Source organism: Cavia porcellus, unplaced genomic scaffold, assembly GCF_034190915.1.
Source record: "Cavia porcellus strain 051 isolate PalLab524CR breed Dunkin Hartley unplaced genomic scaffold, mCavPor4.1 scaffold_36, whole genome shotgun sequence".
Lineage (NCBI taxonomy): Eukaryota > Metazoa > Chordata > Mammalia > Rodentia > Caviidae > Cavia > Cavia porcellus.
In genome coordinates, this window is record NW_026947519.1 from 3,898,190 (window position 1) to 3,970,278 (window position 72,089).

At 39.3% G+C, this 72,089-nt stretch overlaps 1 pseudogene; it reads right to left on the reverse strand.

Annotated features, from left to right (window-relative positions):
- Positions 1-20,644: 20,644 nt before the first annotated feature.
- LOC134474718 (ubiquitin carboxyl-terminal hydrolase 42-like) lies at positions 20,645-38,715 on the reverse strand (annotated as a pseudogene).
- Positions 38,716-72,089: the final 33,374 nt, after the last annotated feature.

Genomic DNA, 72,089 nt, shown 5'->3' on the forward strand with positions numbered 1-72,089 from the left:
TAATCCCCCTGGTCTGGCAATAAATCAAGTTACTCTGTTAATAGTGTTTTTGCCCCAGGTATCTGCCATCCACCTTAGAAAATATCCAATAAGTTTACAGTCCCTTCAAGAAGTTGCAAAACATGTCACTATGTTAAAAGATAATAAGAATCTTGTACCTTGTATCTCTCCCTGGAATACACCATTGATCACAGTCCAAAAGCAGGGGACCCAAGATTCCTGGCCAGTGCACAACCTCCAGTAAGTCAACAGCCATGGGTCTGCATCCTACGCTTCCTTAATCCTACACCCTGCTGACCGTTTTGAACTTAGAGTACATCTAACACTCAGTCATGGACTAAAAGATGATTTCTTCACCATCCCAGAGGCTCCAGTAAGTCAATCCCTTTTTGCTTTTGAATGGAGTGCTCCAGGAATGGGCATAAGTGAACTCTTGACTTGGGCACATTTATCACAAGGTTTTAAAAATCCTCACACTTTATTTGATGAGGGCTTAACTAGGGACCTAATTGGGTACTGAGAAAATCACCCACAGGTCATACTTTTGCAATATTTTGATGATCTATTAGTTGCAGGTAAACATTTTGAGGATTGCAAGAATGCAACCAAGACCCTGTTAATGACTTTAAATGATTTGGGCTATGGGGTTTCAGCAAAAAAGACACAGATATGCCAGCAGACAGTTACTTACCTGGGATATCAATTACAAGGCAGAAGGAGGACACTTTCAAATAAAAGAATTCAAGCCATCCTACATATACAGGCACCAAAAACCAAAAAGCAAGTTCCTGAATGTACTGGTGCAGTTGGATATTGTAGGCTCTGCATATTAAACTTTGCTGAGGTAGACCATCCACTATGTGACTCTTTAAAAGGGCAAAGACAGGGCCCACTGGAATAGACAGACATGCAAGAGACAGTCTTCCAAAAATCAGGAAGGCCCTAATGGATGCCCTCACACTAGGAGTCCCTAATATAAAGAAGCCATTGTTCTTGTATGTGGATGAACTGAGAAGAATTACAAAGAGTGTAATAATCCAGGAACTGTGGCCCTGGCAGAGACTAATAGCCTATTTCTCCAAGAGGCTGGACATGTTGTCCAACAGTTGGCCACTATGTTTAAGGATCATTACTGCTGTGGGTGTGTAGATAAAGGAAATTAAAAAGTTCATCTTTGGCCAGAAGTTCACTGTAGTAAACTCTTACTGGCTTGAGACTTCTATCTTGACCCTTCTAGATCGATGGCTATTGAATGCAAGGGTTATGCATTACCTAGCACTGCTTTTAGATACTGACCCTGTTGTTTTCAGTTCCTTGGCAACCATGAATCCAGCAACACTTCTGCCTGATGAGGATCCATGAGCCCCATAACATGAATGCTCCACCTTGATTGACAGCTACCAAAGACTTCAATCCGACCTGACCTACAAACCTCTGGAATGGGAACGATCATTCTTCTCCGGTGTTACAAGCTACAAGTTAAAGGTATTGCAGGTGCATCCTTGACCTCTGAGATCCAGATTTTGTGAGCACAGAGGCTGCACTCAAGCACTTCTGCTCAGCCAGCTGAAGTCATCTCTTTGACGGAATCCTTAAAACTGGCTGAAGGTAAGCAGGTTAACATCTACATTGATGGCAGATATACTTATGCTACCACTCAGGTACATGAGAAAGTTTACCAGGAGAGAGGACTATTGACTTCAGCAGGAGATAAAATAAAAATGCACCCCAAATATTAGATATGCTGGCAAGTGATTTGGTGACCTGAGAAATCGGCCATCATACATTGCAAGAAACACCAAAAAGGAGGTGATCCCATTACAAGGGAAACAATTTGGATGATATGGCAGGCAAAGAAATTGCCATAAAATGAGTGGGGTCTAAAGAAAGGAATATAGAGGAAACCACTCCTACCCTCTTGATGATGCTTCCAACGTTATCAGAACCTTGTACACACAAAATGGCCTCCACTTGGCCACCCAGCTCCAGATGAAGCCTGATATTCCAGGAGGCTGGTATCAATTACTGGATAACAGAATCTTGTTTGCTGAAGGCCTTGCTCATTCAGCAAGCATAAGAGGATAGAAACTAACCGAGCTCTTTTTGGACCAATTCTTTATACCCAGCTGTCCAAACTGACAGTGGCTGCAAGGTCAAGATTTGCTCAATGTTAATTTTTTAATCAAAAATGACAGCTCCACATAAAAACTCCTTGTTTTTGGAAATTTCCCCAGGAGAACCCTTGGAAATAGGCTTTACTGAAATGAAGAAGTCTGGTCTCCAGGGACACACATACCTGCTAGTGATGGTGGATATATTTATTGGGTGGGTAGAGGCTTTTCCCACCATGTCAGAATCAGCTCTCACAGTGGATAAAAATTTGTTATATGAGATCATTCCTTGTTTTGGCCTACCCGTATATATGGGGTCTGTCAATGGCCCAGGTTTCATACCCCAGATAACTCAAAAACTACTCCAGGCCTTACAGATTGATTGGAAACTTCATTGTGTGTGCATATCTCAAAGCTCAGGGCAAGTATAGAGGATAAATCAGACACTATAAAATATAATTCCAAGCTGTCTCTGGAAACTGGCAATAATTGGGTAAGCCTCCTTCCTTTTGCCCTCCTGCAGACCCAATGGACTCTTATGTTTCTGGTATATCCACTTTTAAAGCAATGTAAGGGAGATGCCCTCCTCTCATCCCAAAATTTATGTGAATAAATTGGCAGAATTGACTAACAAAGATCTCATTACATACCTGCAGTCTTGTTAGTCCATCTTGAGCTCCTTATCTTGGTTTTACAGGCTGAGGCATCCTCCCGTAGACTCTCACTCTGAGTCCAGTGTATTGGTGGAACCTGGTACTCTGATCCTAGTCAAGCACCACCAACAAAACACCCATGAGCCTCGCTGGGAGGACCTTGCACTGTGGTTCTCATTTCTCCAACTGTAATAAATGTGGCTGGCAAGACTCCATGGATTCACCACTCCCACATTGAAGTCCTGAATGTGCATTAAAAGTAATTTCTCAATACTATTGGACACTGCAATCAACTGGTAACCCTCTAAAGTTAAAGTTCTCTAGCTGCTCTTGACTGTAATAGACATGTATCCATTCACTGCACTTCTTTTATGTAACTTGATAGTTTCTGCTCCTTCTAAGCCTGTGCATGGACACAATTGGGGAACGGACTATATATGTTAAAATTTCTCATAATATGGTAGAAAATTTTGAAACTGATATGGTACAATTGCCTTAGATTTATGCAAACTGCTCATATATCCAGCTGAGAGACATAATGTTATACTTTCATGGGACACCCCTATAATAATTATGGACTAGGTATCTACTCGGCTAAATTACTCAAGGTCACCTAGATATACTTATGTCATTAGGAATAATCTGATATTTCCAACTTGGCCTGCTGTATGTATAATTAATATAAGGAAATGTATTTTTATGCTTGATCCTTTGTAACATGGGAAGTAGGATACCAGTCTATGAAATATCACAAAATAATCAAAGGTCATAACTCCTACTGCTCTACCAGTAATGCTTGTAACCCAGGGACCTTAGTTTTCCAAAATACCATGGATCTTAAATGGAAATCAGGATTAAATTATAGGATCTGCCTATATGTATCATGCACAGACCAAGGAAACCCCTTTAAAACCCAATTCTCACCCACACCCATCCTAAGGTCACCCCACCACATAAGACAACACAGGAAAGTCTAGCAAAAATGAGGCAACAGAGACAAATCCAACCTCCTGTCTTGAAATCCCCCGACCTCCCACAATGTCTTAACTGAAGTCAGACTTGCTTTCACCACTGGAGATAGACTACCAACTCCTAATGAAACACACAAGATTGGGAACATCATCCCTTGCTGGCTTTGCTTATCCCCAGGTCTTCCCTACCTAAAAGAACATGTTAAGACCAATGGTACTGTAAAGGAGTCAAACTCTTCTGACTGTAACTGCTAGGGGACTCAACCAATGTTTTGTTGAGGGGCCTTTTCCTGACAGGAGGAAATGGGACTCACATATATAATGAATCCTCTTTGTAACTTATCAACCTTAATCTCCATCAATAGCAGCCACCATAACCAAATCAATTGGCACATGAGCACCCCTGAGAGCCACTGGTGTGTCTGTACTTTTGGATTAACTCCCTGTGCTTATAAAGCTGTCTTCAAGGAACACTTTCAAGAAATAGGTGTTCTTGTCCAAGATACACTCTAGTTCATTAGTACCCAGAAACTGAATTTATCACCATCCTTTCTCATGAGCATGAAATAGCTAAAAGGAGCCCCCTTCTTCCAGTAGGGTCAGAAGTTAGCATAATAACTGCCATTGGACTAGGTACAATCTCATTAGCATTGAGCCTGTATCACACTGACTTTCTTGCTAGACAAATGGATTCGGGTCTACAACAGCTTCACAATGTGTTGCTTCACTAGAAATGTCCATTGATTTTCTCGAGGAGGTGGACTTACAAAACTGCAGAAAATTAGACCTGTTGCTGGCTAATCAAGGGGGACTCTGCATGGCTTTGGGAGAACAATGTTGTAATTATGACAATAAGCCTAGGATTGTTAGGCAGAATTTAGAAGAATTACAACAAAGGTTCTTACAGTGAGAAAAATCTAGAAAAGAAGCTCCACCATCACTAGGTGGAGCAAATTTTCAAGTTCTCACCATTGCTAACTAGCTTAGTTGCAACCCTGGCAGGACCCCTTATGCAGATTTTATTAATAGTAACTAAAGGTCCCTGCATAGTCAATATATTGACCTCCTATATGCATCAAAAAGTACAGGCATTAAACTGATGATGCCACGCCAACAGGGATAGGAAATGGTACTGACCCACTATGCTGAGTAAATTTAAGAAATTTTCCCTCCCCCAAAATTGGGTAACGACATAAACTCAGTGGGGAATTTTGTAACCTATATAAACCACCCCATAAGTCTCCCTGGAGGTAAGAGAAAAATCAAAGTTCACTCTAAGAGCCAAAACAGGATGTCTTCTTTATCTAAATTTGATTATTTGAAGGATAAGTTGCTTATTTGCAGGGTAACTTGCTTGTTTGCAAATGTGCATTCCTCAGAGTATGTTATCTAATCTTAACTTGCTTGTTAGCTCAAAACTTGCTGAATGTTGCTCTACCTGAGAAAAGTAAGCGCTGTGTCCCTGTTCTATAAAAACTTCTCCTGTATTGTGAGACCAGCCACAAAAACTTCTCCTGCATTGTGAGACCAGCAGATGGCTGAGGTTTAAATATAAAAACCGTGTCCTTTAGCAGTTAGGTACACAATCTCGCATACTGGCTACTGAAGGCTGCATTGCGAGGCCTGTACTTTAATAAATAATATTTTTGTTTCCAAATTTCTTTGCAAATCATTTCCAAATTATTTTTTCTGTGTGATGTGGAAAGCTGCAGATTGGGCTACCAACTGTGGACAAAAATCTGGAGGCTTTTGGTTGCCTGGCAACCACACTTGGCTGTGATTGCCTGAGCAGCATTGTGAACAAGACCCCAAGTTCTAGGAAAAATATTTGCAGGAGACCTGGGTCGGAATGCTGGGCATTGCCAAAGAGATCTTAGTTGCATAGAGGAACTTGAATTACAAGAATACAAAAGAGTGGATTTTCAGAGGCCTGGTATCAAACTGGATTTTCTCTGAAAGTTTCACTGCTGAGAGTTTGTGGATGGAAATGCCAGCAAATATGCCCATGGATTCAATGCCAATGGGACGTGAGTTATCCCAGGACCAGCAGGGGATCTCAGTAATGACTTTCCATTGAGTATTTGTTTGCCATTTGATATGTCTGTTTTTTTTGGCTCAGTCTTCTTCCATAACCTCTTAAGTGAAGCCATTTTTACCTCATGACTATGCAGTAGAATAACTGGCTGTGAAATTTTTCACCAGCAAAACAACTGCAAGAAAGTAGCATTTGATATCATAGATGGTAGATGAAGCTGAATTTCAAGGGTAGCCATCTGAAAACAAAGAAACTACCTCTGAAAATGTTTTCAGCATCTTTAACAGGTGAGAATGGGAATATGTAGGATCTTGGATATCAGTACTCAGAACAGAACTAATTAACATGAAAGAGAGGAGAGACAAAGGAAAGAACAGAAGAAAGAGGGAATGCCAATTAATTTGATGTAAAAATGTTTGAGGATGAAAGGCAGATGAAAATTTCATGATGATTTGACCATGTTATTGAAGTGAAATTTTCATGGTTGTGGTCACATGTGTAGCCTCTTGTCTTGGCCAGTGGAGTACAAGCCAGGAGATCATCAAATAATGCAATTAGAAGACAAAATACTACAGAATAAAAGCACACACACACAAAAAAAAACTAATATATCCATTTCCTTAAACAGCACTTTTGGGGATTGTATCAGGGATCAAACCTAGAATATTTGTATTGTATCATGGTTCCACAACTCAGAACATTACTTGACAGGTTCTTTTGAATATTCTTTTGATAGTCCCTGAGATAGAGGGTCTGGAAATGGCAGAGCTCAGAATAAAAGTCTTTGCTAGATATTAATACCAAGTATTTTTAGAGAACATTGAAATCTTTTGGTTTTCAATTTTCGAATTTGTTGGTTGGTTTTTCCAATTGCTTCTGGTTTTGTAACTTTAATTTGTGAAACAGACAAGTCCACACTCCCATTTTTAGGGTTATTGTCCTTTAGCTCTGAAGGATACCATCAAGGTGATATAATATATGACAATAGTTTTTCTCCCATTAAATCCTGAAAGGCTGCCAGATGGTGACACATGTAATCTCAGTATGTTTTGAGGCTAAACGACGTTTAATCAAAGCTTTACATTGGTTTATCTCTTTCCTGCCAATGATCCTGCAGGAAGGTGCATTCTTGTGTGGGGAAGCATTGAGCACCATGACAGAAAATAGTTTGTGACTACTGTGAGTTCCTGGGCAAATATCTTTGTCCCTACCAAATTTTTGGTTCCCTGAAATCTGTACTAACCAATTGCGGACACAGCCCAAAATGCTGTTGGTCAACTTGCTGACTCCAGTTTGCTAAGCCCTGAGGCTTCACCTGCCCAGGCAGGATAACAGATTCCAACACTGGTAGGAAGCTGCCATCATGCAGACCAAATTTGTCTCACTACCAAATCCTCAAGTACTACACAGTGGTCAGAAAACTGCATCCTTCCAAAATCATGAAACATTAATGTGAACATGCTCTACAAATGTACACATTTCCATAACACAAAGAACAAATGCCACACTGCTTCACTCCTCTCCTGGCAGAATAAGTTGACTCTGCCTGTAACCTCTGTTATAGTCTGAGCCTTCCTGAGGCCTGCTTCTCAGCATACCAATGACAGCTGCATACATTCATGGGGAAATAGTAGGCAAGGGCCTGTTCCTGACTGTACCTTCCAAGAAAACACATTTCAGCTGAGCTTTCTTTTCTGTAATGGGCCAGGTGATAAACACTTTGTGGTGGGCTGTGCAGTATCAGCAGTGATCACCTTCCTCTGGCAGGAGCACCAACCATGCACAAACACCAGCTGTGCTTCAGGGAAGTCTGCAGAACATGACATTTGTATTTCACAGTCTTCAGATGACACAATTCCTACCCTTCTTTGGAATCTTTGAAGACTTGAAAGCCACCTTACCTCACAGTTAATGTAAGAGGCACAGGACCTGCTTTGGTCTTCTATTGGAGCTTGGAAACTGTGTTCCAAGCTGCATTCCATTCACTTTCAACCATAACAAGCTTCTCAGGGCTCCTCCCTGGGGAACCGGTTAGAAAGGGGGAGGGGCTGCCTCACTGCAATCAGAGCACAAAGAGCTGCTAACTCACAAGAAGACAAAACTGACACACAATAATCCAAGATGCTCAGTATCTCAGAATAAGAGGGTGAACCAGGAGTCCAAAGGCGATAACTTTACAGGTGGCAGCTAACTTTTGAATGGCCTATGTCATCCAATTGTGAGTTACAATACTCCCTCTCTCTGTGCAAAAGCATCACTACCAAAAATACATCAAAAACATTAAGTTCTCCCTTGTAAGTAAATATGCAGAAACCCAGAGAGTCATGAATTAAATTCCATTTCCAAGAAACCATCATTCAGTGCTAATGATCAGTGTCAGGTATACAAACTACACAAGGATAGTGAATCACACAGGGCCTGTGAGCAGAGGCTGGCAAGGTAGGAGCCCTGCATTACTCACACCACCTTTCCAGGCACTCGGGGTTACAACCCACTGTGTCAGTCCCCTTTTCATAACAAGTTTTGTGAAAGAATTTTTCTCTTCTTAATTTCAAAAATCCATTCTTACCCTGGCCATACCTACAATGGTCAGTCCTGCTGTCCAGCTTTAATGGTTTCTTTTCCATTTGAAAATGTCCAAAGCCCTCCACAGGAAGGTCATCATCAAGCAGGGAGCTACCCTCAGGTCTCCAGACATCTTCCACAGTCTCACAGCTTGTGGTCCTGTGTGAGTGAAGACCTGATTCTGTTCCAAAGTTTTCTGAGTGCCTCTTCTTTTTGTATCTACAGGATTCAGTGTCTGACTGCAAGACTGCAAGATCTGGGTCCAACAGACACCTGCAGAAGCAGTAGACAGATATTAGCAACACTAATGCAAGCACCACCTCAGACAGCAGCTGGCACTCTCCTGACCACTTACTGAAGGCACTCAATTTACAGCCACAGTCAGTGCTTATCTAGTTCAAATGCATTCTCCACTTTCAGCTGTAAATCATTTTAAATTCCAGAGCCTTAACTTTCCCAACTTCAGCACACCACTGACTTTCCCACCACTGGCTCTTTGCTCAGGAACTGGGCATGCAGCATTAGTGATAAAAGGAAAAATAAAAAAGACAAAGAAAGAAAGAAAGAAAGAAAGAAAGAAAGAAAGAAAGAAAGAAAGAAAGAAAGAGAAAGGAAGAAAGAAAGAAAGCAAGAAAAATGAAGAGAGAAAAGGAAGAAAGTAGAAGAAAATAAAGTTTTCCAGGGCCTGAGACTAATAGGAGAAAGGGGTTTGTAATTTGGTTTCATTTGCACCCTAAGTAACTGATTCCTATTTATATACAGCTTTTGGCACTCTTTGGCTAGGATGTTAGGTTTTTAAACCAAGTTAAGTAGAATACACAGGAATTCCACCTATCTTCACTCATCTTCTCATGAACAAGTTGGTTTCAAGGCGGCAGCCAAAGCTAGGCCTGTGGCTCGCTGGCAGGTGCTGGCTACATGAGCACAGATGTGGGTCTCATCCCCAATACTACACATACACACACACACACACACACACACACAAAATCAACAACATATTTAGCATTTTAAAAATATGACTGTTTTTAAGTTTTGTATTGAGACTCATAGACAAAGCCCAAGACAAGAAATGATGCCCCTAAGAATTCTATCTAGGCATACAGGGCAGATACAAGCAGTACTGTGCCCTACCTTCACCTGCTTTCATTTAGTCACTCAATTTAAAAACAAAAACAAATTTCTGAAATGTAACTTATCTGACCATCAATTTTCAAGTCACCATGTGACTTCTTCAGAACTCACAATTATTCCTAGGATTTACAATGCATTCACTGAGAATGGCAAAATGAGGCATTTTATGATACAGGAGGTAAAAGCTGCACCATTTTGTAAATGCAGAGAAACAGTGAAGTTTCAAAACCCACAAAGCTGAGGGATTGAGTCCCTGCTGGCAGAGCCTGCACTCACCTGTGCCCCAACTCATGGTGTTTAGCTTTAGATTTGTTAGGGTCCTCCAGTTCCCTTGATAGGCTCCTGTGGTCTTTCTTTGGTGTGTTACCCCCACTACAGATACTTTCTGCACTCTGGTACCTATGCTTTCCTAACCTCACAGTTTCATGCCCATGAATTCGGTGAGACAGGTTGTAGCCACTGTGGTCAGCCCCAAAGGCAGCTTTCTCCTGATGGTAGCATTCAGGGTGCAGAAGGAAAGGTGGTGAAGCACCTGTTTTTGGTCTGTGGAAGCTGGTCCACTCCTACACCAGGGCAGGGAGCTCCTGGCCCTTCCTGGACTGGGAGGAACTCTTGTTGTGACCATTTCACATTTGGCTCACTGACTTCATATGGAGTGTACCTGTTGAGGTATCTGCACTGGTTCCACCACATTTTCTTGGGGTAAAACTTCTCTGGGAGCCTGTGATGCTCTCTGCCAGAGGGGAGGTATGAGCACCAGCCCGGCTAAGCCGAACTCCAGGTTTAGGAGTGGTGCTAGCTGTATCTTCTCAGAACATAGTGCCTGAAAATGACTGTCTCTACAGCAGAGAGTGTTCTGGTTGGGACTGCAGTTCTGCACAGCATGGCACTGTGGCTCATTATGCTTTCTCATGTAGCAGGGCCAGTTTCTGTAACAATGACCTTCAGTCTGGCCCTTGCCCATTCTCCTGTTCTAACCCCTGCTTTACCTCCAGCTCTGACTTTGAACCCTGCTTTTCTTAACATTTCTCCAGTTGAGGAACAGTCATTAAGGATATGGTAACCTTCATGGTTACATTGCCTACAGCAGGTTATTTTTTGTGGAGGGTGATCTGGAACCTTCTGGACAGCCTGAAATTCACTGCACCCCTTGACATAACTGTGCCCAGTGTCCCATTCATTATGGGTGCCTGGGTTCCTCTGTGGCTGAATAGAAGGCAGTGCATTGGCACATTCGCCTGTATTCTGAGTCTGAGTCCCTGTAACACTACACTGGTCTACACTGAGGGAAACCAAGGGCCCGGGCTCACATCTGCCTTCTGGTTGTCTCAAGGGAGCGAGGGTCAGCCGCTCCACTGTCTCTGCTAGTCCAGAGTGCCTTAGGCTTTCATGTAACAACCCTTTTGCCTTGCTGCAATCCTGTGTTACCTTCCCAGGATCACAGGGCTCACAAAGTGGGTCTGCACATGGGCTTGTCTTGTTCTTGTTGCAAAGTTTTTTTCAAAGTCAAAGACCCATCACTTATGGCTGAGCTGGTTTCTAACATCAGATCTCTCATGCATTTCAGGATGATGTCCAGGGCAAGCAAAAGTTTCATAAACACTTTACACAGAGTTGCTGTCAGGTCCACTTCATCATTGGAAACAGCAGAAACACTGACAGCCTCAAGATCTGTAATCACATCCCCCAACAGACTTTGTTTCATTCCAGGAGCACTGGATCACACCAAAAGAAAGAGACAAGACAATAGTTAGCAGGATGCTGTATGTGTATTGTAATGGATCACATTTACTAAATATATTTTCACTTTAAATATAGCTACCTTAGGTATATTAAGCTACCTTCAGGATGGTATCAGTCTATCACTTCTGGACACAAACCAAAATTTACATTAATCTTACCTGGTTTCAACAACAATAATTCTGTAGCTCTGCACTTTGATTCTTTCCAGAAATGCTTTTAATTCTCAAGAACTAAGGCATTAGTTGATGACTTTCCTGCCTACCTTGTTTCTCTTGGAAGCTCAGAGGTGAGGTAACTATTACAAATAGAGCCAACAGCTCCTTAAATTAAGGAAAACTAAGGGACTCACTGAGGCTCTGGGAAAACGTTTTGTAGTAAGTGATGGCTGCAATTCTTCCAACACACTCTCATGATGAGCTGACAGCTGTGGAAACAGTGCAACCCCTGCCATGATCTCCACAATCCAGTGAGGAGATAACTACAGCCCCATAGGGAAGTTAGTAGCACTGAGTGTAGCAGGAGATTTTTGAGGCTGCACATAAAACACATGTGCTTGGCCAGCGTGCATACATTGCCTCACTTAAGTGTATTTGCACTAATTCTCCTGCACATTCATTTTGAGCACCAAAGTGAATTAAGAAAGAAAAATGGGGAAAATAATTGTGCAAATACAGGGCATCCAGCTATTGTATCTGAAGGCAAAGGAGTATGGAGTGTACTCTGCCTCTCCATTGTTCTTTAACAATGCTACATCCATAACATAGATTCTTGGGGGTCATTTGGTGTTGTCACAGGGCCAGGAGGGAGGCTCTTCCCTTACATGTGCTCACATCTATTGTGGTGAATCACCCAGGTATATTATTGTTACCATTTCTTTTTATTTAAAGGCAAAAAAAGGAGATAAAAAAGCAGTAAAAGGGTACAAATAATAGAGAATTTTAAGAAAAAAATACAGTAAAAAATCACTGCTCAATAGGTTACATGTGGTATTCTTAGAAACAGTTGTCCAAGTTATAAAATTAAGGCATATAAGGGGGACATTCATAGAGTAATATTGGTGACAGTTCCATTCAATGATCCAACAAAAGCTCAGTAATATGCTTTTCCATCCTAAACACTGAAACAATAGACATTACCCTACCCAGGAAGTAAAGGATAGTGTAAAATGAGAAATGGTCACATTGTGATGTGGCTGAAAGGTCCCCAAAGTGGCTCACAGCCCAGAGTTGTAGATGGCAACTCTGGATGCAGTGTTCATGCTGAATGATCACAGGGTGTACGTGCAGGTGGTCAGGTATCTGCCAACAGATACCCTGTCTCCTGTAGTAGTAGTTCATCTGCAGATTCCACTTGAAGCAAACAAGGCTTCACTCCATATTCCTTTCTGCATATTCTTGATTTATGTTACAGCTATGTCAGGACACTGAATAGTTTTAAAAAATTAAATGTAAGACAGCCTGCCAAGAACCAGCTCAATAGTGAGTCAGCAGCTTCCCTTGCCCTTGCACAGCCCAACAGCCCTTGGGATGATCACAACAAAGGGAGAAATGCATGACTGGAGAAAAGAAACAGCAGGATCTGTACCAGCACACCCTTAGGCCAGAACAGTTAGGAGAATCAAACTTTCACACTTGGAGAAATTGTAGCCAATGCAAGAAGGCCTGTGACCCCACTACCCACTTGATTAGAAGAAAGTGTCAAGATGAAGAAGCAAAGGGCCATCCTTGGACTCACACCAAGCAGAGCAAGTATAGGGGAGAAAAACATGGAAGAGATCAGGAGTTGCACATCTGATGTTTCTAAAGAGATTAAAGAATTAAAGAAACAACTTCAGGAGGCTCTAAAACAAAGAAGTCAATAGAAATACTATGTCAGGTAAAAAGATGAAATGAAATGCATGATAAAAAACTTGGTAATAGTCTCTAAAAAACGCATAGATTTTAAAAAGGGAAGTGCATAGGAAACTGAGAGAAACCTTTAATGAACAAAATAGCACACATTTAGAATGCACAAAACAGATTCAAGGAGTTATCCAGGAAATTAAACCTTACATTGAAATCTGGTAAAACTACTTGAAAGAAACAGAAGATAGACTTTCAGACATTGAAGACAGGTGTGGAGATTGCCATAGTAAAGGAAAGATCTCAAAAAATAATAACAAGAAATAACAATTCAATAATTTCCTGATGATTCAAAGCAAAATAATTTAAGAATAATAGGTGTCACTGAGAAAGCAGGGGTCAACACAAAATGATATTTATGGAAGTAGCAGAAAACTTCCCAAACATGGGAAAAGAATGTGACATACAGATAAGGCATATAGAACTCCAGCTAGACATAACTAAAATAAATCTCCACAGAGACATATAATAATCAAGATTGCAAAAATTCAGCACAAGGGTAGAATATGAAAAGATGCTAGAAAAAGAAACAGATCACCAATAAAAGAAAAATCAAATTCATGACACACATTGCAACACAAACCAACAAGTCTCAAAGACCTTGGAGTGAAGCATTTCAAGCCCTAAAAGTAAACAGCTTCCAGTACAAATTAATGTAGCCTGGAAAACAGTTTTTTTTCTAAACTAATGGAGAAGAAAGATATTTCCATGACAAAGAAGAACTGAAGGAATTCATAGCCACCAAACCAAAACTGCAAAGAATACAGAAGCACATTTTAGTGAGAGATAGTAATACCAGAATTTCAGAAAAAGCATCAGAAGGGGATCATGGTTTTTGGAACACTGTTTAAAGGAGGGGAAAAGTAGGCATCCAATGGCAGGAAAACTGCATCACAGAGACCAACCAGTGCAGGAGGCCATAAGATTAATGTAGATGGCCTCCATTCACCAATAAAAAGAAACACAGGCAGAGGGATAAGTGGATAAGACCCATTACTATGCTTTATACAAGAAACACATTGAACTCAAAAGGAAATTCATAGACTAAAAGTTTGAGGAGAGAAAATTGCTCTATGTTGTAGGGAGCCGAGTGACAGGCACTGCTGCCTAGATGTCTCTCTCTCTCTCTCCTATGGGCACTGCGTCTGCCTACATTAACCATAATCCTCTTCTGCTTACGTCACTTATCCAGATGTGATGGTAACCCTGTTGTATTCATCTGTTTAACCTCTTCCTGTCCCAGCTCCCGCCCTTAGCCTATAAAAGGTGTGATTATTTTCTCAATAAACCGGAGGCTTGATTGGGTTAACATCAACTTGCCTTCGTCTCTTTTTGTCTCCCCTATGTCTTTTCTTTAATCCCCGTTTCTCCTCCAGGAGTTCCGAACTTGTTGATCTGCAGGCCGGATCAAGTGGCGCTCAGCGTGGGAGCCCCTGGCACGGAGAAGTTAATGAGGGAGCCGTTCGAGAGACAGCCGGCTTAAACAGAAAGTGAAAGCAAATTGAACCAGAGACCTCAGCCGAGGAATGAGTAAACTAAATCAAGGATTAAAGTTTAAAGCAACAGGACATTAAATCAAGTGCCGAGACCTGCGCAGACGACTACCCGACGTCCTGCCCGAGTCACGGTGAGTGAACAGCAACCCCATTTCCGTTTCCCGACATGGGTCAAGTATTGAGCGAACACGAAGTGTTCGTCGGAGGCCTTATAAAGGCATTAAAGACAAGAGAGATAAGGGTTGAAAAACAAGAATTATTACAGTATTTTCAGTTTATTCATAAGGTTTGCCCTTGGTTCCCCCTAGAGGGTTCTATAGATACCAAGAGGTGGAATACAGTAAGAGATGTTGTAAAAGATTATTATAGAGTTTTCGGTCCAGAAAAGGTTCCTGTGACCACCTTTACATATTGGAATTTAATCTCTGAGCTGCTTGCCCAGAGGCATGCAGACCCTCAGGTTGAGGAGACAGTTGCACTGGGTGAGGCTGCCCTGCGTGACTCCCTTAAATCTACCTCAAAACCGTCCTCAGAAAAATTTGAAGCCTCTGATTTCTCAGATGCAGAGAATGATGGCCTGTTAGAGGTCCTTGTACATGGTGATCTGCCACCACTTCCACCTGTTGACGTGATCAGCAGGTCCCAGGATGGCAGCCCGCTACTCCCTGTGCCTCCATGGCCAATTGGGGACTCATATAAGCCTTTAGAAACAACCTTAACTCTGAAAAGCTTGCAGCCACACAACAGCTGGTGCAGGACCTGTTAGATGCAGGACACATTGTTCCTAGTAATTCCCCTTGGAACACACCTATCTTTGTTATCCGGAAAAGGTCAGGAAAGTGGAGGCTGCTACAAGACCTTAGGGCGATAAATAAGACAATGGTCTTAAAGGGGCCTCTACAGCCTGGCCTCCCCTCAGTGCCATTCCTTTAGGATTTTTTAAAATTGTCATAGATCTTAAAGATTGCTTTTTCTCTATTCCTTTATACTTCATGACTTCCAAAAACTATTGGGAGACATTAATTGGCTCATACCATTTTTAAAACTAACTAAACATGATTTACAGCCCCTTTATGCGCTGCTTCGGGGAGACATAGATCCAACTTCCCCCGAGAGCTTACACCTGATGCCAGGAGAGCGCTCAGTAAAGTAGAAGAGGCTATTGCTCAACAAACTGTTTCCTTTATGGACTACAATGAGCCTTTACAGTTTCTCATTTTTAATACAAGGCTTTGCCCTACAGCAGTGTTCTGGCAGCAAGCTCCCCTCATGTGGGTCCATTTACCAGTCTCTCCAAAAAGAACACTTTTGCCTTATTTCCAAGCTGTCTCAGACCTAATAATCCAGGGTAGAAAGCAGGGAAAATGTTACTTTGGCAAAGAACCAGATATTATCACTCAACCTTTTACAAAAGACCAAATAGATTGGCTACTTCAGAGTACTGAAGTGTGGCCTATTGCCTTAGCTTCCTATTCAGGGACTATTGACAATCATTACCCTCCAAATAAGCTAGTTGACTTTGCTAATCGTCACTCATTTATATTCCCTAAAGTCACAGCTTCACAACCCCTTCCGGCTGCCCTGGTTTTATTCACTGATGGCTCATCCTCTGGAAGAGCTGCTTATGTATTTCAAGACAATGTTTCTACCCTCCAGGCAGATACTTCCTCTGCACAATTAGCAGAGTTAGAAGCTATTCTTGCAGCTTTTGCTGCTTACTCTGACCAACCATTTAATTTGTATACTGACAGTGCTTACCTTGCCCAGTCTGTTCCATTATTAGAGACTGTTGCTATTATATGTCATGCTTCCCCAGCTGCAAATCTGTTCAAACAATTACAATGCTTCATACGGCTTCGCCGTCATAAGTTCTTTATCGGTCATCTGCGAGCTCATTCCAACCTCCCAGGGCCTCTTGCCCAAGGAAATCATTTGGCTGATGTTGCTGTACGAGCACAGGTTTTTATGGCTCAGGACTCCAAGGTGTCTGAGGCCCAACAAGCCCACCAGCTACATCACCTCAATGCTCACACCCTCCGCCTTCTCTACAAAATTACCCGTGAGCAAGCCAGACAAATTGTAAAAAATTGCCCATCTTGTGCTATCCACTCACCTGTTCAACACCTAGGAGTCAACCCTAGAGGTTTAATTCCTAACGCCTTATGGCAAATGGATGTTACCCATTTCAATGAGTTTGGCAATCTAAAATATGTACATGTCATTATTGACACTTATAGTGGCTTCATTTTTGCCACTCTCCAGACTGGAGAAGCTGCTAAACACATTATAGCCCATATGCTGTCAGCCTTCTCAGTTCTGGGATGTCCTCAACAGCTCAAGACCAATAATGGCCCTGGCTATACCAGTACCTCCTTTGCTCAATTTTGTAAAAGCCTTAATATCCTCCACACTACAGGTAAACCTTACAATCCTCAGGGACAAGGCATTGTTGAACGTGTGCATCGTTCTCTTAAATTCACCATAGATAAAATAAAAAGGGAGACATGGTACCCCACTTTTGGGTCCCCTAGCTGACCTATTGTTTCTCATTTCTGTGAGTCTTGTATTTTTCAGAGGATTATGATGTTCATTAATAACCGGATAGACGCATTTATGGCAAAGCCCATTCAGGTACACTACCATCAGCTGGAGATGACAGATCAACAAAACTACAGGGAAGGAATTCCCACGAGTGGCCCATATGATGATGCGGCCTGACTGCCCTGGGGCAATGGACAGGCAGTCAGAGACGGGCAACTAGGACATGCATGTTAATTCCAACGGCCACCTAAGACAGGCACAGGACCAACTGCTGTTCTGCAAGCCCATGACGGGTAAGGCCTGGTTGGGTTCATGCAATGAGGTCCTTGACCTAAGACAGACGCTGTCCTCACAGGGCCTGCCATACTCTTAATTAAATAATATAAAAAGGGAGGAGATGTAGGGAGCCGAGTGACAGGCACTGCTGCCTAGATGTCTCTCTCTCTCTCTCCTATGGGCACTGCGTCTGCCTACATTAACCATAATCCTCTTCTGCTTACGTCACTTATCCAGATGTGATGGTAACCCTGTTGTATTCATCTGTTTAACCTCTTCCTGTCCCAGCTCCTGCCCTTAGCCTATAAAAGGTGTGATTATTTTCTCAATAAACCGGAGGCTTGATTGGGTTAACATCAACTTGCCTTCATCTCTTTTTGTCTCCCCTATGTCTTTTCTTTAATCCCCGTTTCTCCTCCAGGAGTTCCGAACTTGTTGATCTGCAGGCCGGATCACTATGTGACAGGGAATCAGAAAAAAAGTAGGGGTCTCTTGCCCATCAGCTGTAGAAAGGATAGGAGAGATATGGCATTTCTATACAATGGAAAGCTACTCAACTAGAAAGAAAGAAAACCTTGAGGCTCTTGTGGGTAAATGGAACAACAAGAAATCATGCTCATGTTGAAATGATTCAGAGTAACATGAGTGAACATCATGCTGTCTCACTAGTATAAAATTTAAAGGAGTTGATGGGATCCAAAATGCACAACAAATGTTGTAAAGGTGAAAGACGAAGAGGTGTCTACAGTGGGTAGGCAGTGGCCTTTGTTAACCTAAATCCTGTTTGATAACCTTTATTGTTCTTTTTCTGTTTGCCTTTCTTTTATTGAATTGTTTTGCTTGAATTTATCTTACTTGATGGCATGAATGTCTATTTTTGAAGTAACAAAGGTAGAATGATGGTAGTCATTATGGATTTCCTATTATCATATTTGGAGTAATATATTGCTCGAATTTTTTAAGTGACTTTTTTTTGTTTTATTTTGTTGTGTTTGATTTTACTATGTCTGATGTTGTAAGCAGCTATTCTGAAGATACCAAGATGCTTTATGGTATCCACTGTTTTATTCCAATTGTGTTGCCCTGAAGTCCTGTATGCCTTTCTTTCATTGTTTGGTTTTGATTGGTTTTACTCTTCCATTTTATTTGATTTTATTATCCCTGATGGTATGCCATATATTTTGAAGATAACAAGAGGCATTTTGGTAGCCATTTCCTTTTATACTGACAGAAAGCCCTGTATCATGTTCATTGTTTTGTATTGAATTTTACTTCTATTTTATTTGTTTGATTTCATTATGTCTGATGGTATAAACAGATACATTTTAGAAAAGAAGAAGCATTATGGTAGCCACTACTTATTCCTACAGTCTTGTTTTGTAGGCCTGTATTGCTTTCATTGTTTTGTTTTGATTGGTTTTGCTTTGCTCTGTTTTGTTGGATTTGATTCTGCTAATGTTACAGGAAGTTATTTTGGAGATAGTCAGAAGAATCATGGTAGCCAGTTCATTTCCTTTTACCTTATTTTGAATTCTTATATCATCTTCATTAATTCATTTTGATTGTCTATTCTATTTTATTTCTTTCAGTTTTGTTCTCTAAAAATAAAAAAGTTGAATGTGGGAACAATTGTATTCTCAAAAAACTTAATTTCAGATTTCTACAGAGGCCCTGATAGGGTGTTGTGGAATCTCAGAGTGTCTGTAAACTCAAAGATGTGGAAGAGAAGTAGAACTTGAGCAGGACTATGCCTGTTCACCTTGAGATTTCCACTAGGACTTCACATGGAACAACTTGATGTGTCTTTTGGTGCCAGTATATCATTCCAGTGAAGCAAATTCTGCAAGGGAGAAAGCCAGAGACAGGTCATCAGCCCAGGCTATGGCTTTCCCACTTTGGTCTTGTGATTGGCAAATTACACAAAATCACAACCACCACCCTTTACTTTCATCTGAGCTACCCATAGGCACCAATCACTGGCCCAAATTTTAAAGTAATTCACACACAGGACATATATGGCTCCCAGAACACAATCCACAGAACCATATTCTTTCTGGGTCTCTCTAGGCATGGGTTCATGTATGCTCTCCTTTGCTGTCATTCCTAGGAGGTCAACAATGTACAGACAGAAGTCACAGAAGAAAGAAATGCAATTGGTTTCCAAACAAAGGAGAAAGTCACAAGGGCATGGAGCACAGGCTGCTTTGGGCACTGCATGTGGGTCTGTGATTGCTGGATGTGAACAGGTGATGTGTCAGAATTGTACTCATTCACTTATATTGCTCTAAACCTGGACCCTGTGACAACATAGTTGACAGTTGGTTCACTGGCAAATACAGGTTGACCTATTTGTTGTTTTCTTAAATTTTTGAATTAGCTGCTGAATCAGCATGGTAAAACAAAAATTTATTTTGTAAGTTTTAAAAACCTCTTTAAAATGTCTATTCTACCTCTCCTTTTCCCACTGTGCATGCTTTCTGCTTTGTCAGTTCTCCAGTGGGTTTCTGAAGCACTGCCCAATTCAGCAGCTAGCCATCACAAAGCTCATCATCACTCCATCTCATAAAGGCTTTTAACTGAAACAGAGACCAAAGCCTACATAAAAAAAGCATTTAAGCAGGTAATCTAATGGTTCAAATCAAAGTCAAACTGAGCTGCAAAACTTGACAGCAGAATGACCTAATGCAGTTCAAGCTGTAGAAGGCCTGGACAAGGGGTTTCCAATGGCTTCACCCTGTGGACTGTCAGGACCCTTGGGCATAGAGGCTCATGGGCATGATCACACACTTGGGGACAGCACAGAGGAAAAATGGCTTATTCCTAAAATAGCTGTGTGGATACAAAGTGTCCTTGTAATAGGATCACATTCCAGTCGGCTAATGTGATTTAAAAACTCAGTGATATGACACCAGGCTAAAGCTCAGGTCCACAGTGGGCACTAACATTTAAATATGCTCACATCACGTGTCCCTGTCCATCATCTTTCATGCTGAAATAAATGTATGTTTCATGTTTTGAAATAAAGGCCTGTGTGTGTGTGTGTATATATATATATATATATATATATTTTTTTTTTTTTTTAAAGAAATACAGTTGTAGACATGACAAAACAACTTCATGGTTAGCCTGAGTTTTTAGGGACAGACCCTTAGAATGAGGTAAAAATCAGAGGCCACTTGTGAAGTGTTACCCATGTTATGTGAAATGCCAGCTGTGGTCCATTAAACCCTGATGCAGCCTCCTCTTTGGTGGAGGTATGGTGATGGGTGTCCATGTGTGAAGAGAAATGACAGGGGGGCAGGGGAATGAAAAGTAACCTCACCTCTGTGCTTCACATCATTGGTCCTAGGGACAAAGAAAGGGAGGGCTTAGGACAACAAATGGCCTCTTATTAGGGACTTCTTTACAATCTCAGTCTCTCTGGAAGACACCAATGGCAAAGGCACTGCTTGTAAATCACACTGCACAGAACCACAGGATGCACTGGCTGCTGGAGGGGTGTGTGTCAGTTTTGGGGTGTGTAGCCCAGGTCACAAGGTCAGCCAGGTAAACGAAATAGTACTTTCATACTCTATTCTGAGGAAGCTGCTATCAGATGGATACTTTTTCTGTTTGTATTTTAAATTAAAAATATGGACCAATGTAGAAGATGTAGAGAGTGTATGGGAAAGTAGGAAACAAATGTATCAACCTGTCCATCCAGAAGGTTCCCCTTTCATTGGATGGATCATTTCCCCATCCTTTGCACAACACCAGGATCTCTTATAACAAACTGCTTTCCCTCAATGTACAGTAGGCACTTTCTCAAAGGATTAAAAAAAAGGAAGTGTGTATAAAACCACTCAGCAAAAGATGGTGACACAGCAAGAAACTGTCTTTAAAAAAGAAGAAATGAAAAAAGCCTCTCTTGACAACTGCATAAAGTTCCGACACACATAATGCCATTGTTGAACACTTTAGGGCATTTTTAAATTTAAGCCACCATATTTCAAATGGGTACCTTGGGGCCTGGGGTGTGGCTCAGTCATAGTGCCTGGGTTTTCCTTTGTCTGTGGTGGGGAGAAATGTTCAGGGGAAACTTGTGAGGGCACAGCAGAAATTTTTTTTTTTAAAGTGGAATTTGTGTTACTTTACAGCCACAGCAGAATCAATCAACTGCTTGTCCGAGCCCAGACTGATACATAACCAGCACTGTGCTCAGTGTTAGAGAAAAGTTGGGTGGAACCAGGGAGGGTGCTCAGAACTCCAATCCTGAGCCCTCTGGCCATGGCCGTCACATGCCCAGGTAGCAGCATAAGCCACCCCATCATCTCAGTCATCCCCTTTCTCTTCCTCTGCCTCTCTCAATTTTGAGTGCCATGGGGCTCTGATCTAATCCCCACCCTTAACCCGAGCTCAGAAATCACCTCCTGATGCTGCAGAGCATGCAAAAGGCTAAAACCTAAGCACTGGCTTTAAAAAAAAAAAACACACAAAAATGAATTGAATGTGGGTGAGATAAAAAGCAGTTACAGTACAAAAAGTGTGGCAGCTTTTTGCACTAACAATACATAACATAAAAGGGTACATAGGCTTGCTGGTCAGCATAGATGAAATATCACTGGGCAATACCATGAAGTCATTCATCTGGTACCACAGGTTATTGCTTTACTGCAAAAGGCAGTCAGCAAGAGAGAAATGTTAGATTTTTTCAGGTTAACAAAAATACAGTGAAAAGAAGGAGGAATACAAGCATTCATACATGACATGTAAAACTTCCAACTTTCCCCCAGAGAATGCTATTGCTTGTTGTCTTACAGAGTCTATGTAAAAGCAAGCACAAAATCCACATGCCTTACTTTTATGTAAGAGAATTAGTGGCCGACACAGCACTTAAATCTGGTGTGGACCAGCACTGTGTACAAAGAGTATTGCATAGGCTCTCCACTGGGCTGAGACATGTAAGGTCTAATGTTGAGATGTTCTGGGTATTTCATATTCTAAACATAAATGGACAAAGAAGAAAAAATTTCATTTCTAAAGTCTGTGAATGCCGTACATGTTCAGTTACAGGGTATATACAGTGCAGCACGAGACCGCACTACACAGCATGGTGATTTTCCTGCAGAAACCCAGTGTGCTGAGTCACTTTTCCAAAGACAAGATACCTAAAATACACCAGGTCTAAGGATAACTAAGCTATTCTCTCAGTCTTTATTTTCGTTAAACAGTTTAGGATGCACATTTAGTGAATTTCCCAAAATCATGATAGGTGATAGTCACAAATTGAGAACTGTGGGCATTCATCACCAATTATTTTAGTTTTATTTAATTAATTAAATAAGTAAGTAGCTTTCTTGACACAAGATCTTAATCTGTAGAACATACTGGCCTCAAGCCTAGGCTGATCTTGAACTTGCAAACCTTCTCTTGCCTCAGATTCCCTAGTGCTGGAACATGACTCTATTCCAGACTCCTTCCAATAATTAAAGAACAGGTTAGTTATTTCTCATGTATTTCATTGCAATTTTGTTTGTTTGTTGAAATAAGACTTCACTGTGTAAGCCTGTCTGGTTTTAAACTTGCTATATCATTCAATCTGGTCCCAAACTCCTAATCTTCCTGCTTTAACTTTCTGAGTGCATCATGGTCAGCCTTCTCCATGAATTTTGGACCTCGTTCAACCTTTAGTAAGTGGAAAGAAAATAGGAAAATTGAATGTATGTGAAAAATAAGAAAACAACAAAATAAAATTGGATGAAAGAGAGGGAAATGTAGTAAGAAAGTCCTCTTTGGACTTTCAGATTATACATACTCATGCTGTGTACTTTCATTTCCATGGATATCAAAGAACTGACTATGAATGCCTAATATAGATAAGAATTGCCAATTTCCTCTGTAGGCTTGACCTCAAGAGTGTAGTAAAGATGCACATAATCTTAGGCACACAGACCAACTATTTGTTCAATTCTTTGATTTTTTCTCCTTCTATCCAATGCAAAAAAAAAAAAAAATTGTAGAAAGAAATTTACCAAAATTGTTCAGTTATGTAAAACTACTGGCGCTTAAATATTGGCTCCACATAAACTGTTAAGAACATTATCTACATACCTTGGCCATTTTTCTACCTATTCAACTGGAGAAGTGTTTCAGAGACAGTGTGAGAACATTAGATGATCTGTGTATAGAAATCCTCTTTGAAGCTGGAACCATATTGTTGCACCTTGAAGTCAAGAGAAACAAAGGATTAAGAAGTCTAATGTATGGATTATTTTTTGGTGCTCTAGAATTCTACTTATTATTTCTCTGAAATACACTAATTTAAAGATTCACCTGAACTGGCCAAATGAGGGACAGCCAACCACATACCACCCCATCATACTTGCTACACTTGTAGCAGTTCTCTCCTTCTAGCTGTTCTGACTTCACAAACTGAGCCAATGCCTCTTTAAAACTGCAAACATCCTTGGAGGAAAAATCATTTGTGCCACATCTTCCCACACTGATGGTGGCTTATGAAAGAGACAGAGAGAGCAAGCAAGGAAGAAGAAGACACAGAAAATTAAAGCAGCATTTTAATGAGGAAATAATATTTCTATTGGAATGATGTGGCTGTGCTGACAGCTAATTTGGAGATTGAAGCAGGAGGATTGTAAGATTTTGTCCTGCTTGATCAATTCAGATTCAATCTCAAAATGATTTTTAAAATGGACTGCAAATTTGGCTGAGGGCTAGAGGGCCTTGGGATTAACTTCCAAGGCCATAAAAAATGTTTTCCCATTAGGATGATAACCCTGAACCCAATTAAGGTTTGCCATTGCAAGATCAAAACCAGATTGATTAAGACTTACTAAGTGAAAAGTAAAAGAGTAATAAAGCTTTATAACTTGACCACCTCAAAAAGTATGAGATTTACCTCTGTTTCCAATGTATCATCAAGATATAGATGAAAAGAGTCTGACATGTGACTGAAATAAGAATAAAGTGAAAAAATAATTAAAGCAAAATCAACATGGCAGTCTCAAACAATTTAAAATGAAAGATAATTAAAATGGTATAAAATTTTTCTTCTGCTAGATTGGCAGACAAGTTAATCTTATCCACAGTGTATGAAAAAGACTCAAGAATTTTGACATCAGTGTACTACTGGATGAAATATAAACTACTATGACCTCTTAGAAGGACAAATGCGAATTTTAAAATTTAAAATATAACTTATGGCTCAAATACTAATACTGAAAATTTATCACATGCACTTTTACTTATACAATGTAATGGTTGATGTTGTACTCTAAGAAAGTAGCTTCATCATTTTGTGTATTATAGCAAACCTGTACCGCGGCTTACTAAATGTTTTCTTTTCTTAACTGATATGTTAAGTGACCCAATTGATATGTTGAGCAATACTCTCCCCTGTAAAGAATTGCAAGAATTTCACTTAATTGAGATGTTAATCACGGAGCGGCCCTCTACAAACAAGAAGAGTGGTGCTAAAACAAGCTAACAAGGGCTGTTAATCACGGGTAGGCGCCTCTAGTCTTCGCTAAAGAACTAAAAAAGACAAGAAGGCCCACTAATTTACACATTGTTTGAAGTAGTGTGTTTATATGCAGGGAGATTTGCCCATGAGTTTAACCTTTTTACCTAACCTTAGTTACTCTTCCCACAAGATAGATACTCGCCGTTTTCCTGTTCTGTAGCGCGCCTTATTGCCTCCCCCCACCCACCTATCTGGGCCATAAAGAATTTGGGTTTCTGGTGACCTCTCCCCGACCTGGTGATGATCTGTCATAAAATGAGCCTGCCCCAATTTTAAGAACTGTTTAGCTTCAAAGAAATTACCGGGAAATACTGTGGCCCAAACCCCGATCGGTGCTTTCCTTTTGTTCTGTATGTATCAATGGGTTAGATATCAGATCTTTGTAAAACTTAAGTTCCAGCATCTCATAGCTCGTGACCCCTTCGCACTCACTGGCGAAGACAAGCTGTCCTGGGATAATTAACTCTCCACTTTCTTCTCCAAATATTGCTGCAGACGTGCCACTCTGAGATAATGTCAGTCTGCAGGATGGGAGTAATTTGAGCAACACCAGGAACTCCCGGGACGGTCAGAGCTAAGTGGACAGCAATACAGTTTCCAGATGCGGGTCAACAGGTTTAATGGCCTTACAGGTTTCCTCCCCACTTTCCCTTACTTTTAAAAACCCCTTTCCCCAGTCTTGGGCGCGCAGTCTTTGGGTTGATCCAGGAGAGACTGTGCCGCCAGGACTGGCTCAATAAAGCCTTTGCCACTTAAGTTTTGGACTCTTGTTTCCGTGGACTTTATACCGGGGCCCACGTTATAACAGTTGATACATTGGGTCACCTTGACAAGTTTCAGAGCTTAACTAGCAACTCATCTGATTTGCATCCCACAGTATAGAGGAAATGCGCTAGTCCAGTTGCTTACACCCTAGGATGTGATAATTGTCAATTCTTTTCATCAACTTGAGAAGATTAAAATATTAACTAATAATTTAGCATGGTCCAGCATCCTCACTTTGCAAACACCCTCAGCCTGTGCAAGAAAAAAGCACAGACATTGTCTGAGGCTACCTACACTTGTCCTAGGGGCAGATACTTTGCATACAATATAAAGAGAGAAAAGAAGCTTGCTCCCGCAATCTTTCTGCGATTGTTTCTTTTGGCATCTTTTGCCATCTTGAATTGTTGGGCCCTGCTGTGCCAATCAGCTTTCTAGCCAGCTGATGATGGACTGAAACATCTACAAATTATGAGCTACATAAATATCTTCCCCTTTAGTTTAGATCTCAGTATTTTGCTCAGCAATGAAAAGATAGTAAGACAGACATAAAGTATGAGTGCATGGTACTCTTTAATAATGCACTGGTGATAAGAGAATAGAAACCTAACTAAATATCCAATGGTGGAAAAAATAAACACTATGGCAGGTATGAAAGAATCTGTTACTACTAAAATTAAGACAAAAACATAATATTGTATACTTGCATCTCAGTTACTCATGAATAAGGAACTACCCAAAGAACATAGTAGAAACTGACATAGGGGCAGCCACTAAAGAGGAAAAAGGATTATATTTTACCTCATTTTGACTATTTGCATTCTAATACCACATGCATGTGTCACTTCATGGACTTGTGAATACAGTCTTACCTCTTGATCTTAGATAGCCTCCAAATATCTGATAAATAAGAGTGGTGACCTGATTGTCTCTCTAATCTGAAAAAGACAAAACAGTGATTAATAAATTCTGCTAATTTATAGATGATATGACTAGACTTTAAAGGTTGCACATTTATAAAACAAGCATGCACAAAAGAGAGATTTTTAAAATGTAGTCTTCATGGTACCCAGAGATTAGCCCCGCCTGGTGGAACACAGTAAGTATCTGTAGAAGAAGATGGAAGGAACAAAATCATGAAGGGACTTTGAAATTCAGTCAGAAATTTAATTCAGAAACAAAGCAGCAAGTGGAAGGCACTCCCAGCAGCTTTGTCATCCATTGTGGGAAGTGAAGCAGGGGGAAAAGCAGAGTCTGTCACTATCCAGACCACAAAGGCCAGGGCAGTGAGTGGAATACACAGAGAGGTACTGGACCAGGTGTGTGGGCAGTGTCAGGTGGGTTAGCAAAGTTACATAACTTTCTGTTTCTTCTCACTCTTCAGTCTGCTTTTAGAGTTTAGGAAGGAGCTACCGGAACTGGTAACTAACAGAGAGTGAGATACAGAGACAAGAGACAGGAAACATATTTATAAGGCTGTAGGTCAACAGAGAAAATGTCTAGCTCAATTAGAAAGAAGCAAATACTTTTACATTGCCAAAGCATCCTGCACTCGAAAGTTAAGTAATAGCAAAAACAGTATTCATTTCCTAACATTTTGAATTCAACAACTTCAAATTGTGATGGTAAACAAATCTTTTTAAATTTTAGACATTGTAAATTATGCAAATAAGGTGGGGAACAGGCAATGTAAAGCCAAAAAATAAAAAATTTTGAACATAAAAGGCAAAATACGTGTGATAAGCCTGAGATGTAAACCGAAGAAATGACATGTACTCACTCATAGCTGCCATGTAAGCATGCTTCCTGCATAACATCAAGAGTGTACTGAGGAAATCCATGAGCTTCTTCTTGGTTTCCAAATTGGAAGTGACTACCTATACCCAGAAATATTAAGACAAGCCTTTATCATTATATATTAAATGCCTAGTCTTCAAAGTTACATTCTATGTTCCTTAGAAGCTGCCAAAATTATACTGAATAAGAAAGCAGCACTCACACAAACACTATGCTCTCTCACCAAGAGCCCGCAGATCTGCAGTTCCTGAGAGTTTAGGAGCAGCTATAGGGTGAGTCTACTGTCTATAACAAGTTGACACAATTCATTTGAATAAAGTCAACCTCAGTTCATTTGACTCAAGTTCATTCAAATGTGAGGTGAATGTACCCACTGTGAATATGACACTCGAAATCATAAGAGACCCAATGCAGGACACTCATATTCAACATATATCCTGCACCAATGACCAAGAACAAATTATATTTTCATTTCAGTCTTTCTTGATGACTTAGCAGTTGCAAAAATAAATTATTTTTTTTCAAATTATAAATAAGAATCAGCACAAATGTACAAATAACAGAAAATTTATTATGCCCTTAGTTTTCCATATTTATGCAAATATAGATATATGCTCTAACTGAAATCATGTAAAATTGCTATTTCACCACTTTGACTGACAAAAATAGCAGTTCCATGACTCAAATGTATTTGTATACAAAGAACACATTCTGAAGAATGACACTTTTATAAAGAAAAACAGTGGTTAATTATACTTGCTAAAAGTAAATGTATGAATAGTCAAACAAAAGCTGTTCTGGCATGGCACATGTTAGGCAAGTGCTCTATCACTGGGCTATCTCCAAAGCCCCAATATATTTTCTAACATTTTGATGCTACATGTGGAAGAGTATAGTGGGGCAGGTTAAGTAAGAAGCAATTCTTCAGATAAATCTTTGAGAGTGATTGCACAGGATTATAAATATGGTGAAGGTACAGAGTTGTATTGGAAGTGAATGATGTAGAAAAACAAGAGAAGTGTGTTTTGAATTTAGCTCAATTGTAAAAAAAATGCCTGCATGTACAAAAGGAGAAAGAGAAGGAAAAGGAGAAGGAGTAAGAGAAGGACGAGGACAAAACAAGAAGGAGCAGCATGACTAAAAGACGTTCAACAAAGCAATCTGTATCCTTTTTATGTTTATACCTTAAAGATTGTCTTTTAAATTTTAGTGTTCATTTATAGCTTATTAACTTATACAAATAGGCCCTACATAAATTGTACCAGACTCCAGTATGATCTAAAGATTTCTGTACTGTTAAATCTTCATGACCAATAATGCCAAAGCCATATTTAATATTTAAGGTTTAGCAACTTCTAAGGCAAAATCATTACAATTAATCATTGTGTAATTATGCATCCCTATAATTACCAAGCTGGATGACAGATTAAGATTATTTTTATTTCTATGCATTTTTTACAACTTAACTAATTACAAAAAAGGGAAGGTTAATTTAAAAAGTACACAGAACCTGGTGTGTTGTATGAGCCTGTAATACTAGACTAATGAGCTAACCTAATGGCCAAGTATTAACATCTTCATTTTGACTGATCTTCTCACCTAGTACAATACAGGGTTAATTTACCAAATTAAAATCAATTACAAACCATTTAAAGAAATTTGTGGGCAAGTACCAGAGACACATAAATCCAACAGAGAAAAGGCATCTATAAATGATTTTACTAACAAGTAAGGTTTGAATGATTTAAACTTTGAGGATATTAAACTAAGGTCTCCATTGTTTTGTTATATCTTTAATTTTTTAAAATAGTTTGTATAGTAAAAATATTAAAAAAACATGCATTACAAATTAAAGAGATATTCATATACAATGAAACACATTGTTTTTTTTTTAAACATTTCACTTTTTAAAAATCATCTAGGCCACTACTACTAATTAAAAGTCAGACATGACTGTGCATACCTGTAGTCCTGGCTACCTGGGAGGCTGATGTGAGGGGATCACTGGATTAGAGATATCAGCCCTCATCAGGAAAACTCTAATTGCCAAGAAATACTTCCTTGGTTTATACTTACCCTGCAGTTCACTGATCAGACACATGGGATTAATAGCATACCTAGGTAGACTGAGTGCCTGGATAATATGTGCCTGCATCATATACATCACACAATATCCTCCTGCATGACCTGAAAGATAGATTACAATGCCTCATATTAGCAAAATGGACAGTAAATCACACTTGTAGAGAACATTCCTGAAATAAAATTAAATTTGCAGCTGCTATGCGTGTGCATTGACCTGTCTACATTTACTTCCATTTAATTCTCTTAAGAACCCAAATGCTAAGTATAGATAGGCTCTATTTCAAGAAAGTGAAAAGGCTCCGAGAGTTAAAAGTCTGCCCAAGGTTACACAATAAGACAGACTCACAATTTTCCTCATTTCAAAGGCAGTATTCTGACTGATTCTATACAAGAAAAACAAGATTTTTTTCCCCTGTGTTACCATTAGTTGCAAATGGTGAAAGAATGTTTGCCATAACAGGAGTTAGAAATTTCTACATAAATGTTCTTGCTTTCTTGCCCATAAATTGTGGTCTCTACATGTTGTTTTTTAAGGCTTTTAAAAATGTAAAAACACAAGAAACTCTGGGCCCCTGAGAGAACCCAGAAGTCAGCCTGCTCTTCCCAAGACCCAACAACAGCCACATGGGCCAAGAAGAGAACCATAAAGTCTGCCTGCCATAACTATAAGCCAAAAGCAGCTGTGGGCAGAGAGGAGAACCAAGAAGTCAACCTATGCCTTGCTGTGAGCCAGCTGCCATGAGGGTGAGGAGACAAGTAGAGACTCACCATCCCTTTGGAGGCAGTCAATTGATTTAGAGGAACACAGGCCAATGTGATAGCCATCAAAGTACAAAAACAAAGTAATGTTTGTTTTTATTGATACTTTGGAGGCCTAAAGCCAGTAGTAGCATGAATATATGTTTAGAGGATGATAATATACAATATAGGACTATGGTTGATCTCCTTCAGTCTTCTATTGAAAATCCATTATGGTTCTCATTGTTTTGTTTTTTCCAATTTATGGCATTCTTTCATTCCTTTCAATATAAAAACAAATAAATGAAATAAAATTGTTAAAAACTGATTTCTAGTTCGTGCTAAGTGTTTTTAGGTGCCAGTAGTCTCAGAGGCCAGGTACACTAAATATCCTACAAAAAAACCCAGTATCACCTTACAGAAAATAATTATTTGGCCCCAAAACATAATAGATTCTATTTATGCAAAGGTTGTTCAGAACTTTTCAAATAAAGCTTTAAAAAATTGAAAAGATAAAACTTATTTCTAGTACTCTACACCCTATAGTATAGCACAAATCATTTTAATAGACTCTCTTAGCTGAAAAATATACACAAAATGATTAATACCATATTAGATGTTATAAAATAGAACATTATTTAATTTGAAGACATGCATTATGAATAGAAAGTAGCCTATTATATTGGTTGTCTTGGTTATTTTTCTCTCAATGTTAAAACAAAATACCTGGCACCAAAAGTGAAGCAAGTAAAGGAATATTTAGCATACATTTTTTTTTTTTGAGGTTTCAGTCTGTACTCACTGGCTCCAAATCAGGGTGTTGTGGCTGAGCAGCAGCTGTTCAAGGTGTACACAAGCAACAAGAATGAAACATCAAAAGTGGGAAGCATGACTCTTTCCCTCCCTTATATTGTACACTGGCTACCCACCCCTGGATTGGTTTAGCACCCACAACACCAGTCCCCACATTACACGGTGAGCCAAATATAAATGTAGATTTAGTCACCTCCATTCCTGCATGATGTCTAGGGGGCATTTAAACAAATCAGAACAATGGTTAACCCCTATCTGTAATAATACACAAAGAGGGAAAAGAAACCTTAAAATCACAATAAAAAATGGGAAGTGTATCAGTGAGCTAAGGGACAATACTAAGTTGCCCATAATATGAACTTAACTGAAATATGAAAGTAATGGAATGGATGAAATACCTCAAGGAATACTTATCTTCCAAAGTACAGTACAACAAAGACTTTTAAGGTCATGAAATGATTGTATATTTTGAGAGACAAGAGTTGGTGTTTTACAAGAATATGATACATGTGTTTAAATTTAAATAACTTTGCACACACAGTTTATTTTGTTCTGGGAAGTATTTGCTGTTTTCTAAATGTCAAAAAGTTGTCCCAATTTCATGGAAATAATACATATACATTTTTAAAACCTCAAGAAACCGCAGTTAGAACTGCTCAAGACAAGTGATAAAAACTTGAAAACACCTTGAAAAAAAAAAACATTCCATATATAGAAAGGAAGAATGGGAAACTGGTGGCAAACTTCATGTAAGAAATAGCACAGACCTTCAATTCATGCAGTAACATCTTTCAAGTATTAGAAAAAAATAATAAGACTTCAACACATTTCACAAAGATGATATTTGCAAATCTGGGGAGATGAAACTGGAGTAGTTTCTCCTGTTCTTTCTGCCAACTATGACGACAAAAACATCCTTGGAATTGGAAATGTGTTTTTAATGAATACATAAAGACTCTGAAAAGCACAGATAAAGACACATACACTGTGGACCTTGGGACACTGGCAAGCCATGATAGTGGTTTCTCTATTTTTCTTTGTTTTTCCAATACTCCAGATATGGAGCTGACGTAGACCCCAATACAGAAGCACTAACAAATGCATAGAACAAAGCCTGTTCCATCCAGGTAAATGACAAGACACAGACTAGCCTTGAATAAATGGGAGTATAACTTTAGAAAACCTGCTGGACCATCTCCTGTGTGTGTGTACACATCCTCCCCCAAATATGATACAAACAATAGTCTTTGGTCACAATTTTAAAATCCTTTCTGGCTGAAAGGACCCTTACCTCTCCCAATTTCTAGATACAGGGAATGGCTCAGAAAGGAGTGTACCCTTGCTCAGCAAACTAAACAGTTCAAAACCATGTTCCCTTCTGTCTGGCCTGTACACCCAGGCAGCAGCTTTAGTCTGCAGTAATCATCACATGCTGAGGTCCAAGGCAAGTAAGAACCTTGCCTACAGCTTAGAGCCCACTGAAACTATTCAAATGGGCTAGTGCAAAGATTCACACTGCCCTGATTTGTCTTGCCTGTGGAAGCCTGAATATATGCTCTGCCCTGATGCTTTCCCCCCTCATTCCTGTATTCTACCTCGTGACCACTCTGGTGTCTTTTCCAGATAGCCCTAGACAACAAGCCAAGCCTCCAGTCTCCAGGGCCCATAAAAATGCATTTTTCTTAAGCCTCTACTAAAGCTGTTCCTAACAGACCATTATGTAAAAGAACAGGCACATTCTCCAGAGCAAATATGACTCCACTTCTAACATCACCTGCACCTGCCAAGTGCAGAGCCTGGACTTCACTTGCCAAGTGATGAGGCACCCAGCCCACACCCTAGGACAGATCTATGGGAAGTTGATTAGGAGATGGAGCTTTCCTCAAAGTGGGTTTAGTTCTCCCAGCCCCATGAAGGTGAAGCCCCATGAGTCTGTGTGTTCCATCCCCACCCAGTAACTTATAGGTGCTGACTCTTACCCTACCGCTTAGGGTTAAATAGTTCAAAGCTACTCACACTGCAGGATCAGTGGGGACCCTGCAGAGATACAACTCCCCAACCTCACCTCACAGCATCAGGGACCACTCAGCCAATGGAAGCTGAGAGGAGAACCTGGACTTTGCCTCAGCCTAACCTCACTTCCTGGGCCTAAGCAGTGTCAGGAAAGCTGGATAAAACACAGCTTAGAGAGGACCCAGGGTCCCCTAATGTAATCTGAAGAACCCCAGGTTTCAAATCAAAAATCCTGCACAAAGAACCAAAAATTCATCAAACAAAAATTATAATACTTCCTGACCTGACTCTAAGTGTAAGTAGGAAATATATTTAAAAAAATTATAAGGGGCTGGGGATTTAGCTCTGTGGCATAAGTGCCTGCCTTGCAAGCAGGCAGTCGTGAGTTCGATCCCCGGTACCGGTAAAAAGGAAAAAGACACACACACACAAAAAATAAAATAAAATAAAATAAATAAAATAAATTTAAAAAATTATAACTTAAGAGGAAATAAAAAGTACAAAAAGTGATAACATTTCTAAATAACACTCAAGTTCATAACATGAAAATACCAGAAGACCAATAAATTATGTTCATATATAGAGTCCCAGAAGCAGATACACTCTAAAAAACCATGTAAATAAAAAATGGATTTGTAAACATTTTTATGTAAGCCAAACAGAGAAAAAGAGACAAAGAAAGAAAGGAAAAGAAAAGAAAGAGAAAGAACAGAAAAAAGTGAACAAATAATAAAACAGAACATAAAGTGGCACACTGAGTCTAGGTGTATCAGTGATCATATTAATTCTAATTTCTACATAAACTGGTTAATTAGACATATATTATGCAAACATGTAATTTCAGGACTCTGTGTGGCTGTACCAGAAGAAGCAGAAATCTGAGCCCAGCCTGGACAATTTAGCAAGACCCTGTTTCAAAATAAAAAGTGAAAAGCAGTGTCAGTATATAGCTTAGTGCAAAGGCTTTGGGTTCACATTAAAAATTAAATTGCCAAATAAATAAATGACACAGATTGATCAGTCAATGATTTAAAAATATATGATCTGCCACATTTTGTCTATTACTCACCAAATTCAAATGTCATGCTACAGTTAAGCAAAAGATCAAAGGGTGGAAATGAAATATTATGTGTCTATTACTCAAAAATGTCTATGATACAATCAGTGAAGATGGACTACAGACCAAAAGCAATGGACTCTATATCCATCATTGAATAAATAAATGACTGACACAAATGGACTAAATGGAGCGACAGAGGGCAATACATATTTTACATAAATAATGCTTTCTGTATTTAAGTAGCAATGCATTGAGACAACAGCAATCCTGCAAGATGTGGTTGCACATGCCTGTAATTCCAGTGAACTGGGAAGCTTAGGCAGGAGAATTACAAATTGAAGCCCATTCTGAGACAGAGATAGAGTCAAAGAGCAATTTTATATGAGTTTATTCCAAACAACACTGCTGAAAACTACACGAATCAAACTCAAACCTGAGACATGAAAGAGGAACACCTACATTTAGAGATGGAAACCTCAACATCTTTCTGTCAGTGACTCCATGAATAGTTCAATAGAAAATCACGTGTATTGAAAAATATAAAAATATTCTCAGTCACCACAACAAATCAATCACCATTTAGAGAACAGTGGACCCACAAAGAACTGACTTTGTTTCAGAGACCTTAAAAAACTTAAGTCTTCTCCAATCACAATGGAATCAATACCAAATATCACGAAAAAAAAAAGATCATCTCCAAATAACTGGAAACTGAAGTTATTTAATACAGATATCAATGAATAAATACCAAGTGAATTAGAAATATACACTACATGGAATAAAAATAAACTGGGGAGCACAAAACTGGTCTGAGGGGAAATTGCAACAATTACTAAAATCAGGAATGAAACTGGGGATATTATTATAATACAAGCCCTGAAACAATGAAAGGAAAATAAATACTATAGAAATTTACACACATACATTTAGAAGAAATGGACAATTTAGCAAGACCCTGTTTCAAAATAAAAAGTGAAAAGCAGTGCATTATTTTTCAAATAATTTTTCAAATAATTTTTTGAAAAATAATCAATTTTTTAAAAAAGAACTACCACAATTCATCCTTTGTAACTGATTTTTCTGCCCTGTAGTGTAAAGATGGAGCACTCAGATGCTAAAAGGAAAGCTCTGTGTGAATTCCACTAGATTGGGACATGGTGAACGATCTTCTCTTTGCCTGCAAATGAATGAGGCATTCCAGTGAATGGCAGAGTGGCAAGATTTGATCTTTTGCCCCAACTGTTAATGTCAGACAGTGGGTGACATTGCCAACTAATGGAAGAGCTGGAGGTGTATCTCAGGGGTAGAGCATTTGCTTGACATGTGGGTTTGATCCCAAGCACAAGAAAAATAAAACCATTTTTAACAAGTGTAGAAAAGTTCGGAGGAGATTAGAAATGCCAAATGATGATAAAATAAGGTTTTTTTGAACACCATCCCCATGGACCATGGATATAGTTCATAGGCATAAGCACCTGGCTGGCAAGCACAAGGTCCTAAGATTGAGTCCCAGTACTAAAATAAATAAACACCAAACCCAGCTCAATTCACATACAAAATGCTTCTTATGTGGCCTAACTAAAAATCCTAGACTCTAAACGGATAAACCAACTTTTTTTTTTTTTTTTTTTTTGTAATCACTAGTAGGGATTACACTCAGGACCACTGAGCTAAATCCTGAGCCCTACCAACTTCTTAATGATTACATAACACCTTAATCCATCTCATTTCTGAGGGAAAAAATGAGCAGATTAACATACCACCGCTTAGCATTCAACATTCATATAGCACCACAGCACATAGCACTTACAAGTCTTGGTCTGTTCACGTGATAGCATGTAATTGGTGAGAGGTGGTGTGTATGTCAAACACTGCAGTGCCACATTGACAAAACAAGTGTTACCCAGATTCTGAAACAGAGCGGCAACTCTGTGACTTTGCTGCCACTTAATACAAATCTTCTCTGACGGAAAAAGAATTTTCTGTGTTGGAGGAATACTATCACCTAGGGATACAACAATCAACAGCAAACATTATAAAAAAAAAACTTGGCATGCTTCTAAACTTAAAGAAATAGTGATTTCTGATTAAATTTCTAAATCTCATTTTCAAGGCAAACAGGGATACTTTAAAAGACACAACCTAGAAAATGAGAAGCTAAATGATTTAGTTGCTTCAATAAATAAATTAATAATACAAGAATTGGGTATGCTTCCCAATTAGAAGCCATTGCATAGACATACCCACACATGCCAAGTGCAGATTCCATGAGAATCTTGCTTTCAATGACTGAGAACTGAGAACTAACTCTACAGCTATGCATGATTGTGCACCCCTGTAACACAAGCTACTCAAGAGAGCAAAGCAGGAGGATTGCAAGTTTTAAACCAGTGTGGACATTTTATTGATTTAGCCATATCCTGTTTGAAAATATTGTAAAAATAAAAATAATATACCTAAGGGCTTCCCAGGTATAATCCATGGAATTCTGGTACTGAAAACAAATTTTATGAGAACCACAGATGCCTAAATATTGACTAGATTTTCTAATCAGTATTATTTCTTCAAAATAATTATATGCATATACAAACTAAATTTTTTATAAATTAAATATGAAATATTGGACTTTGTTTTCAGTAGTGGGGATTGAAATTATGACTTTGTGCTTCCCAGACAGGCGATTATGACTCTAAGCTGAATCCCTGTCCTCATGTTGGAATTCTTTAAAATACTGGATACATGGTCAGTGGATCAGTTGTCCATATGTTAATAAATGTCAAAACTGGGAGAAAAATACATAACAGTTCATTAGAATTATTTTTATAGCTGATTAACACAATCAGTTCAATACACAAGATGCACCACTACCCTGGGACATTTGCCTTGGCTGTTTGCATTCAGTGCCATTCCTACCATCATGTCACTTAGCCTTCCCAGGAATCCCATGTTTTTTTGTTCTGATGGGTGCTATGGCAAAGAAACAACTTACCACACTAGAAAAATTCAAAATCACCAGGATAACTGGTTTCTCAGTGCTAATGAAGTCAAAGATGATACAGTTGCTCTCTACCTGAAGTTATATTAATGATTATTTAAGTAGGCCATGGCATCACAGGGAATAGAGAACAAAATTTGGAAAGGAAAACTGAGTCTGTAGAGAACAACACAAGGGTCCTAAAAAGGGGGAGAGTGAAAAGATAAAGGGAAGCCCCAGCAATATGACAAGAGTGAAAGCCTTGCTGAAAAATGCCCTGTGGGGAAGTCTTGATCACAAAGCTAAAGGCCTTGAAGTTCAACGTTTAACTTCAGATTAAGTTGTATTCTGAGTTATAAGCCTCCCCTTGCACATAGTCAAAACACCTTGAACAAACTGTAACAAACACTCCCACACAATATCAAGGTTACTTTCAAACAGGGAGACTGCAAACAGCTGTGTTCAATGATCCAAAAACATTGATATAGTCAGCTATTTAACACCCCTAAACACACTTGCTGTTATGAATGTCCACCTTGTATTCTTTGATACTGTGATTTGAGCAACTATTTTCAAGATGATAATATGTAATCTACTAACAGGTGATTTCTTACTGTTATTTTTGTTTTGTTTTGTTTTGTTTTGTTTGTAGTTCTGTATTACGTGTACCCTTACACCGCTTTGTTTTGTTTTGTGTTTTTCTCTTTTTCCTCTTAAATTAAAAAAAAATATCAAGGTTACTAAGAAGATTCAAAACAAGACAAGTATCAAATTATCCTAAGCTAGACAATATTCCAATTACAAAGTAATTCTACCCTTGCTTTTCTTTCCAATTCAAACTATCAGGGTTTTCAGGCTTAAAAGTACCCTTTGAAAGAGCCAATGTTTAATTATCTGGATAAATTTAAAAATATAACTGTGTTTACCTTACCTGCTCTTTTCCAAGGACAGACTCTATACCTACCTAGTGAGCATAATAATTACAGTTTAACTGAAAACATAAGAAAACTTACTCCCCCCCTTTCTCCCCAACATAGTTTACCCTTTAAAAATTAGAAATAAAACCAATGACACATCTTTGAGTAACTAAAATCAATACCTTGCTGTGATACACATGCTAGTAAGGAAAGCTTACATGTTAGAGCAAAATGATTTCCACTTTAGAATCCTGGCCATCCATGTGGGGATCTCTCTCACACCACATGCTGCCCTCTGAAACTATCAACTCTTGTGGCTTTTGTACAAAAAGTCTGGCAGTGATTTTTTCAATATTTTTTAGAAAACAGTGCTTTCTTTGGTCTTTTGGTGGTGATGGCTCTGACTTAGCAAAGACAGCTGACTCTGAATAAACAGCACCCTGTACAAGTCCTAAATAAAGTGAGTGAAAGGAAATATCACTCAGTGATGAAGACTTGGGTCTCTGGCCAACAGAGCTTGCAACCAGGTCTGCAGTGCTGACTGCCTGAGAATGGCCCTGCTGATTCTGATGGTCCAACTAACCTGAAGAGTCAGCTCTGTCCACAATGGTCATCCTCAAATCTGCAAAAGTTAAAAAGCATACATTTTTTTTCCTAATGTAAATGTATTGTAGTCAGCCTGCCATTAGAATTTTGAAAGTTTTCTTGCCAATTTATATTAGTTTCAAACAAATCAACCACATATAAAAACTCGAGTAATTTCTCTTTTCTTTTTCACAAGCCCTAGAGATTAAACCTAGGGTCTCACACAACCCCTGACCTATATCCTCAGCCTTGACATTGTAAGTTTACTTATTATTTAGAAGAAAAATGTCTTGACTACATAAAGAGGAAAACCAACTTTGCTTTTGAAATTAAATTCCATCATAAGTACAGGGCCTGATGGTGCACATCAATAATAGAAGTCACAAGGAAGTTGAGGTAGGAAACTCTCAAGTCTAAAGCCAGCCTGAGGTTCATAAGGAGTTCAAGGCCAAACTGGACTAAGTAACAAGACCCTGTGTCTAAAAAAAAAATGAAAAAACACAATTATGTGAAAAGCATAACAATCTAAATAAATGATTACTCTAGAAAGTGTCATCTTTCAAACACACATTTGTCTGATTCAAATTTCAACAGAAATACATGTGCCAAAGTACTTATTTTCTATCTGATATTGTGTTAAAGTTACTGAGTATAACTCAGCTAGCATTGCAATATTTGATGGAGGAACATTAACATTCATAGTACATCACAAAGAGAAGACAATAATCCACAGGACCTGCAGAGAGGTGATTATAGCAAAAATCAGTCAGCAACTGAGAACAGAAGCAAGCAAGCCTCCCCCAGGCTTGACCACCTATGCAACAGAGTACTTTTAGTGAAGCCTCAAAAATTGCCCAGCAGCCAAATCCAGGTGTGCTGTTACCCACAGAAAACCCTTCAGGAGTGCCCTGGCAGCCATGCACAGTACCTTCTCCTAACACTCTGAGCTGGTAATCTCAGATGCTTCCCAGGTTACTTTCCCACCATACTGAGTCCATATTTAGTTCCAGCTTTCCATGGACCAAGCATACAGAACTAATTTTTATCTGATTTTCTTCCTTCCTTTAGCCACTGGCTCATAAACATTCCTACCCAGTTTACAATTTATCTTCTCTAGGCAGAGACTTAACTAAGAACATAAGTGCCTGCCTTGCAAAAATTCTGTCCTGAGATTGATTCCCAGGACAGTTTCCAGCATTACTCCTTTCCCGTAACATTGAGTTAGAAACCTCTCCTAAAAGCTTGTCCTCCCCCAGACCCAGCTGGCTAATTTCTCTTGCAGCTGCTCATCATTTATTCTGTAGCTCTTTTACTTGATGATAATCACATCAAAATATCTTTAAGGGAGGCTTTAATCCTGTGATGTTTTTCTCCAATGGGAAGGGAACTTAGACAGATGACCACAGGGAACAAATCCACATAAAGATCATGAAAGATGTCAAAGTGAGGCTTCTCTTGGCCTGAGTGTCAATGGTGAACATGAGGTGCCATCTTTATGTTGTATAGACATCTCTGGCATTGTGTTCCCCTGGGAGAAATTCTCTCTCTTCTGTGAAGCTGATTTCTGGATAGTAAAGGCCTACTCAAAACACGGGATTCCTATAAAAACCAACCCAGTGTCTGATCTCAATGACCTATTTATCTAGCTATTTATCTAATATTTACTTTGCTCTAAATCACCTGGGCCAAAGTGAAAACATACAGAGACTGTCCAACACCCGAAGCCCAGTGTAATTATTGCAGCCTTCCATGTGTAGCTCCCTGACTTTCCCTGACTTCTAACTCCTCCAAAATCCCATAAAGTTGATTGAGGTTCCTCACATTCACGTATTCTCTCATGTGACACCAACAAGGTGCTTCTGCTGTTTCAGCCTGGTATGGGAAACCTCCTGTCTGAGACCAGGTGTTACACAATAATGTTCCTCTCCAATGCACATTCTTGTCTCATCTTATTGAAATACAAACTCTCCTCATCCTATCCGTATGTTTAGACACTTAGAACACTGCAGATTTCATGGAGCTTGGTTTGAGAGAAGACAGAGAGAAGCCAAGTCATTGACCTAAGAAGTTGGTTGAAAAAACCTGCAGATTTCAATGAATTCCAGGTATGAAGGCACTGAGGGGACCATGCTCAGTGGGATCAGAGTTCTTCTGATCCCTAAGATTAGGTGTCCATCACTCATGATGGCATCAGAGATTCCTAGTAGCCAAGATGGGGAATTGTCACTGGGAAGAGTCATTTATGCCAGCTAACACTTGAGAGATGACTACCACCCTACCCAATGTTCATATAGGCCATTGACTACTCTCCACAAGACTATGGAATCACATCATGAATCCCTTCCATTTTACATATTACAGGTGAGTTGCATTGCTCAAAATACAACACTCAGTATATTTAAAACACACATTCTTCACAGGGAAGGACTTTAGAAGGAAATGGACTCAGCTCTTGATATGGTTAAGTGCCTGAGTGTGTGCAGTTCTGGGTGGTGGAACTCCAGGTGCTGTGAGAGGGAGTAGGGGCCCATGGGTCCAGATCACCTCAGAAGCTGAGCAATGTAAAGCTGTCACATAGAGACAGCTGGCTCTGTCTCCTTCTGGGGAAAACCATGTTTGGTTAGAAGAGGATACTCTGTAAAGAAGACCCAGCCCCAATGTTAAGTATCATTTTCTGCTTTTGATCCCATTTGATCCCATTCACCAAGGCTTTTCCACATTGATTGATACTTCCCTTTGATTATCTTTGGCACAGATAATCTCCTCTCTGAGACCTGGAAGTCTCAAAAGTCTCCCTTCTAAAACTTTTTGTGTCCCCTCCTAGATCTGCAGAATCTTTCTCATCCTATCTCCAACCTCTACACTGGTATAACACTGGAGGTGCCACAGAATGGAGTGGTAAGACAACAGGTTAAAAGCTAATCCAAGCATTCGACTAACATTCAGGTGTTGATGACAAAATCTGCAGCTCCATGAAAACCTCCTTCAACAAAGAGATTCAAGGGTCTGGCCCGACAGGGTCCTGCCCTCCAGGCCCACAGACCCTCTGAGCTAGGATTGGCTGTTGGTCAGCGGTATGGCAGCAGTCAACTCCTAGGAGCAAAAGTGAAGGATGATCATTAGCAAAAGTTATGAGTGCCAGCTAACACTGGACAGATGAAGGTTTCCCAGGCCTCTCTCCTCGGTTTTTTGGAGATGTAATTTTCTGTTCTGCCCAGAAGTATGCAGTAGGCATCAAGAATACAGTATTTCACTTTTATGAGATAAATGTGTAGTAGATTTTATACAGTGTAGCAATTAGTGTCAAAGTGCAGGTTCTTTTCAGTACTCTGAGTGGGTGGAAGGATTTCCTAGGTAAATAGGCCCATCCCTGAAAAATGTCAAAGGAGCAGAGTACAGACCCTGCTGGAATGAGGCTCCAGGTTCTGTGGGGAGATGTTGATGGATGTCGAACTAACTCACCTCAGTAGCTGAGAAAACAGAAGTTACCAGTAAGAGATGGCTGTCAGACAAGAACTATGTGTTCTGTCAATGTAGGTTACTCCTGTATAAAAAGACAGCAGTGCAAGTTACCTACTAGTACATTTACTACACTTGCCTGCAAACATACACTGAGTGCCTATGTTACCATTTGTGTTTTTTACAATAATGAAGAGACCTGCTATGTTTCAGTGGTAAAGATGCTAAACTGACTGCAGAATATCAGATTTGGAGAATTATGTTATATCATGTTATATTATCAGACTCTATTCAAAATATATTTTCATGGGAAACACAAACTAAAGATACAATAAAAATGTAAGAAATTTTTATATGAGAACAAAACCATCAAATCTCTTGATTTACCATGGTATGTGCCTATTTCAATGGATACATGATGAATACATATATGTAAATTAATAAAATAGATGCTAGGCTAATATTCATGAAGCTGCTTTCAGTGCAGAGGGATGGAAAGTGGTCTTAGGGATTGACAAGTCTCAGAGGGGCTGGAAGAACGTGCTCCCAAAAGAAATATCCATGTGTTTTTATAATAAAATTGAATTTTAAGGTTTGCCTTAAAATGACATCATTTATTGATCATCCACTCTTATACATGGTATTTAAACCTTTCCAGAAATGAAATTCATTATTAAGGTGTAAAGATTATGAGATACAAACATAAAACCTCTGCAGGGCAGTCTAAAGAGAATTTGGAAAGGAATTTTAAACATGACATCCTGTAATCCCAGTAGTCAGTAATTGTGGCTGGCAGATGGTCATGAGCTTGAGGCCAGGCTATACTACATAGTGAGTCCAACGCCAGACAGTACAGAGTGAGACCCTGTCCCAGAAAACAAAGCAAAAGAAAATAAAAAAGATACTTTAATAGGACTCTGTACTGTGGTGTAAAATAAAGGAACTTTACAGAAGAAACCAAATGGGATCTGGCCGTGGTCTGGGGCTACATTACACATCATATATTCACATCTACTGGGTACTGAGAGGCACTAAGTTAAAGCCCAGGCATTTTGAAATATGCATCTGCATATTTTCAGCCGAAGTACTCTGTAACATTCCATCTAAAATGATGGTTACTAGGTAGAAGGCCAAATTTCTAGTTTATTTATAAGTAGAAAAATATGTTTTAGGAGACCTGGGCTCAGTACACAGTGTAGAATGCCCAGAACTCACTGTGAAGTACAGGATTAACCTGAACCCCTACCTCCTGAACCCCTGAACTCCTACATTTACCTACTTTGCAAGCTTTTACCTTACTAAACCTTGCCAAAATTTATCAAAATATTTTAGCTTATGGTTTTTCAAACTTATGTAAAAGTATCTCAAGCTGGGGATGGTATCCCACATGTGTTCTCTGAGCTACTCCGGAGGCACAGGTAGGAGAGTGGCAAGTTCTTGACCAGCCTTGGAATAACAATGGGAGACACCACCTCTTTGTTAAATATAAGAAGTGGTGGCTGCCTAGCTCAGGGAAAGAATGACTCTAGGATTAATACTCCCACAACCAAAAATAAATAAATGTTTAAAAAAGGATAAAATGTGATAAAATACATACTCTCACTGTGTGGACATTGAGACCTCAAAATCCAGGTGTAAGTCTCAATGTTAAAATGGGAGCCCTCAACTCTATCATCAGTAACCACTGGAAATCACCATGTTAGTTCACTAAGATAAATTAGGAGCCAGAATTGCTTTGACTTACTTTTGTGGATATAAAAGTGAAATTAGAAAGAGTTGTGCTTACCTCAACAGACCCTCAGCCTCTAAGACCAACTGTCACTGTTACAAAGACTCTGGCAGTTGAGGAACCTCATGGCAGTGACACCACAAGTGCTGCATGGAAGCCATGTAAATGAGCCAATTTCTCACTCCTCACTCCAACTACATGGTTGAGATCTACTGTAATATGGGCAGACATTTTCCTCCAGATTCTGAGGTGTAGCATTAGCTCTGTAACTTGGTAGTTCTATTTAGTCTTGAGGTGATTCAACTCTTCAAGTCATTTCTGGGTCCGAGTGGGGATGAGGGTCTTGCTTCTAACACATACAGCTCTCCCTACTGGGGACCAGACCTGGTAAGGAGGAGCAGGAACAAGATGAAAGCCCAAGTCTTTTGACCTCATCTTGAAAGTCAAATACTTTCAAGTCTCCTTATTCCCATTTCCCAAATCATTTCATTTATAATTATAATGTACCTGCAGTGTACTCAGAACTCTTATTAGGGAGGAAGTAATCTGAGGCACTGCATGCAAAATGGAGTCTCATTGCCACATGGGGATCATTTTGTTCATATGAACAAGCCTTAAGTGAAGGGCAAAAATGCATTTCACTGGAGTTATATACCAAACCACACTACAGTATCCTTATGGATCAGATCATTTACCCACTCCATACAGAAAGTGATTTTTTAAATCAATATTAAATAGGAAATCTGGTCTTCACACACTGTAGATTAATTCTGTAGTAATTTGGACAGCTTGCACTTTTAATTTGATTTCTCTTTCATTTCATTTTTAAAACTTTCTGTGCTCCATGGGAGAAAAAGAAATTTATTTTGTCCATTTTTAATGCAAAATATGAGTGAACTCCGAATGGTGAATTCCTGGCAGATAAAACTGCCTGAATGGCTGCTAAGTTCTGAATTTAGAAAGTGTCTAAACCAGTGGGTATCACAGAAGAAATCTACTATTCAAAAGCCTTTGTTGGAAGATGTAATCAAAATAGCTGTGGTTGAACAGAAATGCACTAATCATAAAGTCACGAGAAATATGGAGGCATGATCATCTGCTTCTCAAAAGGCCCTGGAGTAAAAACAGACAACATTATGAAGAAATCCAAACTTGGGTTTTCAGAGGCTCCAAGGAACTTCATATACAGGAAGACACAAACCTTTGGCAGTGCCATTGGTTGTACGCTCCATACCACTCAGCCCATGTGAAACCTCAACAAGGGACTGAGCACTAGAAGACAAATTCCTGCTCTCGGTTTACTTTGCCTGCACTGCTCACATCTACCACTGCACTGTTCTTCCTGCTTCTGAGTCCATTCTTTTGGCCTCAGAAAATGGACACAGACCTCACCATTGTTGGCTTGTGCAGGGTATGTGTGCCCATGAGTCCTAGGAGGGACAGAACCCAGATACTTTCCCATGTGTCCTACAGGGCAGTACATTCTGTATGCTGGCAGATGTCATTAGATCCCTAATACCATTGTTCTGATGACATCAAAACTGACACAGGGAGATAAAATATGCAGCAAGGCAACCAGGATCCTCACACTAGGCCAACAGTATGAACCCTGAACTGTAAGTACTACTTTGGCAATGTCATAGTCAGGGGCTGTGCAAACAGAACAGTCGGATCAAAACATGGAGTTTACTATTGAGTTTTATAATTATCACCAGGAGTTACCACAGGAAAATGAAGGAAATCTATCCAAAACATGAAACATAAATTATTTTGTTAAAAGCCTAAACCACACAGCACATGTCCCCATGAGTCCAGATGAAAAACCAGAGGTCAGGACCATGCATTCCACTAGATACAACTGGAGGCCAAGAGACCACAAAAAGGACTTACAACATTCTCTTTTATGCATCAGTGCCAGGAAGACCCAAGGGTCTGCGTTGGAAGCCAGAAAGTCTATGCCAGCAGGATGAAGGTGCTAAGCGAGTGTGATGAGGATTTTTCGCTGGAGCCTAGAAGTCACACTACAACAAAGACCAGGATTATCCTGAAAGCCACCACAGCTGTCCTCAGCAAAAACCTCAAGCTCCTCTGATGACAAGCACAGTTGGATTCATGGCAGGAAGCAGCATGAGGAGATCATCTTGGTAAACAGTACATATATTCCCCTTTGGAGCCAGGAAGCAATGCGCAGTGTAAGAACAAAACCTTCTCCAGGAGAAACAACAGCTCGGACACCATATCATAGGAGAACCCACAATGACTCCTTAATGCCTTAACCCTAAACACCTCCCTTCTTCTCCACCTATTTATCTTGGCAACATTCCTCAGGTGGAAAATCTTCTCCTATTGCCATGCTGATGTAATCAAGCTGGCATTAATTTGACCACCAGTTCTGAATCCATAACAGTCAGTTTGGGAATCTTCAACTATACATGACTGAGATGTGCATGAGAAACCTCCAGCATGTCTGAGTACACAGAGCATGCAAGAAACCTGAAGCAAGGAATCCAATATAGAAGGAAATTCAATCACAAAGGTCAGCAGAAAACAGAGATTTCTAGGCTTGCATAACTGAAGAAATGGGAAATAAGGACACTGCTTCATATATCCTCCAGATAGTCCACTGAGGAATTGATTAAGTTTTAGGAGCTGTGGACCACTCTTTTAGCAAGGATAAATAAAAACATACAATGATTAAACATTGGTGTCTTGCTTGGTCCAAAGGCATAACTTCAAACTTTCAGCCTTTTGGCAAAAATTCAGTGATTGATATATTTACTTTTATGTTCCGATTTCACTTGATATTTTTTATTTAATTGGAATGTCTAAAAGAACCTGTACATTGGGATAGTTCTAGAATTCAGCTCCAGGGTTAACTTTCTCTTCTGTTGGGCTCTGCTTGAACTCAGATAAAGACACTATACAAGTTTTCTTTTATGTGTAGCCAGTCAGCACTATTTAAACTTTAATTATTTCTGAACTCACTCTGGGACCAAGGGAAAAAAGCCTGCCAGGGCATGAGCTTTGTTATGGAGAGGAATTCTTAAGTAGGATAAAAATTAAAATATTAACAGTGTACATACACATTCTTGGTGTCAGAGAATTTTGTATGATAATTCTTGCCTTACCAAGTTAAAGAAGGAAAGAGAATGACCAAACTAGGAGGTTTAAAAATGTTGGGAAAAAGTCTAAAGAGGATGAAGCTTACATTTTGTTTTTTGATGTACTAATGATTCTCTCAAATTTAAGATCAAAGACTCCTTCAAGGAAATTTGGGGAATGAGAGTGGCCTTGGTATTATTAAAAGTTATAAAGGAATGAGGGATGGAGTGAAACATCAACTGAATTACTAAAAGTGGCTCAAAAGCGTTGTAGAGTGGATAGAGGAAAAGCAGAAAGTGAAAATCAAGGTGTCTTCTGTACAAAAGACAGGAACTTGGTGAAAGACTGCCCACAATTGGGACAAGGAAAGAATCAGCAAAGAAATCAGGAGGAGTCTTCCAAGGGTGTAATTCTCACAGCACAAGTGCATATTTTCAATGTGGAAAACCAGGGCATTTGAAATAGAGTATACAGAACATAAAAGCAAAGAAAAGCTGATTTCTCTCATGGCTTTTGTTGATGGTTAAGGTGGTCAGTGGATTCCTTCTCAGGTTCTCCTCCAAAAACACTTTGAGGATTAAAGACTGGGACCTAAAGAGTGTTTAGAAAAATATTACTCGTCTAAAGGATAAAAGAGAAGGCATACTTGCTTTGCTTTTTCAGAAAATATCACTCGACTAAGAACACAAGAGGCTAAAGGATCATTCTTACTCAATTATTTCTTAGTCTTGCTTTATGAGAAAGGCTGTCACTTTGTAGTTCAGGATGGTGTGGACCTCACTATGCAGCCCAGCCTGCCTCAAATTCAGGGCAATCACCTTGCTTGTTCCTTCTGAGGGCCAGTGTCACAGGTGTGCACCATGATCCCTGGCAGTGTAAAACTACTCTGTGAGAAAGAGATGATTGATTCTCAAAACTGACAGCTGTCTGAACCCATCCAGCTCTGAGGAAAGGAGAGAGGCACCTCTCTACCCCAGAACATTATTTTTTAATCCAAAAATCTGGTCAGGTTAAAGAAATTCACTCCATAATGAGATCAGATTATTCCGGGGGAGGGGAGGGCTTGGAAAAGTAATAGAGGGAAAGATTTATGATAATTATGCCATAACTGATGAGGAAAGACAATCATTATACAAGTGTGGTGAGTTACACAGGTTACTCAGCTCAAATTGTGAACAGTGTGTTCTCAAGCAGGATTAGCGATCTACTCATTACCAAAATATGTTAGATGTAGAGCCCTAGTAATGAACAGTGAACTTTTACAAGGACACATGCCCCAAACTCAAATGCTAAGGACTTAAGGAACCACATTCTGGAGTGGTGGCATGGCTCAATGCAAAAGCAGCTGCCTGGCATCCGAGAGTCCCAGACTGACAGCACCAACCAATGCAAAACTGAAAAAAATTGAACACTTTTCTGATTGAAGAGGTGCGCAGGGCCAGACAGGTTATTTCAGGCCTACAATAATAATTCCTCAGGAACCCGAGATAAGAACCCACATCTTATGTTCATTCAGGGCAACTTAACAGGGCCTTGTGTCTCATTAAAATCAAAAGTGCTGTGTATGTAACCCAGTGCTACTTGTATTAAGTTCAAAACACCATGCAATGGTGGAGCTGATGTAGGAGTCCACTCCATTCCTAAGGGTGTCAAGTACGATGTCATGGATCACAGAGAATCTCTTTGGAATTAAATAAAATTCTTGTAGTGTGAAGATTAACATTATTTTACCATAAAATGCAATTGTCCCACAAGGACACCTTGTGACACTTTCTCTGTTGGATGTTCACATGGTAAAAAATCTGTTCACTTGTGCACTGAACTCTTTCTCTTGAAACACTGTTTTGAATTTTCCTGATGTCAGCTCTGCAAAGCAGGGTGTCAACAAAGGATTTCATGACACAGAAGATCTATTTGGCCTCGAGGTGCTTATAAAGAGTTGCTCTGCATCTAGAGACACCTGGAAATGGGAGGGGGGGGGAAACAGGATTGGTGTGGGCCACATCATGGGAGGGAGATTTTTACATGTTGTATTTCATGATATGCAATACATATCTAGCCTGGGACATATGCTCTTCCTAGGATCAGACATTCATTCCAATGCCACAGATCCCACAGGAGGCAGGTGTTTCCTTTGCAGACCAGACTTCCCTGAGTCTGACTCCCAACACCTTCATCCCCTAACTCTCTCACAGCACACATGACCTCTGCTCGAAATCACCCAAGGGCAAAGTGCCACCCACCTCCACAGTCGCTACCTTATGGAGTTACTGCACTTTTCCATTTTGGCCTACTGATGACTCAGGTCTAGATTGTGCTCCCCTAGCCCAACAGCAGCTCTGTTCTCACCTTTCATTCTCATCTTCAGCCATGTATCTGTCATGAGAGGCCTAACTCAGCTGTACCTGGAAGGTATAGCATCTGCTCTGAGACTTGGAAGTGCATAAATATCTGCCTTTCAAGATTCATTCTCACCCCATCCTGTGCTAGCAAACATCTCCACCCTATCTTTAAACTCTGCTCTCCTAGAATGCAGCAATTCTCATGGACCAAGACTGAGAGATCACAACACAAGGAAAGCCAAGTGTCTCACTCACCTAATTGACCTGATGACAATAATTACAATTTCACAAAAACATTCCTCAAGGGGGTGATTTGAGGTGTTAAGGTTCCTTGAGGGGCTGTCCACCATGGTCAGAGACCACCTGACCTAATGATGGGTGTTAGTAGCACTGGCAGAAATCACCTCCTAGATCAAAAAGTAATGGAATGGCATCTCTGTCATCTAACACTTGATGGGTAAATATGTTCTAAGCACCACTCCTTGGTGTTTTAAACATGTCATTCAGTTTTCTCCACAAGACTACAACTTTGGCACCACTAGTATTTCATGTTTATAGGATAGATGTATTGTTTGTGATCCAACAATTAATGTCAAAGTTTATGTTCTTCATGGGTTGTGGATGTGTGGCAGAATTGTCTAGGCATTGGGCTCATTCCTGAGTGAAGGCAAAGGGGCAGAGTGCAGTAAATGGTGGTAGGATCCATTGGGGCTGTGGAAAGGATGTTGGAGAATGTGGCGCCAGTTCACCTCACTGTCTGAGGAACACAATGTAGACTAAGAAATGGATGCTTCCCCTGCATTAAGGCAAGAATTGTGCCATGGGTCAATACAGGACACTCCTATCTGCAGATAAGACAGGGGATCTAATCTTTCTGATCTTAACAGAAAGATTTGCAAAAGGGGCACAGTAAACTGCACCAATTCCTGCAAGTTTACCCTTAAGGATGTCAAGGCCCCCCAATTCTGTGAGTTATCTGATATCAAACCATTTGACAAACCAACTACACAGATATGAGTCTATCTTTAAATGGATATCCCATCTGTAATATTTACACATATTCTCTCTGAGCATCCACATACTATGGATTTTTGAATCCTTATGCATTGCTTCAACAGCAGAGAAACATGATTCCATTCAATGGGAAAATTGCTGAATTTACCACTGAATTTCACACTTGTAGAGTTCTATTTGTACTAACACAAAAAGTTCTTCAAATCATATTTCAAGTGCACAACAAATTGAAGACATCAGAAATATATCTTTGGTACAATTTTATGCAGGAACAAACCTCCCAAATTACTGTCTTATGATAGTTGTGCCTTCTTTACAGAATGGAAGAAGAAATGCATGGGAATTAATAAAAGAAGTACTACACTGATGTATATGACACTAATTTTCTATGAGTAGGGAAGCAGAAGAAGCTTAGGGATTGATGTGGGTTGTGATATGTTAGAACCTTGTTTTATCCACAGAGGAGTTGGGAGGATGTACTCAGAAGAAAAATGTGTATTTGAATTGTTCGTATAAGAAAATGGAATTTTAAAACTTAGCTAAAAATGGACATCATGTATTGATCACCCATTTTCACATACTGCATATGAACAATTTCAGAAATAAAATACATCATTAAGATTTGAAAAATGTGAAGATATGAACATAAAATATTCTCAGGGAATGCTGAAGGAGAACTTTAAATATGAATTTATAGAGGACAATCTTTCACAGTTTAGGTTCAAAATAAAATGCATGGTACCTGGCTGTGTTCTGTGCTATATTAAAAGCTCATGTTGACTGGAAGCTGAGAAGCACGGATCCGTAGTCTACACTCTTTCAGATACAGATTTGAATATTTTCAGTTCAAGTATCTTGTAACACGCTATGTAAAACATTGGTTACTAGTATAAAATTTAAGTTGCTATTTCATTTTTAAAGTTATAAATACACTTTTTGAGCCAGGGTCTCATTTTACAATCCAGATGCTCAACTCATGTGTAGCCAGAATGGGTCTTAACTGTCAAAATTGTGTCAAATGTTGGTATCTGATTGTTTTGGCCCCCTACACAAAAATATTTTAGGCTATGAGTGTAGAGCCACATATGCTGATGTACAGGAAGACATGGGAGAATGGCAAGTTCTTATTCAATGTTTTCTGTGGTTGTTGAGGGCTGCAAGTCGTACCTGGTTCCACTGGGTGTGGAGACCTTTGGGCCCCCTGTTTTGTTACAGGTTGCCCCAGCTGCTCCCTATGAAGGCCCACAGAGGCTATGCACAAAGAAGGAACTAATGGTAGTCACAATGTCTTCAATACATCCTGGAAGCCACATTATCTAAGCTAATGCTCCCAAACCCGACCTTAGCACAATTTGAGACCTTGGGAAAGTTAACCTAGAAGAGGTTTTTGACTTCTATTTGCTTTTTGAGATGCAGGGGATTACGTTCATGGTGTTTTCCCTGGGCTGCCTCCCCAGATCTTTTTGCTTCATCTGTTCTGAGACAGTGAATCCATGATACTTGTCAAGCTGTACTATATGTGGTGCTCTTGTCTCTGTCTCATTGAGTACTGGGATAATACCCAAGTATCACCACACTGGGTCCTGTCATCTTCTTTGAAGCCTAGCTACCACCAATTCTCAAACTACTTCTTGTATAATTGCTAAATACTCCTTTGTATGGAGAGTTCCTGCAGACGTGAAGGAATCTGGGGCACTACAAACATCATTAGGTCTCAAGGACACACACAAAGATAATTCCATTCATATCAATTGAATGAGCACTCAGGGAAGAACAAAAAAAGTGCTCCAATCCAAATCACATCTAATGTACCTTGAGCACCATAATTATAGATCAGGTCAGTACTCATCCACCAAGAGAAAATGATTGTTTTAATGGTGTTGAAATTGGCCCTCATATAACAAAAGGAAATTCTGTACTAATGAAGAAAGCCTCAGTCTTTTCATGTCACATTTTAAAAGAATTTTGTGAACTGTCTTCAGCACTGGAGAATGGATCCAGAACTTGCTACATGCTAGGCAAGTGACATTTCCACCAAGTTACACCTAGAGCCTTTTCCATCAAAGTCTGAAATTTTCACAAAGGTTATTTTCTTCAATGCCCAGAATTCCCGGGAATTTAGCAACCTCTTGCCTCAGCCTTTGGCAGAGCCAGTGTACAAAGCAGAAGACCCACCTGCCATATCAAAATTCAGTTCAGCAGAAGCCTCTTCAGGAAATTTTCCTGGAGCCATGCAGCAAGAAGAGCTTTCTTTCTGCCCTCTTTCTGTTACTTTCTTTATGTTTGTATTTTTTAACATAATGTTCAATTTTTAACTCATTTTTTTGTTTTGATAACATTATAAATTAAATGACTTAATTTTAAATGACATAAATTAATGACTTAATTTTATGTATCACATTGCTGGCTCAAACTCTTGATTAAAGTGTGTTTTGAATGTTTCTTGAAGGATGTGTTTAAGTGAATCAACTTTGATATGAATGGCTTTTGGGGCACAGTGTTACATGGCTATCCTCATACCTGTTTGCTGCCTCATGATCATCCTGTGAAACCTAGAGGAACTCTGTCTCAAAATATAAAATCCAATAGTAAGATCAAATATTCCCCAGATTCTAATCTAAAGTACTCACAATGGGTAAGTAAATAAGTGTGTCTGTAAAGCACATACTAGTACTATCTAATTGTGAAGGTACTCTTAATGAAATACTAACAAGTGAAAAGTACTTGAAAAAAGTACATGACCCAAATCTCTTGCACAAATGTGCTAAAAGAAAAATGCTCTGCAACCGGTTCATAGTTCAGTGGTAGCACACATCCAGAGCACACGGTGTGATTTTTTTAAAATTTTATTTAAAATGAAAAAGAGAAAAATAAAGCGAAACAAAGTGGTGTAAGTGTACAAGTAATACAGAGCTACAAAAAAAAAAAGTAAGAAATCAGCAGTTAATTGATTACATAGTATCATCTTAGAAATCGTTGCTCAAGTCACAGTATCAAAGCATACAAAGTGAACATTCAAACACAGAGACTGTAAACAGTTGTGTTCAACAATCCAACCAAAAATATTAATATGGTCAGCTATTTAACACCCCTAAACACACTCGCAGTTTTATCCTCTATAGCACTTTTTCCCCGCTCTTTTTTACAACAAAATTTACACATTTTGGGTTTTATTACTCCATAGTTCTTATTACCTTTTTTGGAAGAGAAGAAAGTCAAATATCCAAAAAAAAGTTGTCAGACAAATCCAAGGATAGACATAGTACATGATGTTAAAACAGAGTACAAGGTTATCAACAATGATTATCAATGATGTCTCTTGTTTCCTTAAAAAGAATTGTCTATTTCATTAGATATTATAAAGTTAAACAAAACAGTAGAGAACAAGACCAATAAAACTTAGGCATTGTAAACATTACAGGACTTCCAAAGGAGAAAATAGTCCAACCACAATGGGCATCTTAGTGAATCTTATTACCTTCAAAGTAGTTGCCTATACCCTCAAACTTGATACTATCATATAGAATGGAACAGAGTTTAATCAGTTAAAACAAGATAATGAGAGTATTACAGGACTTCAAAGCAAGGGAATAGGAAATCCAATAAAGTTACTATACTATATCTTTCTAATTTTTAAAATTTCCCCTTAATTAAAAAACATAAAAATAACTAAATAATTTTTTTAATGAATAAGGGAGAGATTGAGATAAAAGAGTGCATAAAAACATAACAATACTGGTCAAGCATGACTGTTTCAGCAACCTCGTGCTTCACCACCAAATAACCTGACTTAATAGTAGTTACAATAATGTCTTTTTTCTTGACATATTTGTATATAACTTCATATAATAGAGTTTCAAATATTTCCATATCAAGAAGCCCAGAATAAAGCCTTTCAAATTAATAAGTGAAAACTTTATAAGGCTTCAAGGCCACATAATGGGGAATTATGATGACCACATACTTTTATATATTTGATTACTTACATTAGGGAAATATTCGGTATTCACACATGCAAGATTGATTTATTTAACTTATGAGTATGGTCTCAAGCTGCGCCCATTCATTGATAAATATCTTGATGTGATCCTTCTTTATAGCTGAGTTATACTCTATTGTATAAAAATACCACAACTTTTTTATCCATTCCTCAGTTGATGGACACTTGGGTTGTTTCCAAGATCTGGTGATTACAAATTGTGCTGCTATAAACATAGGTGCACATATATCACTGTGGTAGGATGCTTTCAGTTCTTCTGGTAATAGGCCTAGAAGTGGAATAACTGGAATAAATGGGACTTCCCATCCCAGGTTTTGGTAATTCTAGACAATGACCTCCTCAGTTGTTGTACCAGTCTACAGTCCCACCAACAGTGTAGCACAGTTCCTTTTTCCCCACAGCCTCTCCAGCATTTGTTGTTGTTGGTTTTCTTGATCCTGGCCATTCTTTCAGGAGTGAGATGGTATCTCAGTGTGGTTTTAATTTGCATGTCTCTAATTACAGATGATGATGAACATTTTTTGATTTATTTCTTTTCCATTTGTATTTCTTCTTCTGAGAAGTGTATATTCATCTCAGATGCCCATTTTTGGATTAGATCTCTAAATTTTGGGGGTCTGAGTTTTTTTTTTTAATTCTTTATATGTTTTAGACAAGTGTCCCTTGTCTGAGAGAGGGTTCACTAAAATCTTTTTCCAGTTTGTGGGTTTTCTTTTCACTATACTGGAGATTTCTTTTGACATGCAGAAACTTTGTAATAAGAAGTTGTCCCAGTTATTGATTCTGGGAAGTATTTCCCATGCAGTTTGAGTCCTGTTCATGAAATCTCTACCTACCCCTATGTCTTCAAAGTTTCTGCACAATTTGTTTTCCAATAGATTTAGTGTTTCTGTTTTAATATTCAGATCTTTGACCCATTGAGATTTTAATCAAGTACATGATGATAGGCATGGGTCTAGCTTTAGTTTTCTGCAAAAGAAGAGCCAGTTTTTCCAGAACCATTTATTAAAGAGGTTGTCATTCTTCCAGTGAACCTACTTGGCTCCTTTTCATAGATAAGTTGGTTGAGTGTGTTTGTAGTTGTGGTTGTACCTTCTAATCTATTCCATTGATGTTTGCCTTTGTTTTGATTCAAGTACCATGTTGATTTTACTACTGTTGCTTTGTAGTATAGCTTCAAGTCAGGGATTGTGATGCTGCCTGCCTTTCCTTTGCTGCTTAGAATTGCCTTTGCTATTCTAGGACTCTTCTGCTTCCAGATAAATTTTAGGAGTGATTTCTCTAGATTTATAAGGTATTTTGATGGTATTTTTATTTTGTACCCACAATTACAAAACCACAAATGCCAATTAAAAAGATGTGAAAGACTAAAGGAGACTTCTGTGTCAGACATGATGGTTGGGAGAAAAATTTGGACTTGGGTCCCAGGCTATGTAAGATACCCAGGAACTTGCCTCAAACAAGCATCAACAAAAAATAATTAATAATAAATAGAAAGAAAGGAAAGAAGAAAGAGGCCTGTGTTTTTAGCCATTCCTCCATAATTCAGCTCGCAGTACCTTGGATGTTTGAGTCTGGCAGGGAGTCTGTATTTGCAAAGATTTAAAATACATAGCAAATGTTCCCCAAAAAAATATTTTTGAAAATTAATAAAATTTTCATTGTATAGACTTGATTGAGTTTATAAATGAAATGCAGATATTCTTAAAATGGCATATTATGACACTGTGTTGAATGCATACATGGGGAATAAACCTGTTTACTAATACATCCAGCCCCATTCCCTTGCAATCCTCCTACTTCCACTCACCTAATATTGATTCATGTCAGGAAGGTGTCAGCAGTGTTTGTGCAAAAACACCCAGGCTCTCAGTGGGTTTCCCAGCATGCAGCAGTTAAACAATCAGTAACACCCCTGAGGGAAGAAAAGAAACAACTAGATGGTGCAGGTGGAGAGGAGTCAGGGAGTCCAAGTGCCCTCTTCAGCATTACAAATGATAGGCTAAATATGGATGAATGCAGGGCTTTCACAATAAGCAAAATCCCAAATTGTCTTTTGAAACAAGTTCTCACCCAGTCACTAAGTTACCTAGACTGGGCTCACACTTGGGATCATCCTGCCTCAGCCTCCCAGAAGGCTGGGATTATAGGCATAGGCTACCAAGCTGGCCCTTTTAACCTTTCTGTAGGAAAGGTGCATTTCTGACCTAGTTGTTCAGAATTTTTGGCCTCCCTTTCTCTCCCACTTCCTTAGAACTCCCCCACCTTTCTTCTTTTTGCTCCCCTCCACCTCCTCTGCTACCTCTGCTGCTTCTTCCTCCCCTTTGTCCTAAAGACTTTATTCTGGGCCTTTTACATGCTTGAATGGAGTAACATGACCAGCACCTCTTTTAGCACTTTATTTTCCTTTTTAAAACATATTATGTCACCGGACTGTCTGCTGGCCTTCGTGGCTTCTGATGAATAAAGAACAATTAACAGGGCTCATTTGCACATTGTAAGTTAAAGGGCTTGTGGAGATTTTGAGCACTTACTGAGATAAACATGATAAAATGAATATTTCTGCCAGCTAATGCCTGAGAGATGACTGTGTCCCAGGCATCTCTGCTGAATGTTTTGGATGTGCCATTTACTATTTATAGGAGGTAAGAGAGTAGATGCCAATAGTGTTCCATTTCCCAGGTCAGATATGAAGTAAATTTCTCATATTCTCATGATTGGTGTCAAAGCAGATTCTTCTCAGTGAGCTGTCTATACAGGGACTTTAGAGGCAGCTACAAGAGCATGAAGAAAAACAAAAATAAATCAAAAATAGAGGAAAATTCTGTGGCTAAATTAACTTGTATTACTTAACAAAACTAGGGCTTCCTAAGAAAACATACCTGAGTGGACTGGGGAGGTGCAGAACACCAGGATGGTTTCTTTGATCTTATGTTTGCCAATTGGTGCCCATGGTCAAGTGAAGTATATCAGAAGAAGTATCGTGTAGTGTAATAAATTAACAAATGCATCACACTTAATCAAAGAAATACAGAAAAAACACAGATTTGCGGTAAGCAAACTCAACCATGGGAATCAGGAAGAGTCTCAGCAAGAATACAAATGTGGAAGGGCTCCCATAAACCACTGATGTAGGGTGTGGGAAACCAGAAAAGCATCCCTGCTCATGCTGTGAGTAATTGCCTGATTCAGAAGACTCAGCATGAGATGATAGCAACTGAGCTGAAAGGAATCACTTGATGTTTGAGCTGTTTGCTTGACTTTGCAGGTCTATGACTGGTCTTCCCAGCACCTATTTGGAGGATGGCAGTGTACATTGTGGCAGCTATGGAGTTTCCTTCTCTGTTGTTTTAGAAATCCATTTTGTTTAATTTTACTGCTTTTTTGATTTCTGTATCTGGTAACCTGAGCAAGTATTTTGAAGATAACAATATGCAGCATGAGAACCATTGTTAAATTCCTGCCACACTGTTTTGAAGACATATATACCTACTGTTTTTTTGTTTGTTTGTTTGTTTGTTTGTTTTTGCTGTTGCTGTTATTTTGCTTTTGTTCATTTTTTCAGTTTTTCATTTTGATTTTTATGGTTTATTTCTTTTTTCTCTTTAAAATACAACATGTTCAACACATACTATCAATTGGGAAGAAACCATTGAAAGAAAAGACAAACTATGATTGGGAAAGTAAAAATAGGTAAAATGAAAAAAAATATACAGAAGATAGTTAAGGTACTCATAGAGTTAATTTCTGTCTTTTCCTTGAAAATAATGTTTTGTGCTATAAAATAATAAACTTTTCAGACTAGGTATGATGACTACATCCTGCACTTAATACCTGCTACAATAAATCAGTGCTCAGTATATCAAATATTGTAACTGTCCCACTACTCTGTTTTGGATCTCCTTTTCATTGTTTGTTTATTATGTTTTCCTTTAAAGTAATGTTTTTGAAAACGAAGATACAAATACCTTTAATTTTTTTCTATTTTATATTTTGTTTCTCTTTTACAGGCTCTATATGAATTACGCATATTTACTTGTGCTTAGTAACAACACCAGAAAGGTATAAGTATCTAAAACATAGATCAATATTTTTGTAGTTGTTTCTAGGGTTTCTGAATAGATGTAATGGTGCTTTTCCTCCTGAAGGAGCTACTTGGCATAGCAATCTGCTAGATATTACAAAGTTCCATTTTTACAAATATGTCCTTACATCTTTATATGAAGAATTGTGACTTGTTAAAAAAGTGAGCTAAGGTTTGTTTAATATATTGTCAGTGCTTATCTGAGCAGGAAGGTCATTCATTCACACATTATACTATGTTTGTTTGTTTGTTTGTTTGTTTTTTTCAGAATTATTGTGTATACTGAAAATGGAAACAGGACAGATCAGTTAGAGACACAGACCTTGTGCAATCTGGCTGCCTCACAGAAGGTGATTGACCTGAAGAAGATGAGCAGTAATGATCTAGGTGAAAAAGTTCAGGAGTAAATCTGAACAGTTGATCTTCATCCACCTCCCTATTCCAGCTGTGCTAGGAGAACTGTGAAGGGTCCAGCAAGCAGGTGGGCACACACTATTCCTTGAACCCAGCCTATTTGAGACTCTTGCACCGTGTGGGTGCAGAGGAAGGCCTGGGCTCATCTGGGACAACTGCATCCACCTCCTGGCATGTCTGGAAGACTGTGGATTTCTCAGCCAGCAGGTGAGCATAACCCATTGCAGAGGCCCCTGGCCTGCAGTAAGTGCCAGTGCACTCTGCCCCAAGCACAGACTTTTCAGGAGTCCCCAGGCTTTGGGGTGCAGTGAAGTGGCTTAATGGGTCTGAGGCATGTACATCTGCCTCCCCATTCTGGCTGTGCTCTGAGAACTGTGGAGTTTCCAGCAAGCAGGTGGGCACACAGAGTCCATGGAGCCAGCTTGCCAGCAACTACTGATTTCTAAGCAGGCAGAAGTGGGCCACTGGTTCTAGAGGCCCAGCCTCCTTGGGGAACTGGGTGCCACAGTCCCAGTTGCTCCGAATATAGAAGTGAATTTCCAACAGATCCTGAGGAAGCTTTCAAATAACACTTGAAACACTGAAATATAGGAAAATTACAAAACGAAAGACCAATTATAACCTCAAAATTCCATCCCATCTCAAGAAACCCTAGGTGTGATGTATATAGAAGAAAATACATGCCGTACACTTCAAATATCAGACATAATAGCTACTGAAATAAACAAGCAAATCCATGAAGCTTTAAAGGAATTCAAACTTGAAATAATCTCCCAGGTAAAAGAAGAAATGATAAAAGAAATTTAATATATTCTGAATATATCTAAAGGAAACACAGTTAAAACATTGGAGGAACTAAAAAATATAGAATCCCTAGATATGCAACATAAGAAAAATATAGAATTCATAAAGAAGATGCACCAACATCCACAGGAAATAAAAAAAAAAACTGCACTGAAAGTTGTAAAAACCACCTCAATGAAAGTGAAGATAGAATTTCAGAGCTTGAGGACAGGGATGCCTCTAGTGAACAGGCAAGCAAAGATCTTTGAAAAATAACAAGGAATCAGGAAATAACAGTTCAACAACTGCAAGATGATGCAAAGAAATAGAACATAAGATTGATAAGGATTAATGAAAAAGAAAGGGACAACACAAAGAATGTCAAGAGTATATTCAGAGAAGTAATAGTTGTAATTTTCCCAGGCATGAAATCAGAAACCGACATCAGGTTCAGTGAAGCCTATAGAACTCAAAAAGTCATAACCAAAATAAAACTGCACCTAGACATGTAATAATCACCATCCAAGAAATCCATCACAAGATTTTTAAAAGCTTTCAGAGAGGAAAGACAGATCACTTATAAAGGAAAACCTATCAGATTCACAGCAGACTTCTCAGCACAAACAATAAAGTCAAGAAGCATATGGAGTGACATATTTCAGATCCTAAAGGAAAATGATTTCCAACCTATACCGATGTACCCTGCAAAACTGTCCTTCAAAATGGATGGAGAAATAAGATACATCCATGAAAAAGAACAGCTGAAAAACTACATGATCACCAAACCAACCCTGAAAAGAATGCTTAACGACAGCCTAGATACATTTAGGAAAAAATCACTAAACAAAGAAGACAATTAAATACAACTGAAAGAAAAAGATGCAATAGCAGAATGATAACATGTCAAAAATAAACCAATGTATAACAGTTATAACAATTAATGTGAATGGTCTCAATGCACCAATTAAATGAAATAGGCAAAATGAATCAAGAAACAAACTCCTACCATAGGCTGTCTGCAAGAAACCCATCTAAACCAAAAGGATATCAACAGACTGAAAGTTAAAGGATGGAAAACAATACTTCAGGTAAGAGGAACCCAAAGAAGTAGGGGTGGCTATTCTGTTTGCAGACAATGTGAACTTCAAGCCAATAATGATTAGAAGGGATAAAGAAGTTCACTACATATTGGTTAGGTGAAAACTCCAAGAGGAAGAGATAACTATCTTAAATATATATGCACCAAATTCCAGAGCACCCAGTTATATAAAACAAGTACTAACAGAAATGAAAAACCAAATTAACAGTAACACAATTCTAACAGGAGATCTTAACACACCATTAACAGCAATGGACAGATCAACCAGACAGAAAATCAGCGAAGAAATAAAAGAACTGCATCGCACCTGTGAACAAATGGACTTACTAGACAAATATAGAGTATTCCACCCATCAACAGAATACACATTCTTCTCAGTAGTGCATGGGTCATTCTCTAAAATAGACAATTTATTAATTCACAAAACACACCTAAATAAATGCAATAGGGTTGAAATTACCCCTTGCATTCTATTGGACCATAGCGCTATGAAATTAGAAATTAATGATAAAAGATACTGCAAAATTCCCACAAACACATGGAAACTGAATAACACAATCTTGAATAATCAGTGAGCCACAGAGAAAATTAAAGAAGAAATGAACACTACATACAAAAAATGAAAACACAATTACTACATACAGGAATCTGTGGGGTTTAAGGAAAGCTGTCATCAGAGGAAGATTTATCACACTTAGTTCACACATCAGGAAAACAGAAAGAATACAAATAAAAAGCCTGATATTACACCTCAAACATCTAGAAAATGAAGAGCAAGTCAACCCAAAAGCCAAAAGAAGAGAAGAAATTATAAAAGTCAGAGCAGAAATCAATGCAATAGAGGCTAAAAGAACCCAAAAAAGTCAATGAATCAAACAGTTGGTTCTTTGAAAGTATAAATAAGATCGACAAGCCACTAACCAATCTTATTTAAAATGGAAAGAAAAAGCTCAAATTGAGGCAATAAGGGATGAAAGAGGAGAAATCACTACAGGCCCTATAGAAATATAGAAGTTCATCAACACCAGTTTCAAAAACCACTACTCTCAAAAGTTTGATAGCAGAGGAAATTGACAGATTCCTGGAAGCATGTGAAATACCAAAGCTTGGTCATGAAGATGTAAAACTAGTGAATAACCCAATTTCTATTAATGAAATTGAAAACATAATTAAATCCTTACCTACAAAGAAGAGCCCAGGACCAGACAGATTCACTGCAGAATTCTACAAGAAATATAAAGAAGACCTAAGGCCAACATTCTCCAAACTCTTCAATGAAAATGAAAGGGAAGTAATCCTTTCTAAATCATTCCTAGAAACAAATATTACTCCAGTACCAAAACTTAAAAATGTCCCAACTGAAAAAAGAGAACTACAGACCAAACTCCCTAATGAACACAGAAGCAAAAATCCTCAATAAAATATTGGCAAATAGGATGAAGCAAATCATCAGGAAGATCATACACCATGACCAAGTGTGATTCATCCCAGACACACAGGGATGGTTCAATATACGTAAATCAGTAAATGTAATACACCTTATCAATAGAGCCAACAGTAAGAACCACATGATATTCTTTATAGATGCAAGGCTTTTGATAAGGTCCAACATTCATTTATGATAAGAGCCTTGCAGAAAACTGGAATAGATGGCCTTCTCAATATAATGAAAGCCGTATATGACAAACAGCCAATATCATACTAAATGGCCAAAAATTGAAGGCCTTTACTTTACAATCAAGCAGAAGACCAGGATGTCCCTTATCACCAGTCCTATTTAATATAGTACTGGAAACACTAGCCAGAGCAATTAGACAATAGAAGGAAATAAAAGGCATAAGATACGAAAAGAAGAAGTTAAGCTATCATTATTTGCAGATGCATGATATTCTATATAGTAGATCCTCAAAACTCCATTGAAAGATTTCTAGATATAACAAATAAATTCAGTAATGTAGCTGGATACAAAATTGATACTCAAAAATCAATAGCATTCCTATACATTAACAATAAACTCACCGAGAGAGAAATAAGAGAAACCACACCCTTCACACTAGCAAACAAAAAAATGAAATATCTAGGAATTACTCTCATGAAAGAAGTTAAGGACCTCTACATGGAAAATTATAATACACCAAATTTATATTGAAGATGAACTCAGAAAATTGAAAAACATCCCTTGCTCCTGGATAGGAAGAATGAATATTGTGAAAATGGCCATTCTTCAAAAACTGTTATACAGATTCAATTCAATCCCAATAAAAATACCATCAATATACCTCATAGAACTCGAGAAATCACTCCTAAATTTCATCTGGAGCAAGAATAGACCTAGAATAGCAAGGACAGTTCTAAGCAGCAATGGTAAGGCAGGAGTTATCACAATCCCTGACTTGATGTTATATTACAAAGCAACTGTAGTAAAATCAACATGGTAATTGAACCAAAACAGAGCTGAAGAGCAGTGGAATAGGTTAGAAGATACAACCACAATGACAAACACAATCAACCACCTTATCTTAGATAAAGGGGCCAAACATATTCACTGGGAGAACAACAAACTCTTTAGTAAATGATGCTGGAAAAAGTGACTCTCCATATGCCAAAAACTAAAACTAGAACAATGCCTATGACCATTTACTAAAATAAAATCTAAATGGATAAAAAATCTAAATATTAACACAGAAACACTAAATCTATTGGAAGACAAATTGGGTAAAAGCCTCAAAAACATAGGAGTAGGTAGAGAATTCATGAATAGGACTCAAACCATATGGGAAATACTTCCCAGGGTCAATAATTGAGATAACCTCTTACTAAAAAGTTTCTGCACTTCAAATGAAATCTGCATCATAGTGAAAAGAAAACCCACAAACTGGGAAAAAATCTTAGTGAACTAGCCCTTAGACAAAGGACTTCTCTCTAAAACATATAAAGAATTTTAAAAAATGAGAAATCCTAAATTAAAAGACCCAATTCAATGGTGGGCATCTGAGATGAATAAACAATTTCCAGATGAAGAAATACAAATGGCAAATAAATATATGAAAAAGTGTTCATCATCATTAGTCATTACACAAATGCAAATTATTACCACACTGAGATTTCATCTCACTCCTGAAAAATTGGCCAGGATCAAGAAAACCACCAACAACAAATGATGGAGAGGCTGTGGGGAAAAAGGAACTCTCCTTCACTGTTGGTGGGAGTGTAGATAAGTGAAACCATTGTGGATGTCAGTCTGGAGATTTTTCAGAAAACTGGGACTGGAAGCACCATTTGACCCAGCTATACCACTTCTAGGCATATTGACCCAAGAACTGAAAGCATCGTACCACAGTGATATATGTGCACACATGTTTATAGCAGCACAATTTGTAATAGCCAGAACTTGGAAACAACCTAAGTGTCCACCAACTGAAGAATGGATAAAAAGTTGTGGTATTTTTATACAATGGAGTACTACTCAGTTATAAAGAATGATCACACTGAGACATTTATAAATAAATGGACATAGCTTGAGACCATACTCATAAGTGAAATAAATCAAACTCACATATATAAATACTGAATATTTCCCTAGTGTAAGAAGTGATAAGAATACATAAAAGTATGTTGAAAGCATGATTCCAGATCATATTGGTTTGAAGCCATATAAGGTTTTCATTCATTAACTGCAATTGTTTTAACCTGGGTTGTTCACTTTTAGCATCTATGATAGTATGAATAGCTATTTTGAAGAAAACAACACAACATAAAAGCTAGTGCTGATTTAATATCATCTTGTTTTGAAGTCCCATTAAGCTGTGGTACATCTGTCTCACTGGTTTTAACATGATGTATCTGACTATATATCACTATATGTTATAGTATAAACAAAATTATTTATAGGCAAAGAGATAACATAGAAACCGTTGTTTGTTTTCTATTAGCTGGTTCTAAATACCCTGTCATTCTTGCATTCTCATTAATGGGTTCACACTGTCTTGATATGCTTGATGTCATAGCATACGAATTTACACTCAAATAATTCAAGGAAAGAGGCACTATGGCAACTACTATTATGTTAGATTATCTGGTGGTGAAACACAAGGATGCTTGAATTGTTCGGTTCTGCACTGCATTTTTCTGTTATGATGTTCTTCTCTATTATCTCAATCTCCCCCATTTTTCAAAATTAATCTATTTTCTCTCATTTTCTTAATTAAGGGAACACTAAATTTAAAAATAGTGGGACAGATTATAGTAACTTTCTTGGTTTTCCTATTAACCTGATTTGAGCTCCAGTATTACTCTCCCCATTTGGTTTGGCTGATTAAACTATATTCTATTTTGTTTGATACTACCAAGTTTGAGGGTATAAGCAACCACTTTGAAGGCATTAAGATATACTATGATGCCCATTATAGTTTGATTATTATCTTTTTTTTTTTGAAGTCGTGTTAGGTGTCCAGTGTAGGTTTTATTGGTCTTGTTCTGTACTGTTTTGATCAATTCTATTATATCTGATCATATAGGCAACTCAATTTAAAAATAGCAACAGGCACAATAGTAACCACTTTATATCATGTACTTATGCCCACACTTCTGTTTTAACTGTGTCTGTTTTGTTTAGTCACGTTTGGTTTTATTCTTTTCAAAGAAAAGTAATAAGAATAATAGAATTAATGAAACTCAAAAAGTCCAAATGTTATTGTAAAAAAGAGAAAAGGAAGGTGTGCTAAGTGATATAACCACAGGTATGTTGCAGTGCGTGGGATGGAAAAGCATATTGCTGGGCTTTTGTTGGATCATAGAATGGAACTGTCTACAATTTCACTGTATGAACGTCCACTTTATATGCTTTAATTTTGTAATTTGGAAAACTGTTTCTGGGAAGATAATATGTAACATATTAACTGGTGATTTCTTACTGTATTTTTTCCTGAAATTCTCTATTACTGCTTTGTTTTATCATGTCCTTTCTTTTCTTCTCTTTAAATAAAAAAAATGTTACTTTTCTACAATGGAGCACTACTCAGCCATAAAGGAGCACAAACATGTGTCTATTGTAAATGGATGCAACTTGAGACCATACTCATAAGTGAAATAAATAGGATATGCATGTATAGGCATCATGTTGTCTTACTACATTGAGGAGCATAAAGAAATAATATATGTGTATGTTTATATAAAAACTATAGTTAAGACAGGTATAAAAATAAATAAAATCTCAGCTAGTAACGACAGGATTCTGTCAACTTTGAATAAAGATGTTATTTTCAGAGTTTACATGTGAAGCGACCTGAACCCTAGAAATGGGATGAGAACATGCTGAGTCTAACCCCACCTGTGACCAAAAAGTCCCGAATTGTGGTTGTGAGGAGATCACTGGTGGTAGCAATGCCACTGCTGCTCACTGAGCTAAAGTGGTAACAGCCCCAAGCAGAAGGACTGAGTCCTATGTTCTGGGCACCTCTCAGGACTCAGAGGAAGTTGATGTGAGTACATGTTTCTACTGAAATTTCCCCACTGAGAGATGTGTGGTAGGGCCCACTCCTCTGTTCCTGCCATTCCTTTCTCCAGTAGTGGGCAGGGCCTAAAGTACCAACTGTCAGTTAACACCAATGCTCCCTATGGTGGCGGGCAAGGTCTGCATATCCAACTGTCAGTTCCTGGCCATTTGCTTCCTCCTGAGGTGGGCATGTCCTAAAAAGCCCAACTGTTAGTTCCCCCAACGACTCCCTTGGGTGGTAGGCAAGGTCAGCAGAACCAACTCTTTTCCCTCCATTCCTCCCTCCCACAGTGCAAAGGGCCTGCAGAACCTCCTGCCAGTTTAGCACATTCTTCCCTCTTGTGGTGGGCAGGGCCTGAAGAACCCACATTCAGTTCCAGCCATTCCTCCCTCAGGCAGTGTGTGGGGCCTGCAGTGCCCAGCTCTCCTTTCCACCATTCCTCCATCCTGTGGTGTTGTGTGCAGCATGCGCTTTCCAGTGTCAGGGGTGCCGCTGCACTGTTGAACAGGGCTCCACACACCTGAGTCCCTTAACAAACATGTGGTGCCCTAAACACCACAGCCACTTGTGCCCCTCTACTGAGGAAGGGCTCCAAGTCCAGAGCCTAACCAGCCACTTGAGATCCCTTTGTTCCCCTGAGGAACTTAGCTCCAAGTGCATCCAGCAGAAGAGGCACCAACTCCCTGCATCCTTAAATACTACCCAAAGTTCTGCTTGGACTGGGACCCTATGCTTTGTAACTTTCAATCACAATTCTGCCTTTGGTGACACTAGAGCGACTGCTAGCCCAATAGTTTGCCCATCAAACCACATTGAACACTAGTGTTTTTTGGTAAAATTTTCTCTGTGGATTCCTCCTGGAGGGGTTTCTGCTGAGCGGTGATCACCGTACCACAGCAGTGGGGGTGTGTCTCACACCCTGAGTACTGTAATAAGACAAGGTATTTTGAATTTGAGCTTAAGGTACCTTTGCAAGCTGAGTTATATGTTTACACCTATCTTTCCTATGCCCACACCCTCCATGTAGACAAGCAGCAAGAGGTGGAGGATGCCTTGCAGCCCAAGAAAGCACAGAGGGTGGGGGTTGCAACTTTAGAGAGGTTGGTCACTGGGACACCTCACAGGGAGGGGGCAGTGGCAGCAGCATCTGCTCACTGGGGCCTCATCCCTGAGTCAGGAGCAGCCACTGGCTGGGGCCTGAGGTGAGGTAGGCCCTGGATATATCTTACTGCTGCTAGCCTTCCTCCAAGTGCGGTTCTGTGCAGTGATGGGGCCTCAAATGTACTGTAACCACTGTGAGATGACATCATGCTCCAGAAATCACTGGTGGGATCCAGGAGACCATGCCAGTTGGGACAAAGTACTGGGATCCTGGCAGAAGAAGGGGGACTTGCTGACGTATTGGCTGCAGTCACAGAAAAGACAAGCAGTTGGTAAATCTTTACCCTGAATTACTGAGTGTAAAGAAATTGAGTCTCTCTGCTGATTCTGAGGACCCCTCTGTCCTCTGTCTTGTTGCATTAGCCCAAAACTCACACCTGACCCCATGAGGACACAAGGGTCAGGCTGTGGGACTGAGCTTCTGAGCCTCCTCATGGTTGTGCTGTAGCTCCTCTTCCATGGCAACTGCTTTTAAACCTCCTCCCCAAGATCTCTGCAGATGGGCAGATGGGGAGTGCTGATTTTTTAAAGAATTCTTTTTCAGTACTTCAAATCTATCACAGGGCACCCACTTGAGGCATGTGGGACATTCTATTGAAATTGTTGAGAGAAGTGAGCATGGAGTTGCTTGCTGGTTAACATTTTATCACCACAGTCAACTGTGTGAATCTCTGCCAGATGGCTGCTCACCCAGGATCAGGCAGAAGGCCCTGGGGCTCAGCATCTTAAGTAACTCACCCTATCAAGAGCCTTGCTTGACATAGCTTAGCTCCAGGATTTTTTTTGACAGTAGTAACTTGAAGGTATCTGTCATCCTGCTGTGGACCTGCCCTCCAACAGTCAATCTAGAAGGGGGGAGAGCCTCCCTTCAGTGAGCAGACAGTGAGGCTAAGTTGTGCTCATTGCCTCCCCACTTGAAGGTCTAAACTCTGTCTTGCATTATCAGTACCATATCTGGTGATAAACTGGGCAGTTCTGAGCAAGAAACTGGTTCCAAAGTTGTCAGCTCCAAAACCGGGTACCATTTGAGGTTTACTTGGCATGACCCTATATCCAAGGAGGCCCCATATCTCCAGGTTCCTCAAACAATTTATTAGGTTTAATGGGGCACTAAATGGACTCAAATTAAAAATTGTAAATGAAGCAGCATCAAATTCTTCATATAAAGCAGTGCTTTTTTTTAGATTAAATATACACCCATGTACACAGATGCACTTTGCTGCTATTATAGATCAGAGTGCAGTTTTCTTATTTTTATTTTCATATCTTTCCCCAGAAAATGTCTCTATTAACCAAAATATAGGTAATATGTACATAATATATATATACTGATTTCTGGAGTGTTTTTCTATTCAATGCATATGCCTCCTACCACCTACATGAATATTATCTTGATAAAAAATATCTACCAATAATTTTCTGTAAAGTGAGCAAAGCAAGTGAAATGTGTATGGCTGTAAAAGCTTGCACTATTGAATTCACTAAATAAAAATTACATATGCTTTTAAGGCAACACCGTCTAAGACTTGCTGCCTAAAATAGAGATGTGCTGGGTCTAACACAGCATGGCCTTGTTGCCCCTGATCCATGTCTGAGGTCTGAGGCACCCATGGATATTCTGGCAGAACTGGGCAGCTTTTAAGTAAATTGAAGTTTAAGACAGAAGATGCAGGTGGAATTAAGTGGGGAAAAAGTAACAGATGCCACAAACTGACTAATTTGTTGCCATTTATATACTATATCAATTCCACCTGCTGCATACTAACAGTGGAGCAAGTGATTCTCCATCTTTAAGAGACAAAGTCCAAACTAGAAATACCTGAACCACACAAACTGTCTAAACTATGCAATTATTTACACAGACACTACTAAATACCACTTACCACTACTCCAATATTGTAGCATAACCATATAAAAATAATATCACAGCATGAATTTTCCATAACTAGAACAATTATGAGCAGCCTGACAACCAACTCCAGGATCCTACAGGAAACAAGACACAGTATAAGAAAGGATTATATCATAAAAAACATACTGTAAGCTTCACAAGTATTTGGATTTTAAATTAATAGTGTGAATACTCACCATAGAGGGTAAGTTGATTGGAATAGTTCTGCAAAGTTCAAAAACAAGTCTTGTCTCTGAAACACCATTTCAAACCTGAACACAATTAAAGTAGGAAGCAAATTAATTATTTTAGTGTCAAATACCACAAATAGCATATGGCCGTCAAAGATATAATTGAAAGCTTGTAAATTTTTAAGCAAGTCTTTAAATGAAATCCCTGTGATATCAGTTTGTAAATCTAATAATTCCATGGTTTCCCAGTTGGTCTTGCACAATCACATGTCTGACTTGAAGGAACACTACATAAATATGAGTACTCAACCTGAGTGTGTAATTGTGCAGTTCAGCAGCAAGTGAGATGTTCTGTGGCTGGATAATATTTTCATTGTGACTTTTATACACAGCCTTTTACAATTGTCCACAGGTTCAGAAAGTGTATGTCCTTTTGGAATAGGGGCAATTAAGAAAAGAAAAAAAAAATCAGGGCAAAATATGTACAGCATTTAGTTAAGAGGCATCACAATTTGAACAAATTTATGTTATAATGTAACTGAGTTTGGACAACTGCTGTGGAACATGTTGAATCTGAAAGACAGAAGGCACAGGCATTAGTCAAAAGGATGGTTCCCAGGAGCCAGGCCCCTCTTTCTGTCCCCCCATTCCACAGCTCCCTTGCTTTTCAGGAAGCTCTTTTCAACTGAAGCCATTTGTGCCTTTCTGAAAAGCAGTAGAGGAACAATGGAAGCCAATCAGCTGCAGAGGAGCCCTTTTGGGCCTGGCCAGGGAGGCACCACTTGCTGGTCCACACTGCATGTGCGTAGCCTGAAACCAAGCTGTGGCCAGTCCTTCCCAATCCTTAGATCCTCTTTCACTCCAGAAGACTTTCAATCCTCAGACTTTAATGCTTTCCCTTGAGAACACAAGTAAAGAGTGTTAATCTTTTGGTAGTTCACCTCCAATTTCATTTCAAATCATCCTTGCTGATTGATTATGAGTAACATAAAGATAGTTTCCTTTCATGAGTTAAATGGTTCACCTCTCCTTTTGCCTCCACCAGTGGATAACATGGAACAGGAGGCCTCACTTCCCAGAACTACAGAACATGAGAGACTCAGACACAGCCTCCATAAAATGATGGCTCTGCACTAGTCCCCTGGACCTCATCCCAACAAGGTGGCAGTGTTAAGTGAGGGGTATGACCTAACCTCGGGCTGACCACTGGGCCTAGGGGCTGAGTTCTTGTAATGGACTGTGCTATCTGGGGAGGGGACACGGGGTTCTCATCCCAGATGCTTATCCCATGGTATCTGATTCTGATGGGGGTTTCCTATGGGCTTCTTCCAGGGAGGGAGGAGGGAAGAAGCAGTTCTCCCCCTACCCTAGCCAGGGAAAAGTGGTCCCCACCCTCCAGTGCTTGCTTAGAATTCAAGGGTCCCCATCCCTGCTGCTCTTTCCATAGATCACCACTACATGACCCTTGACTTTCCTTAGAAATGTGACACCTTTTCTGTCCCTTCCCAGTGCTTCTGTGAAGAAGCAAATGGACAGGGAAAGCACTTACCTGAGATAGTGATTGTTATTTGTTTTGAGACCAAGGTTTCAATTATCTGAAAGGCAAAGTTTAATAAACATTTAAATGACAGTACAATATCGAGTGTCTGTGCTCTCACCATGAATGAAGTGATTCTCATCAGACAAAGTTTTGTTAAAGCTTAACACTGGCTGAATGCCTTCAGTCCCAATCAGTCTGAGCAAGGTCAAGCTGCACACCACCCCTGCCACAAGAGTCCCCCTGAAAGTAAACTGATTTCCCATGCAGATGGATTGTCAGACAGGAATCCCCAAACCTGTCCCTAGGAAACAGGCCATGGCCTCACCATCAAATGGCTGAGTTCCCACATGAGGGTGCAACAGACTTCAGGCAAAAGAAATTAACCGGATTTGAATGAAGCCAAAGTTCAGGAACATGCAGGAGAAAGGTAATTAGTCAATGTTAAGACACAGGAAGGCCAGGGGATGTAAGATGGCAGAGAACTTGGTTCTACCAATGCCCATCTCAGGGGACCTGGAACCCAAGAAACTTGGTGTCTGCTCCCAGTGGAAGTGCAGACTGCAAACCAGTCATCAGTGCACTGGGGGTGAGACATGAACTGATTGCAGCTCCTGCAGTGGATGAGTGGACACAGCCCAAAATGCTGGTGGTCAACTTGCTGTCTCCAGCTTGCTAAGCCCTGAGGCTTCACCTGCCCAGCCTGGATGACAGATTCCAACACTGTTAGGACACTGCCATCATGCAAACCAAATTCTTCTCACTCCCAAATCCTCAAGTACTACACAGTGGTAAGAAAACTGCACCCTTCCAAAAATCACGAAACATTAATGTGAAAATGCTCTACAAATGTACACAATAACATAACACAAAGACCAAATGCCACACTGGTTCACTCCAGTCCTGGCAGAAGAGTTGACTCTGCCTGCAGCCTCTATGGTATTGCAGCCTTTCTGAGACCTGTTTTTCAGGTATGGGGAAATAGTAGGCACAGGCCTATCCTAGACTGGACCTCCCAAAGAAAACACATTTCAGCAGAGCTTTGTTTTCTGTGAAGGGTGATAAAAGGGTGATATGAATTTTTCAGGTGATAAACATTTTG